A 71,752-nucleotide genomic window follows, 5' to 3' on the forward strand; every position below is an offset into this window, starting at 1 on the left:
CAAGAATTTCACTGCCTCGGGTGGGTTGCCTGTGCTGATTCCAACGACGAGAAAGAAATCCGCCGCAGAATATGGTATCGGCTGGGCCGCACTCGGCAAGCACTCCCATAATGAAAACTAAGCTACCTCTATCACTGTAACGAAGAATAAAGAACCAATCTCTCCTGCTGGTGGTGAAATATGAAGCGAGCGAATACCTCGCGCCAGACTAAACAACTTGAAAGCAATCTTAGATCGGCTCAACAGGCCATTAACAGAGGAATGATAGGAAATCATTAAGGTGAAGAAAACGAGCTTTCTGGATCAGAGAACAAACTCGAGTAGAAGATATCATAGTCTAAATGAAAAAAAAATGAAATGGGCTTGGACTGGCGACGTAGTCGAGTTAGTCGAGATGGCAACCGGTGGACCACCAGGTTGTCATACCGAGAGTCTGGTCTAGAAGAAGCGTAAGGTAAATAACGATGAAGAGATGAGATGAGCGGATTTGGAGGCAAAAAATAGACCCGAGCGGCGCAGGACAAAAGCGGCTGGATATATGGACAGGAGAGGCCTGCCTCCTGCAGTGGACCTGAGTAGGCTGTTATTGTTGTTGTTGTTGTTTTTGTTGTTGTTGTTGTTGTTGATGATGATGATTATGATGATGGCAGAAGTTTCCTTGAATAACAATGAATATGCTATTGTGGTGGTGCCCTTGTTGCCGTTTTGATTAGATCATGCTGCTATTACGCTAGCATTTGACTGACACCCCGATGACTTTGTTTTTGATATTCCGCCGTCGCTGCTGGTGTGGTGTTGTACAAAGTTGGGAAGCTTGGGCAAATTAATTATCTTTTTTTTTTGCAAACAATGCTCTCCGGGACTAAAATAGGGGTCAATTAAAAGGCAAGATCTTTCTTATAAAGAGTGGTGGTATGTTGTCTTTATGGCACCTTTACACCACCGAGAGCGTGTGGACCTGGCTTCAAATTGTGCATGCGGATCGTCCGAATAGTGTGCATTACAATCACTACGCAAAAGGTCGTGGCCACCTTCATCTTAAGCACTGTAGCCGCGTTTGTGCGCATGCTTTGTTTACACAAGGTTTCCTGTATTTTTATTTCGCCTGTCCAGGGACGCTGTCTGAGAATCGCCTCCAGCAGACGACACCGGAAGCGCCGTTCGGTCGCGGTGACTCCACATACGATGAACAGAGAGGGAAGCCTTTGAATACGAGAATCGTCTGCGACGGCACTACGCTGTCTTTTATTTTTTCTGCGAACGTGCGTCGTCTCCTCGTCGTGTCCTGCGCCGGGTAGCGTGTGAAGCTCTACACGGTTGCCTTTCACACGGCAACCGTCGTCTGCAGATTCTTTCCGGCTGCACGATCGGCAAACAACCGTCGCTGAGGGCGTTGCGACTGGTACTGTCACCTGCTCCGCCGCATCCAAATTGTCGCGTTCAATTTCACGCTTGTCTGCTACGGGCGTCCGTGGTTCAACAAACTACGACAGCTTTCGCAAACACTTTGTTTGCCGAGTTCGAAAGCGTAGTACGGATGTTTTAGCTCTGCGCAGCCGTAGTAGCTCGACTGTCACGACGGCCGCGTAGACATACTAGGGACCGGTCAGCACACTCGTAGAGAGAGAGAGAGGGGGGGGGAGAGAGAGAGGGAGAGGGAGAGAGAGAGAGGGGAGAGAGAGAGGGAGAGAGAGGGAGGGAGGGAGGGAGGGAGAGAGAGGGAGGGAGAGGGAGGGAGGGAGGGAGAGAGAGGGGGGGAGGGGGAGGGAGGGAGGGAGAGGGAGAGAGAGGGAGAGAGAGAGGGAGGGAGGGAGGAATAGATAGATAGATAGATAGATAGATAGATAGATAGATAGATAGATAGATAGATAGATAGATAGATAGATAGATAGATAGATAGATAGATAGATAGATAGATAGAGGGAGGGAGGGAGGGAGGGAGGGAGGGAGGGAGGGAGGGAGGGAGAGAAGACTATTGAAGAAGCAGAGACGTTCGCCGGCGTTTACAGTACCTGCTATTTTTTCTATGCAGCCCCTTATAATACTTCACACAATTCCGACCATTCCTTTACAGCAAGCACTTCCCGGCCGCGGCGGCCGCTTTTCTGATGGAGGCGAAAAGCAAAAACGCCCGTGTGTACGAGATTTCGGCGCACGTTAAAGATCCCCAGGTGGTCAAAATTAATCCGGAGCCCTCCACTACGGCGCGCCTCATCGCCTGCGTTGCGTCGGCGCGTTAAACCCTACAATCAATCAAATCAATCAATTTACAGCAAGCACACTCTGTTACGCAGCTTGCAAAGAATGCTTGCAGCGGCGAGTTTGAAATGAACCATCGGAAAATAGTCAAATTTAGTTCAATAATAGACACGTTCGAAGTAAGGGAGCTATAAATAGACCGTATTTTAACTATTTTCGGTAAAAAATGTGATTGACCCCAAATGTGCAAACATGCTCAAATTCATATCTTACGTGCGTAAAGCGCCACAGATTAGCGTTTACTTGCCTTATGAAATTATCGCGGTTTCTTCCACTCTCAAAGCCACGGGTGTCAGAAAAAAACTTAACGAGGCCCGTGTTTTTTTTTGAATGAATGAATAGCGGAAAATATCCCGCCTGTAGATGGAAAGAGGTGTATCAGAAATATGACTGGATCTGTCGTGTGCAATGACGAATGGACAGCTAAAATTGAGTTGATTTGCACTTACAGGGAAACTCAAAATGCTCGACTAATTTCTCGTTGCAAAATAGTGTGCTCTGGGTCATATTACGTAACGAGAGGACGTTCGCGACAAATGTTCTGAGTATATTTCCGGGACAAAGAAAATACGCAATAAAAAAATGGCGGCCATCCCGCACTGCAAAATTGTATGTCTAGCGAAGCTTTTCTATACCCCTACACATGCTGATGTGGGAAGGGATGAAATGTTCCTCGTCGTTTCGGCGGGCCTGTCACTTGCGCTCGGCTTCTCTGGCGGCAGAGCCTGACACATGCGCTCGCCCTCGAATGACGTCAATCCCACCTTTTCGCGAGCAGCTGCAAACCTAGTTTTTACCAGGAACACATAAGGGGGTGCCCTTGTTCACAGGCGTCTTGTCATCTATCCTGCGGTTTCGATGCTTGTTTTGTGGGTGTTTAAAGGAGCCATGAAGAGAAAATACAACTTTGTTTCATTTGAAACAACTAGGATTCAGTATCTCACTCAGCTCCATTACAGCCACAAAAGATGTTTTTTTTAACAAAAAAAGCAAGAAGTATTTAAAAACTTTGAAATTTTGCGCCACAGTGACGTGTTATGAGCAAGAATGACGTCATACAGGCCAAAAATAAAACATAATTTTCAGTGCGTTAACTGCACGTTAGCAATCAAGTGATGCGGTCAAATGGAACTAGGGGCCCCATTACAGACGTCCAGTCGTGTGTCGTCGCGACAGGTCAGTTAGGCGACCGCCAATCGCACAAACAAGGTCCCGTGACGTCATAGAAAAGTTGCGGGGAATCGGCTAGGGGGTCGCGACTGCTTCACATGTTTTCTTCAATGTCTCCGTTATTTGTTCGAAGAATGCGATGATAATGGTATCATTGTTATCGGGACTAAGCACTCTTTCTAATAAACCCAACTTGCATTTTGTCTTCGTGGCTCCTTTAAAGGAATACTGACATCTATGCTCTATCCCTGATTGCAAAGAAAGATTGCGTTGGCCTTCTCTGGCGGCAAACGCTGGGTACTCTCTAGTCTGGCGCATGCGCTCTGCGTCTTGGGCGAGAACTGTTGTGTCCTGCCCGGGTTTTTTTGTTTACGGCACAAAATTTTAAGACCAAAAAAGGCTAACAGCTTCGTTGCAAAGAGAAGTACGGTGAGGTTCGGGGACAACATCCGCAAAACATTTCCGCCATTGAAGCTGTACGTACAAAGTCACGAGGACAGCTTCGTGCGGTTTACGGCCGACGACAAAAGACACCGCCGAAAAACGTGATCATGAAATCGTGATGGTGCCTCTGGTTGCATTTCACCGGTGCACTGCTTCAGTGAGAATACGCGGTTAACGCATTGGTTACTCGGATTTAGCACCTCACCGATGACGTCACTGGTGACGTTACACAGCGGTAAATTTGTAAGTTTATTTTATAAGTGGCGTTCTCTTTTATTTCTGAAAGCAACGTCCTTCGATGCTGAAATGACGTTGAAGAATGAAGTTGTTTCACATGAAACCATGATGTATACAATCTTCATAACTCTTCCCCGCAAAGTACGGTGAAGTGACAACTAGCGGAATTGAGGCCTGAGTCTTTTTCTCTCTCGTGAAATGGGGCAGTCATGCGTCATCCACTCCACGATCCGGATTGTATGCGTGATTCTGCACAAGTCTGCGTAAATACAGATATACCTTCCTTAATGCGTCGTGTTATTCCTCACTCAAAAAACAAGTTGAGCTGAATATAATTTTTTACAATTGTTGGTACGAAACAACGTCGTCGTCATTATATCTCCCCAGAGTGGTTGTCAAGATATATTCTTCCTGCGCGCGTGGGCCGTGTAACGAACGTATTAGGGAAAGTTTACTCCCGAATTACAGCTAATAAAACATGATTGATTGATTGATTGTGGGGTTTAACGCGCCGACGCAACGCAGGCGATGAGGCGCGCCGTAGTGGAGGGCTCCGGATTAATTTTGACCACCTGGGGATCTTTAACGTGCGCCGAAATCTCGTACACACGGGCGTTTTTGCTTTTCGACTCCATCAGAAAAGCGGCCGCCGCGGCCGGGAATCGAACCCGCGACCTCGTGCTCAGCAGCGCAACGCCTTAGCCACTGAGCCACCGCGGCGGGTGCTAATAAAATATAACGTCGACAGCAATTCGCGAAGAAAGAAATGACGTAGAGTAGGGGACACTGTCCGCCAAGATAAAATGCCAGTAAGGAAAGAGGAAGCCGCATGCTCAAACTTCCTATGTGCCGCTCTACAGGGTAGCTTTTATTTATTTATTTATTTATTTATTTATTTATTTATTTATTTATTTATTTATTTATTTATTTATTTATTTATTTATTTATTTATTTATTTTGTTTATTTATTCATTTGCCTCATAGTACTTTAATGCTGTGTTCGCGCCTGCAGCTGTGAGAACAAGTTGGCGGCTTGGAGGGTCGACAATAATGCAGATTGGTAATTTTCACTCGTGCATGCTAAAATAACAATGCATGCGGGATAATAATGTATCCCACAGGCGGGAACTCTGCCACCGGTGATTTTTACGGTTACTCATCAATCTCTTGGCATTTCTCTCTTCTTTTGAATTTTTTCCGTTTCATTTAGGCTTGAATTATCCAGTCCACTGTGGACAAATAGAGCAGCCATTGATAAAAGCGTTAGTTTTAACAGAAAAACTAAGCATATCAAAGCCGTTCCACTCAATTTAAAAGCTGTCGGAAGTGCAGAGCAGTGATTCGCCATAATGGGCTCTTGCGCTGTTATCCGCTCACTCTTCGCCGCCCTGTCTCATTCCTCTCCTGATAAATTGAACGGAGGTTTGTCCAACGAATTTCAAATTACCCGCCTTCCCAGTGCTCGCGTGCCCCTCACTGAAACTGTGCCAGCGGGAGTTCTGTTCTTTTAAAGACGATTGTCTTTCTTGGGCTACTTAAACCCAGAAATTTTGGTCTGTCTGTATGTCTGTTTGTCTGTTTGTCTGTCTGTGACTCGATTCAGCCACCCGGCCAAAGTGAAACAATGCCGGCGCAATAGTCTTATGTAGTAAATCTTCCCGTCTAAGTCCGGTGTAATGTTCATACTTGTCAACATTGATGAAGAAGAACAAGACGTTACGCAAATATAGGACACGAAATTAGTACAGAAGTGATGTTTGCAGTGTTTCTTTATAAAAAGTCATAAATGCTTGATTTTTGCGAAATTAAATACTTCATAAACTGCAGAACAAAAATTCACTCCGCCGTCGCCCGCGCCACTATAGCTTCTTGCGGCATTTTAAGCAATCAACCGGCAACAGTTACGAAAGCTTCCACTTGATAGGTTCCACGTTCTGTTTGCAACGCACATGGAGTAGAGAAACGCGGTTCTATAAATGTTTAAGCAGGGCGCCTCGATTCACGCGCGTCTTGGCCGTACGGCAGCGTTGCCATCGAGACACCCGGCCTAGAGCAGTGGAAAGCGGTAAATTTAAAATTATTTACGCAAACCTTTGGCGTCTTTACCTTGGGAGGAGCGCGACGCAAGAGGAACAACATGAGAGGTGAGGAGGAAAGCGAAGGGAGGTATTTACTTGGCAAAAATTCCCCGCATTTCCCCGAGGGGAAAAATGTGAAAGTGCGAATGCACGAGTTGAATTTGCGCGGTTCGGTAATGTTCGCGAAAGAGAGATCACACACACACACACAACTACAAAGAAAGAAAGATGCATTTATTCACAGACACCTATTTGTGTTGTCGTTGTACTTGATTGCTAGAGCGGATCTCAGCTTTGAAATTTCGTGTCAGTACTCCTTTAAGCGGGTGCATTAGCCCTTCTCACGCCCGATTCCTGGCCAATCCCCCACGTGGGTATGTGCCATGTCAGCGGCCAGGCAGCGCGCGCCCATCTCCCCCCGTTGCCAAGGAAGACGAGGAGATTCCTGGCCAATCCCCCACGTGGGTATGTGATGCGGACATCACCGGTGGACGCAGGTTCAGGGTCGCTTAAGAAGTGCATTGCACTTAAAAGTCGATAAATACTATCGTCTTTTGTCGACATTTGCAACAAAAGGAGCAGATACGCGGCCAATTTTTTGTGCTTGCTTTTCATCCCGCACACACCGGCGTTGCACTGCCACTTTTCTTCGCTTGCTCTCGTTAAAACCAACCCAATGAGCGTTCCTAACTAAATGAACGCGGGCGCTGCCGGTTAATTACGTATATTTTGCTTTAAATGTACCTGCAGTTTTCTTTGCGCTAAACAACGGAGAGATGTAGGACAAGCGGCAGCGGTTCGCGAGTGTTGAATGCTTAGACTATATAAACTGCCTGGCTTTCGAAGTGTCTGTGGGACGCCGCGACGACAGCCGCTACGACGGAACGCCGTGCGGCTTTACTTGGGTCCAGCGAGTGAGCTACGGTAAGGCGAGCCCCCGAAGTGCTCTCCGCTCAATATTTAATCAATCAATCAATAATACTTCATTCCAGTTTTTTTGGTAAAGGGGTCATAAACAAAGGGATGCTGGCAAGGGAAAGCCGGCCAAACGACGGCTTGACAAGCCTTGACACCCATACAACTCACAAATGAGCGGCACAAAGTACAAACAAGAAGAGTAAATTACGAACAGGTGGCAGCTTAACAGCAGCAATTAGGCACCTATATGAAAATCGATACTTACACATACAATTGAAGACGACACGGCGCTAAACAAAAGGTCACACAACACATATGAGCCTAAATTAAAGATCTTTTTTGGAGGGCAGAAAAAGATATTGTGTGAAGTTCTTCGCCCAAGGAACTATTGAGGAATTTCGGCAAAATTTATTTCAACATGGCGAAACCGTAGCTGGTTCTACATCGTGGAATTTTCTTTGTTTCTGCTTGAGATAAAACTTCTATTCATAAACGAACATATAGAAACTGTCCAACGCTCTAGAGGGTCGCAATCTAGTATAAAATGTCAAGTTTTTACGAAAACTTCCCCCGCTCATAAACGGGCGGCCTTCTTGGGGTCATGTTGCGAGTAAGCAGTTGTTTCCTCAGCACAGCTTCATATGGCCAGAACTGCTGCTGAGCCCAAGGTCGCGGGTTCGATTCCCGGCCGCAGCAGCCGCATTTCTAGTGCGGCGAAAATCGAAAACGGCCGTGTGTTCGAGATTTAGGCGCGTTTTAAATATTCCCAGGTGGTCCAATTTATTCCGGAGCCCTCCACTACGGCGCGGCTCATTGCCTGCGTTGCATCGGCGTGTTAAACCTCATAATCAATCATCAATCTATCATACGGGAAGAACCAATTGAGGATTAATTGCTTTGGAAGATTTTAAGCGCCTCAAACAAACCAAGAGGACATTCCTGTTTTATTCCGAAGAACCAGCTGTTGATAACCAATAAACGCATTTCCTTGTTCAGAGGGAAGTGGTTGCTCCAAGATATCAAATGTCTTTGCGCTTTCAAACTTCCCGGTACGAAACGTCCGCACAGGCGACGCTGGTGTGGTACCAAGCCACACGATTTAGCGTGTTAACCCATGTATGGCGGCGTTGGAGCGGTGAAATTGGATGGTCCACGAGCAAGGCTACTCTTCCGCAACCGTTTAGTGCGAGAGCAGTGTTTAGCTGTGTTGGTCGGCAATCCCGCGTCTATGGACCAAAAAGTATGGCCGCTGAATGTAGTGTTATAAATATGTGAAAACGGAATTTATTAAGAACTGCATACCAGGTCGCGGAGACTAGTGGTTGTAATTATTAGCGGCACCCTCAATAACATATATCCGATATTGATAAAACAATTCCTACAAGCGACGCACTACAACACACACATTGTGGGATAGAAACAGGGACACGTCTACAAAAAATCCCACTTCAATAAAGTTCAAGGAGAGTTTTAAACTGAAGCAAAATGGATAGACGAGCTAGTTGGTGAACAATTTCCATGAGTGAAACTTAAGCGCAAAAATTTTACAGGGACGAGAAAGGGAACGGCAAAGGCGCCTGTGCCGTTCCCTTTCTCGTCCCTGTAAAATTTTTGCGCTTAAGTTTCACTCATGGAGAGAGTTTTAACTGGTATAAAAATAGAGTCACAGAAGGACTCAATACCGTACAATGAAGTACTTAAGATGTTGTAGTTTACTTGTATGAAGCGAGTGGATCCGCGAAACGCCACCAGCTCGCACATGTCATATCAGAGGAAACTCGCCCGCTGTGGCTTCGCATGACCGTTTAACGGCCCATGTAAGATTGCTGACTGCTCAAAGGCTTGGTGTTGCTTTCGTCTTGAAGGGCTCCTGGAGCGACGTTCTGGCCGGTGTATTTCCAATCCAGGTACGCGCACATCACCAGTCATTTACGATCAGGCTTTGCGCGCGAAGTAACATTCAAGGGTCTGTGCCGGCTGCTTGAGAGAGAAAGAAAGAGAGAGAGAGAGAGAGAGAGAGAGAGAGAGAGAGAGAGAGAGAGAGAGAGAGAGAGAGAGAGAGAGAGAGAGAGAGAGAGAGAGAGAGAGAGAGAGAGAGAGAGAGAGAGAGAGAGAGAGAGAGAGAGAACGCTTTAATGTGGGCTGGAGAGGTCAGCTCTGCTAGCGGCAGTGCTTGCTACGTCAGATGGGAATGATTACTATGCAGTGAGGCGAATGTGAGAGATTGGGAAGGCAACAATCAGAGGGAAAACAAAAGTTAAATAAAAAATAACACTCAGTGAAATGCAAGGAAAAACTGTAAATAAAGTTAAGTAAAAAAGTAGAGCGAATGGTGCCCAGGAAGCGCAGAGCGCCTAACAACAAAAAGAAAAAGCGTACATGACGACGCAAACGCGTACAGATGTAGCCATGCTCATAATGCAAGAATTACAAAGTATTGCCTAGTCCAGAATCCCGCAAAAGATGCAGCAGAATTTTTGTCCCTAAAGATGAGTCATTGTTGTTGGCCGAGGGTCCAAGAAAGTGACACAACTGAAGCCTTGCTCCACGTCGTACACGAGACAGCCAGCTAGCCGCTGTTACTCGCGCAGCGGCAAATCGCGGGCAGATACACACCAAGTGCTCAGTAGTCTCGCGCACAGCGCACGTGGGGCACAGTGGGGAATCCTTCCACCCTGTTTTAAACTTGAAGCTTCGGGTGTAAGCCACGTTGAGGCGCAAACGATGCAGTACACATTCAAACGCTTTGGTTAGGTCGGGTGGAACACCGAATATACAGAGAGGGTCAATGCCATGCAGAGGTGAATATCCGCTGCGAGGGTCCTGCCACTTCAACATTTGCTCACCTCATCCAGTTCGATAGATAAGGGCACAACCGTCCTCGCGAGAGAAAGGGAGCTGTGTCGTGTTACGTAGAGACTGGCCAGCGCTGGGATGGCCCGCTGTGATGGCCCGCGATGTGATGGCCCGCGCGCACTACCGCTGTGTGGACTTCGCTAAGAAGGCTGTCCAACCGGCTGCTTGCAGCCACGCACTCAACGATAAGGGATGCTAACAATAGTAACAGCACATGTGCGCGTTCTCCAATTCTACACACTCGTGCTTTTGCGATCACTACATAATAAGTAGGGCTTAGGTGGATTCGTAATTTCTTTTTATTGGCGGTGGATGTAGCCGGCGGCAGCCATCCGTAAGACGTAACAGGAGGTGTTCGAGAAATTGGCCTCTGTCTAGCCGCTATTTCTATTCTCGTTATGCCCTAGCCTAATTGTTTTAAGAATGAGTTAAAAATTCTCGTGATTGCCATTCTGACGTGCCCATCTTTGAAATCAGCCAAACTTGCATTTAGACTTCAAACTTACGTCTAAACCGACGTAAGTTTGCACGGCCTTAACAAACGTACTCCGTGTGTGATGAAAATGCGCACTCATCAGTAATCTCTAGAACTGAACAAAAAATCAGAGTTCAACGCGCGCGTCAGTCGCCTCACGTCTGCAGTGGACATTCACTCCATCTTGCAGTGGCCCGCAACGTCTTCCCAGTCGTCTGCTGCTCTGTTACGTAAGGCATTGGTGCACTGCTCAAAATTACTTCCTTCCTCGAACTTGGCGAGCAGGAGGTCGCTCCTCTGTACGTTACGTTCACCGCGCTTCTATTTTGAGTCGTACGTGTTTCTTTTTGTATCGTGCAGGCGAGGTGGGAGACGTCGTCTGCGACGACTCTTCACGAACCACTTGTCTGCTTCGGTAGTGGCCTGAAGCAACGTCGAACCCGTTATCGCTCACGAATCCCGCGACGGTGCAGCCAGAGGCTGTGCGCTATCGCGTCCGGTAGACGCACGCGGAAAAGGCGTAGCCCGCGCATCTTGCAACGCGGAAAGGCGCACACGTCGTGCAGAAGTCGAGGCAGAAAAACCGTTAGCAGACGGAAACGGCGCGCTTTCCGTGGTCCCCAGTCGTCGCTCCGGGAGGAGGGGCCTCCGCTCGCGATGGAGACGAGGGGGACGTGTCCGCCTTGCTTTTGGAAGCGAAAAAAGAAGCGCGGCGGTGGAAGCAAAGCAAGAACACGAAGCAACGCGCACGTGACCTTGGCGTTAGCATGGCGGTTGAACGACTCGCCAGGTATGCGGAAGGCAGCGGGGGAGAGGGGGGAGGTCTGGAGCGCGCGCGCTTTTGATTCGGTCAAGGTTGCTCGGCTCCCCCCCTCTGGAAGAGCAGCAGCGGACGAAAATTACGCCAGCGGAGAAGAAGCCGCGCCGACCATCTATTTCGAATTTGGGGGAGGGCGGCACCCGACACGATCCTGGCGGGCGTTCTTTCATCTTTCTTCTCACCCTCTCCCGCCCTTTCTCGTTTCCTCTCTAGTCCTCTCGTCGCCGTAACGTTGCGTCTCGCGGAGGCTGTAGCGCCGCAGCGTCTGCGCCGTTCTGCACGGGGCAAAGTAGGTGACGACCCCTGCGGGCGAGCCAATGGCGGCGTCCGGAAGGAGAAGACGCACCGAGTCACGTGGGGGCGACGCTCGTGGCGCCGCCTGGCGTGCTATTTAACGTAAAGCGAGGGCATCTAGGTAAACTGTCCGCACAATCACATTCGTGTCCGGTCGGCGAGCAAGTGAGGACCTCTGCCGAACCGACGCTTGCAAAGCATCAGAACAGCACCCACCACTGCTGCCGCTGACACGCTTCTTCTCAGCCGTACGAAGCCATTTTTTTTGTTTTTGTTGTTTTTCGGGGGACCCTGTGACGCGGCCTTGGATTTGTGACTGTCGGCTTCCTGCATCTGAAGCGCCACGGTTGATGTCTCTACAGAGGCAACGTTACATCGCAGCGAACGGTTCCAATAGCAGGTGAGTTCGTGCACGCCAATTTGCGGATGTTACGCAACAGGAGACCGATTGGCAAGTTGGCGCCATCTACGCCCATTCAAGTTTATTCCCAAGTATTCAATGTAATACGCGCTTCAGGACAGGCTATGCGCATATCGACAGCCATTGAGACTTCCGCAATGCCTGTACTGATGATAGGAGGATTGGAGTGCGAGCCATCGTGAGTACGCCAAACTTTTCTGGGCTGATTTAGATCGCACAACTTACGTGCGACTCTTAGCGCTCCGCTTTCGCCGGTTAGTAAGATTGCATGCGCGACTGCACCGATAGAATTAAGTTCGCAGCCTTGCGCGAAGTGTCCGACTCGCGTGAGCGAACACATCTTCGGCCTGGTTTTGAGAAAGTTCGAATAACCCGCCTCGCAGTGCCTGATGACGTAAGCAGAAGCGTAACCGACAGTCGTACTGAAAACCTTCTTCGGCAGGAAACTCCGTAGTACCTTTCAAATGCTATTTCGCCTTAGCTGGTGCGCGTTAAACGGAGAAGGAATCAAGCCACCGAATTTTCCATGGTTGAGGGGATACACGGAGAGAACATATACTAATAGGACCAATACAATTCAATTTAACTTGGTTTGCACAATCACCTTGTGTGTCCAGCTCTTACTTTGCCGAAAGTGGGTAAGTTTATTTCGTTACGGTTGTGATCAGACAATCGGCTGTCAAAAGTTAGTTGAAACCGAACTTTGTTTGCCAGAGACTTTCGGCTTCTTGAGGTGTCGCCCCGTGAGGTGCTTTGTCTTTAGTTAGGCAAAGGGATCACCACTCGACCTGTTGATTGATTGATTGTAAGGTTTAACGCGCCGACGCAACGCAGGCGATGAGGCGCGCCGTAGTGGAGGGCTCCGGAATAATTTTGACCGCCAGGGGATCTTTAACGTGCGCCGAAATCTCGTACACACGGGCGTTTTTGCTTTTCGCCTCCATCAGAAAAGTGGCCGTCGCGGCCGGGAATCAAACCCGCGTACTCGTGCTCAGCAGCACAACGCCTTAGCCATTGAGCCACCGCGACGAGCCACTTGACCTGTGCTGTTCGCGAACACCGAACTCAGTTCAGAGAAGAAAGAGCCGTCTCCGACCGTCAAGGACGGTTTCACTCACAACAAAAGATGAAAGTGGATTCAGATGATCTTATGGACAGTAATTATCACGACCGTAATATGAGTGCAATGCACTTGCTGAGGAATTTAACGTATTAGTTAGCTTTTGAGGTGTTTGTAGTTTCGCAGCCTATAGACATCATCGATGTGAACGGAATTCGTGCATGGTACGCCTTCCTGCTTCCCATTGGTGCGACAATTTCCTTCAAGGAGCACCCCACACATTTTCAGCAAGAGTAATATCTGCTATAGTGGACAAAGCTTCCCGGTACGTTTATTTTGATTCATCCTCCCAGCAAGGCAAGGTTCAAAATGCGGTTGCCGTTTGGGCTGGGCTCTTTTCATCGTGTTACTCTCCCGTATACGAAATGAACACTTGGATAAATTCAATCAATTCACACTAGTGAACCAGATAATGAATGACAGCCTACCATTGTCCCTGAAGAAGAAAGTGTATGACAGCTGCATCTTTCCACGGGTATTCACCATGGAGCAGAAACTTGGAGGCTGACAAAAATGGTTCAATTTAAATTAAGGACGACTCAGTGAGCAATGGAACGGAATATGATATGTGTAACGTTAAAGGACAAGAAGAGACCGGAGTGGGTCAGGAAAAAAACGCGTGTTAAGGACATGTTAGTAGAAACTAAGAAGAAGAAATGGACGTGGGCAGGGCATATAATGCGAAGGCAAGATAACCGTTGGTCATTAAGGGCAACAGAGTGGATCCCTAGAGGAGGCAAGTGCGGCAGGGGGCGGCAGAAAGTTAGATGGGCTGATGAGATCAAGACATTTGCAGGGATAAATTGGTCGCAGTTAGCGCAGGACCGGGATAAATGGAGATTAACGGGAGAGGCGTTTGCCCTGCAGTGGGCGTAGATAGGCTGGTGATGATGATGATGGCGATGATGACACTAGTGACTCATCGAAGCTGTCGCCAATGAGTTCGGTAGAGTGCAGCAGTTTACCGGAACCTTCGTTCTGCTCGAAGAAATATTAATTCCCGTTCGCTAGTACGCACCCATGAGCACACTCATTCTTTCTTTTTTTTGTCCTATAGACCTGAAAATCTTGGCTGACATAGCTCCTTTAGCGGGAGGCTGAAGTGAGTTTGTGAACATCGTTCAATTTGCTGATCATATCAAGTACTTCGATTTGTAGCCCATGATACCAACTTTTAGGCCAATATACGCAAATTTTCAGCGACAAAACTGCGTTCCAAAGGTTGCGTTTCCCTCGCCACATTCTTCCCGCCCATTTGCTGACGTCACACGAGCTGACGTTAGTATGAGGACACACCGCGCCTAGCCTATTTCACCTCCACTACCTGGGTGTGGACAAAGCAAAGGCGCGATATTAACGAGGAAAGTAGTGAACTTTAAATTTATGAAGCCCCAGATCAGAATTAAAACACATTGCACGCCGATGTGACGTCATCATGGTACTTGGTGCTGCTGCCACGAACGGCGCGTTGTGTTTTCTGTTCTGCCGGGCATTGTTGATAAACTACGGTTCCATAATTGCGCTGAATAATGAATTACAGCAGTTGCGTTGACCAATTCAACCCGACGAATCTACCCTGGAGTGCGTTTGAAAGTCCAATTGCCGTAAATTCACTGAAAACGGTGTCGCTACCGTTCTAGTACTACAAGAAATAACGCGGCGGACGAAAGATTTCGTGACGTCATAGAAATATGGCCGGAAAGTGAACTCCCCACTGCCCCATCTGTAATTTCGGGGTTATTTGTTTTGAAGTGTAAGCTAAAACCGCTGTCACTGTCTCAATGGACCAACCTTGTATTTTGTATTCCTGGCCCCGTTCACACTGTCCTCCCAATGGCTAGAGTCATAAAATCGACCAATACTAACCGTTTCAACCTTCTGTCGTAATCTGGAAGCCTATGCGGTTGTTGTATTCTTCCCCTTACGAAAATGTTATATATCACTATATACAGGGTGATCAAAGTTAAGTCGACAGGTTTTTTTAAAAAATAGGCGCTTAGATTTCCACGAAGAAGACCTCTACAGTGAGGTTATGCGCCCAGGGGGACATATAAATAGAATGTAATTATTGATGTAGGTGACTTAATTAACTAAAATTTATCAATTAACTTTTTAGTGGCTGCAGTACCCAGGCATGTTTGTATTGGAAAGTTAGACGCAATCATGTTTCTACGCAGTTTCAATTGGAAGAATTCTTCTAGCGCATCCGTAGTCCGAGATACCAAACAGCGAAGTTTAATTGCTGTTCGCATAATTACGCATGCAAGACAGTCTGCACCGGCGCAAAGCTGCTCCCTTCTGTGACGTGCCTGCTGTGTACGGTGTTTAGTTCGACAAAAGGGTGGTGGCACAGGAAAAAGTGATAACTGGCACCCATTGATTCTTGGCTGGCGTTATCGCAATCTGCAGTTCTCGGAAGCGCTATCGAAACACAGAACAAAAGGCAGGAGCTATGCGCTGGTCTTGACTTCTAGCATGCGTAATCATGCGAACGGCAATTAAACTTCGCCATTTGATATCTCGGACTACGGATGCGCTAGAAGAATTCTGTCAATTGAAACTGCGTAGAAACACCATTGCGGCTAACTTTCCAATACAAAGATGCCTGGTTACTGCAGCCACTAAAAAGTTAATCAATTTTAGTTATTTAAGCCACTTACATCAATAATTACCTCCTAATTAAGTGTCCCCCTGGGCGCCAAACCTTACGGTCATCGCGTAAATCTAAGCGCCTATTTAAAAAAAAACCTGTCGACTCAACTTTGATCCCCCTGTATATGCCACATCATTAATATATATATATATATATATATATATATATATATTATAGTGGGGTTTATTGGCAGGAAGGCAAAGTAAGGCCTGGCCTGACTATCGCGGAGTCCAAACGCGTCCAAGCGAGCTCTCGGGTCGGGGCACCAGTCTCGCGCACAGCGCTCTCGATGGGGCTGTCTAGCCCAGATTCAAGCACATACCCACTTGTGGTGGATTGTCCCATATCCAAGTACATACATCGTCGGACGCGAGACGTGCACGGCACACACCCATTTAAGGAAGTGGCCATGATATCTTCATTACAATATATATATATATATATATATATATATATATATATATATATATATATATATATATATATATATATATATATATATATATATATATATATATATATATATATATATATATATATATATATATATATATGAATGTATATATATCGAAGCAAGCGGCCTCTAAAGGGTGTGAAGCCCTGTACACAGGGTCTTCTTGCGGGGAAGCAACCTTTAGTACTAAAGAGTACGTTATACTTAGGGTTGTTCGTTTTAGGGTTTTATATTTTAACACGAAAGTGTTTTATGCCGGGATGCACCAAGATTTCACTGATGTCGTATCCGTCACGGAAATGACGCCAGTACACCTTTGCCGAAGCGACCTGCCAGCAGGACGCCGCTCGCCAAGCGCACCCACAAGACAGCCACCGACCCGCAAATCATGCTCAGCTGCAGATTCCGCTGCACATTTCACTTTCGTGTTTTGCTGATTCCTATGGCAGGAATCAACCGCAGTTTTTTAAAGGGACCCTGCGACACTTTTTCAACTTTTTTTCGAAATCTTAAATGCTTGCAAAACGTATTCAGCCAAAACACCCAATACTTAAATTAATGGGGTGTCAAGAACGTCAGCCAGAAATTGCCGCTCTATACCCATCAGATAACTTGAAAACCTTCTCAAAAGATCTTTCTCCCTTTCCCGCTCTTCGCGTGCTTCGACCGCTGGAATTACGTCATTGCAGCGACGTAGCGGCTATTGGCCGGCTTCCTTTCAGTCCCACCAATGAACGCATTCGATGACCACTTTAAAAGGAAAGCTACAAAAGCAAAGCAGAAACGGAAGGCGTATCTGCCGCGACGAGCAATTACGGAGTGCCGCTCCGTGCGAGCAAAAACCATAGCTTTCGCAGTGGTTGCACGCGCGAAAGAGAGAGTTAAAGCGTTTTTCGGAAGTGTTGCAGGGTCCCTTTAGGTCTCAGAAGGTTAGCAACTACCTTTCTCAAGCTAGCTCAGTTGGTAAGGGTACGAATGGCTTTCACTTTATGCCAAATGTGCTCTCCTTTCGAATCCTTGTGCATGAGTTAGTGGAGACTTTCTTCGCGCTAGTGGAAAGAAGTCACCATTTTTTTTGTCTGGGAGCGTTTCCACAAGTTTATTTTGGAAACTATCGGAGGCTACACCAAGGCGAGCTTTTAGAAATCTGTCCATTCCGCATGTAACACGGGCCACGTCGCACAACAGGATTACAATAAGCGTGATGTAAGGGGGGTCAAGCGGGGCTTACCGAAACTTTCCACTGTCGAGCCTCTTCGTCTACCCACTGAGCTACGTTACTACGTGGTTACTAATCAGAACAGCTCGCCAAACTCTACGGGACTGCACATGACGTTAAATTGTGATACTTGACAGCCCCCTCCTGTAAGCCATGGGAAAACATCTTTCGGGAAAATACGCCTATATGAAATATTCTTCTCACGAGAAAAAAAAATACATCACCCACCGAAGTGAAGCCTTACGGGGCTACAAAAAGCGAAAATAGAGAGCATTCTACACAACTTTTCGAGTTAAAGCTACATTTTCTTGAACCATGATTCTAACTCAGCATAGCCGCGTAACTAAGGCAGCAACTCTACCTTGTCAGCTGACCAGACGCTCAGCTGTCTATAATGCAAGAACGATAATCACTGACACAAAATGAGGTTATTGTGTTGTTCCATTGTTTCGCTGGAAGCACAAGCGAAAACACGGTGCAAAAAGAGAGCGAGAGAGAGAAAGAATAAACTAATTAAATCAAGCAAAAAAGACACAAGCGCTCGTGTCGCTTCTACTCTGCTTGTGCCATGTTTGCGGTTGCGCTGACTGTTATGAGCACTTTCCAGTTTGCCAAATTCGCTACCCTACTGCCGTTGGCTCGCCACATAGGTAAAGCAAGTTTCAATGCAACGCGAAAAAAAAAAGAAGTTCTCCGTCGGTGAGGCAGCGTGAATCATAGCGCGAAAGCTTGCGCGAAGTGTTCGGTGGCCGCGAAACCAAGAAACTAGATCAGGTCAAGTCTAGCTCCTGCATGCCCTTGACCCACGAAGCCGCCGACAGGTTTGCAAAGCGACTGCTGCCGAAATTCTGCCTTAGCGACAGATAAGCAAATAAGGGTATGATTTATGATGGTATTAATCATACCCTCTTATGATTATACCCTCTTAGCCCTTAAGGGTATCATTTATGATGATGTTGTTGATAATGAGGATGACTTGTTCTGTAGCACAAGATGACGGATGGGTAACAGGCTGTGATTTTATTGACGTTTCGTCTCGGCACGAAGGCATGCCCGAAGCCGAAAAGTCAACCAGGTGAAAGCAAGACGTCGCAAGGCGGATGCAGAAAATACGATGCAGTTACGCTATTTATAGTGTATACGGTGAGGATATCAAAAAAAACGTAAGGTCTACGGTAGCAGAAACGCTCGCCTCTCTATAAAAAGCAGTCCCGTGGTTCGTAGCCGTATAGCCGACATCTTGCTTGTCGTATTCGATTCCATGAACAGTCTTGCGACATATACGGTATTGGTGAAAGTTCGGGCGCACGTTCAGAGAACGAAGCATAGTTACGCATCGGTCAGGGAGTGGCCTTCGTCAGATTCACGAAGACCATTTTCCGGCCGATACTTAAGAGTGCTTTCTCTAATTTTCCAGCAGTGCTTTCTCTACATTTTCTTTCTCTAATTTCTCGCGTTTTTTGCGACCTTGCCCTGTTTTCAGAATATAGATGACTTGTTTTGTGCATTATGGCTGCCATTTTAGCGCAATTTTTCGCCGTTTCTGCTCACGTGACGCGCAGAATAGACATTTGCAGTGAACAAAATATTTCAGGATGTCGGACGCACCGAAGATGAGCTCGGAATCTAAGAGGCGCGCCTCACTTCCACCGACAAATCCGGTTGACCACGTATTGAATTTAGCACATGAACTACTTTAATGCTGCGCAGCTACAGAAAGCGAACTTGCGGCTTTGTATTCTGGCTCTATGGCAACACAGCCTCTACGGCGAGCTGTTCAACTCGCGACCTTCAAGAGCGCCGCTACTGCAGGGCTTGTATGTAGCGATTGATGCGGGGGGCTTCTTTTTATTGTTCAAGTTGAACGGCGTCAAGTTTTATAGGCTAATAAATTTTTCATCACCCTGTAAGCGCCACACTTAAATTCTAACCAATTGACAATTTCCTAAAGGTGGGTTTGGTTGCAGCGAGCCATTATTGTACTTGCAGCTGGTATCAACGCCCAACTCTAGGCAAGAAAATGGGGGGGGGGGGGGGGTTCCATTTAAAGTCGTGGTATACGCCATTGACGTAAACAATAGTTCGTTTACCTTTCCAGATTGATTAAGGCCCCAATAATTTTTTTCTCTCAGACAAGACCATTGGGATTGAATAATTTTGTGTCTTTCAATTGCGAACCCAGAGTAGTTCCTAGCAGTTCTTGGGCAGTACAGGACTACTTTCGAAATAGAAAATGCAAAAGCACAAAAATAAAAACAAATTGGAGCCGCTCTGGAGCATTGAGTTTCATACAGTGAAACGCTATGCTTTGGAGTACGTTTGAGTAGTCCAAAATGAATGGAGGAGGCCCTCCGTGTCACTCTTCGAAACAACAGACACTACACGCGGCGTGTACGCAAGCACGCTGACACTCGCGACGTCCTGGTTTCACGTGCGACTTTGCGAGGTGCCGCGTGCGAGGAGGTCAAGTTCACGGCGCAGATGCAGCTCGCTCGGGGGCGTCCTTGACACCGAAATTGGGTCGGAAAGGACGAGCAGGAGACGCAGGCACCGCCATTTTTTTTCCGGGCGGTACCTTCGTAGGCTAAGTGCGGCCGAGTCTTCGCGTTGTTCTCAAAAGAGAACCGCCGGATCGTCTGCTCTCACGGAGTGCATCATCTCCCGCCGCCATTTTCTGGCCGTCTGCTTCTCTTGCTTCTTGTCTCTTCTGCATGTTGCCGCTCGCGTCGTCTGCTACCGGGGTCGGTCGTCTGCGTCTTCTTTTTCTTTATCTCGTGCTGTCGTCGCCGAGCGCTGGCGAGGCCGGTCGTTCGGCCTGTTGACCCGGCAATTGCCGACGACGGCACGAAGAGGAAGCTGCTCGGTCTACGCCAGTAGGTCAGACGACGCAGCGGCGACTTCGAGGAAGGAAGGAAGGAGGGGAAGACGCGGCCAGGGGCGAGACCGGATCCGCCTCGAGCATTGGAGATGCGCCTCTAGTATCGAAGGGCCGTCTGTCTCGCGTCTTCTTCTGTATCCAGCCCCCGCACTTCTGTCTTGTTGCATTTGCAAAGGCCATTTCATTGCGATTCGAAAACAACAAACACTGCATAAACACTCGAAAGTATCAAAGCAGCATTGCAGAGTATGTATTCCAGTCCGCGTGTCTGTGCGAACGGCGGCAAGCGCTTACACCGACTAGATACGACGTGATGGATATTTTTGTACGAATTTTGCTGTCAAAAAATCCGCCTTCCCTGCCTCATCTCCTTCCGAGCAAATTTGCACCCGGGACACGTACTGCTGGGCCACCGCTGCTTTATCAGTCCAGTAAAGCTCCTCGTAGCACCCTGATTAGATGAACCGATATAATTGATCGTTAACGCTTGTTCTTTTTTTTTCTTTTTTTTTTTTTTGCAAGCGCCTTGGGGCCCTGGGAAAATACCGTTGCCCGTTTTATGACAGTTTCAAGGCGGCCAAAAGTACCTAGAGAAGTCGAGATATTTGCAGCCGGGGAGGGGAGTGGCAGCTACTCGACTAACCATGTGGGTTCCACTTCTGTGTACGAAGCATGTTTTATGCAGTTCAGTATATGCGTTGCCGTGGAATGCAAAATATTTCTTGCTTTTGTTAGGTTAGGAAGGCCATAGGCCCTCCATATAATGATGCAGGTCTACTTATCCTGCTCTTCAAAAAGCTCTAGCCAGTAACGCATCTTTCTTAAAAAATTGGGCCCATCTCCCCGCGAGGGGGACTCGAGTAAATGCGTCGCATAGGGGGTGGGTGTATTGCGTTAACGTTTAGTGTTTGGGGAGTTGGTGGTAGTGAATGCGTTGTATCAGCAGCTTCTTGACGTAGTTTGAATGAGTCAAGGATATAAGGCGCGTTCATAGCCTCCCATTCTGCGTCGGCTTTGTGGCGCAGTGGGTGGAGCACCATGCACATTGCTGTCCACCCGCAGGGTCGAGGGATCGAAACCAGGCGCCGGATAGTATTTTTTTATATATATAGTGTAGGGGGAGGGGTGTGGACAACGACGGTGCGGACTACGACGGACGTCAACGCGGGTGACATCGTGAGTTACTGAAATGCTCTGCATTTAAAAGTGGAGCAGACCTTGCTGGGATCGGTGCAACCTTAGGACTTCGTAAGCTGGCTTTCCCACGTCAGTGTTGTGCAGTGAAGCCTGCGCTTTACAAAATGAACGCCTGTGTGCAATTCAACAACAGTTTAGCAACGACATAGCCAGTGAAAGGCATTTAATTAGCAAGCTGGCACACAAAAAGGCTGATTTGGCCTGTAAAAATGTGGTTCCACACGATATATTGTGGCTTGCGCCTATCATTCTTTAGAGAAAGCCGAGAGAATCAAGCAAAATATAAATGTAAGTTCAGCAAAAGCTGTATATTTATCGTCGTAATTGCATATTTATCATAGTATTTATCGTTGTACTTATAATTATCGTGGTCGCTGTCTATTCAGCTCAATTTATTTAAGTTGGATAGCCGTACCGGATACTCAGGCAAGACCATAGTTTTTGGTGTGACGTAATAAGCGGTAGATTCAAAGGGTCTTCACCTGCTCTTTCCACTCACCATGAGCTTCAACGAATCCTTCCACATGTTTAAATCGATAACTAAAGAAAATAATGCCGTGCTTCGATGTGCGGGTCTACTAGGCAAGGTTCAGGGGCGGTATTCTCGTGTTTGTCCGTTTTGGAAACGTCCCTTTTGCGTCCGTTTTACTGTGACGTACTTCCTGTTGTAGGCGGGCTTCGGGTTGACTTTTGCACAACTGTTCTTGTGAACACATTTTAAACGACTAAACCTAATTTTAAACTATCTTTTATGTGTTTATTGTTCCGCCAGCGAACCGACTACAAGACGACGAAAATCGTCTGCTCCAAATCGTCTGCTCCGAGAAGCCGCGCCTCGTAGCTCCGCCGTGCTTGCATAGCGTCACATCCGGGGCCTTTTAGCCAATCAGGGCTTGCTCAAAATGGACACTTTCGAAACGGACACAAAACGGACAAAACATGAGAATATCCCCCCGGGCTGACGACAATTGTAGAATCCGATAAGAATCCTGTCCAGAGAAGGAGGTTCGAGTTCCCGGGAATATGATGGCGTACCGACAGACAGGTCACCTCCACCCAAAATCGTTTTGGTAGGATGTAGCGAGAGCTGAAATAACCCCCACCCGAACCCAGGCAGCTGACAGAAGTTCAATACGGTCATCGAAAATGCCGAACGGGTGGCGGATCGGTGGAGGTCGTACTGAAGGAACGGAAATTTTCGTGAAAATTTCCGCAGTGTCGATGCAGTCCTGACAAGCATCGCAAGAACGAGTAAAAGTTATGTAACTCATTAGGGATCAAAGGCCGGGCGTTTTGCTATCATCTGTGAACGAGCTCCACAACTTAGGCTGGGTGAGGTGACCCTCACCTCACTGTTCCAACATTCTGCGTTATTCCGTCCTCCCAAACACGTGATTCAGCCTTTGAAACGAATAGATTATTGGGGTAGAGGAAGGTAAGATAGATTGGATGCCAACAGAGAGAACTTTATTTGAGCCCTACTGGTAGGCGGAAGGGCGCGAGTGAGATGAAGTCACCATTGGGAGAGGCACTTGACCAACATTGGGCGTGAATAAGCTGACGATGATGACTATGATCAAAAAAGTTTATAAAAGTCTTCAAGATTTGTTTTAATGGGCTTTCAACCGACCTAACCACGTTGCCTAGCTGGTCGAGAATTCCTGATACGAATACTCACAACAGAAACGCGCGTGAGATACTGAGCGACGATTTCACACGCGTTTTGGTAGCACACGGGCGGCGATGAATCAACTCGTATACTACGAGCGCCTGAGTATTTCAAAGAATTTCACTAGAACAAATTAAATACAAATGGATATACGAATATCCCGCTTCAATTGGTAACCAAAGAGACAACCAACTTGCAAGTTACTGGCAGCGCGCTGTTAGTGACGCTGTTCAAACAACGTCACGCTAGCCATGCGCGGGTTATAGCTGAGCAAACACGGTACATTCGCACGCGGGCGAGCCAGGTGTAGTTTGCCCTGTGAATTTGGAATTCGGCGCGGCGTGATTCTCTGCTGGTTGCTTGATTGATTGATTGATTCTGGGGTTTAACGCGCCGACGCAACGCAGGCGATGAGGCGCGCCGTAGTGGAGGGCTCCGGATTAATTTTGACCACCTGGGGATCTTTATCGTGCGCCGAAATCTCGTACACACGGGCGTTTTTGCTTTTCGCCTCCATCAGAAAAGCGGCCGCCGCGGCCGGGAATCGAACCCGCGACCTCGTGCTCAGCAGCGCAACGCCTTAGCCACTGAGTCTGCTGGTTGCGTCATCAGTAAAGCCGGCTCTTCAACCACAATTACGGGTTGGCTGCGTTCACTCTTCCTGCGTACTGCGACTCGGAGCAACTGCTGTGGCCGGGGACACGTATAAAGGTCTCCCTTTGCTGACTGCCAGTGGCGACGTTCACTTTCGTCTTGCGGAGTTTTGCTGCTTTTGTCTCCTCTTCCGTCGACATCAGCCCTGCCAAAAGGTCGCGTAGTGCGTTGCTTCCACGAAGTACCCCTCGCCTAGTAACGCCGTAGTGTCGAAAGCAGTAAACGTATGCATACTCGAACCCGTTTGTGCGTTAAATTCCACTCCCTCGGTACGAAAAAAAAAAAAAAAAAACAATCCGTCGCCCAGGATATCCGGGGCGCATTGTACGACTGAATACTAAGTAGGACGGAGTTGTCACCTTTCACCGTTGAAGTAATCATAGAAATTTCAGTTACTAAAAGTTGCACCGTCTTGCGTCTCTGGAGGCGACGGTTTCATCACGAAACACTAATTTCAGACAACCTTCCTTGTGCTGAACATAACATTCAGAAGTATGGGGAACCGTGGAAGCTACAAAGAGACATCTTTTGCTCAAGCCGGAAATAGACCGAGCTCGAACGACGAATACTGAGCTTCAGTTCGTTGAGCTGTCGAGTACCAACCATAATTGGTTCTCTTTGCGTTCTCACTGTTGCACGAGGTAGCCCGCGTATATTTTAAATATGGGTTTATACTCTCAACTTCATCTAAGCACCTACGTGATGCTATTGAGTTTCGATTAAAGAAGGCGGAAGAAAGCCTTGCGTAGAGCGAAGGAGTAAACTGAGCTTGAAAGGATGAAGTGTCGAGGATGATAACGGTCGCAGAAAGGTTTAAACGCGAAGCGGGTGGTGCATACGCTCCTAAGCACAAGGTCGCGGGTTCGATTCCCGGACGCGGCGGCCGCTTTTCCGATGGAGGCGAAAAGCAAAAATGCCCGTGTGTTCGAAATTTCGGCGCACGTTAAAGATCCCAGGGTGGTCAAAATTAATCCGGAGCCCTCCACTACGGCGCGCATCATCGCCTGCGTTGCGTGGGCGCGTTAAACCCCACGATCAAGCAATCAATCGTACGCTTCTGAACCCAGACGTGGTGGAAGCTCAAAATAGCGAGTACGGTGACGATACGTGATGCACGTGCGCTTACGACGCACAAGTGAATCGAGTTGTCGTAGTTTGTCGCGCCGAAATACCTGTTCTGTCGCATTGCTCGCATGAACTCGAACGAATCCGGGAAGTGGTTCAAACGCCGCCCCGCTGGCAACGCGCCGAAGTTTTGTCATCTCGGTTATGGTGGATATCGGTACCACATCGGTGAGGCGAGAGAGGAGGTGATTAAATCCTTGGTTGACTTGGTATCGGGAAGGAGGTAAGCGAAGGACGCAGGGCCAACACGCCGGTCTTTGTAGCAGTTCTGTACCACGCCAGAGCAGTTCGCGCAGCTTACACTTTTTTGTTAGATCTAAGCCGAGAGGGTAGCGGGAACCAGGAACCGGCCTCTGGATGTCCGGCAATTCAAAAGTACTCCTGATCGCGTATATATACGGTGACACCACTCTAGATAGCTCTACTTCGGTTGATGGTTGAGACACTGAGCAGCCAGGAAAATGCCCCCTCGTTACAGGGAAAGCTTCCACCCTACAATGAAAATCCCTTCTACGACGATGAAGTCTCGAAAAGCTATCAGCCCGAATGTGTGGACGAAGGAGCAGGGTGCGGCTAAAAAATGCTTCCCAGGATGTGAGCGTGCTCTACTAATGATGAGAGACTTTCGGCTGTTTGTGTCAGTGAGACCGGATGTAGCCTGCCAATGCCGAGAGTCATAACGGTAGCGAAATCGGCGTTGGTAAAACGAGGGTCTCGTTGTGCGCATGCGCCTTTCACAGACCGCGTACTGGGGGAAGGGGGGGGGGTGCAATACCGGGATCAGATTTCCCGCTGTTCTTTAACTCTCTTATGCTTAGGCGAGTGAACTGGGTAGAGAACTCTTTGCGGAGGCTCTTCCGAGAGAGACATCAAAGTCCTTTAGTGGGCGGTCACTACAAGGGGACCATTTCGGCTGACGCGGGAGAGGAAAAGGGGGTGTCAGATGGTTACCGTAAGTATAGGCGGCTTATTAGAGCGATAGTCTTCGCTGGTTATATGTGGTCCATATAATTCGTCACCATAGCCGACATGGTCGACCTGAAGTAAGTTGTCATTTGATTGATTGATTGATTGATTGATTGATTGATTGATTGATTGATTGATTGATTGATTGATTGATTGATTGATTGATTGATTGATTGATTGATTGATTGATTGATTGATTGATTGATTGATTGATTGATTGATTGATTGATTGATTCGACCAAAAGCGTGTCAGACAAGACCGGAAAAGGAGGTAGCCTTTTTGCGGGCATGTTCGCATTCCTTCGAGTCATTTCAGCCAACCCCCTGTGAGGACTACTGGTAGTAGTAGTAGTAGTAGTAACTTTGTTTCACCGAAACAGTTGTGTTGATTTTACCACTGAGTTGTTCACTCAGTCATCTAGACAGTGGGGATCCCGATGTTTTGGGAGCTCGGTGTCTTCAGCCAACCGGGCGAGGGCTTCTTGCAGGAGGGAGCTACTGACACTCTCATGGGATGATGTGAGCTGGGGTCATTAAAGCAAATTACCGTCGCACCGACTGAGCCTTTCGCTCAAGAACACCAATTCGCTTCCTAAGTGCGTCTCGTTCCCCAAAGGCCGTGACATTTTATTTATTAAGTGTGGCTAAAAGCGGTAACGTCGGCGTATTGGTAATTTGAACGCACGTTGCAATCCCGAAACGGTCAAAAAAAGTACGTAGCATTCCAGTATACAACGCCTCGGAGACCAGAGATTTTTTTCAGTGCTTTAAAAGAGAAACTGACAATTTTTACGTCAGGTGAAGCTCGTTTTGCTCGAGTGGATTTTATTTTCATCCCAAAAAAAAGAAAAACTATAGCCAGACACTGCATTCTGTGTTGCTACCATTTCTTTCAATAAAGAAATTATCCTTGGTTGATTGATTGTGGGGTTTAACGCGCCGACGCAACGCAGGCGATGAGGCGCGCCGTAGTGGAGTGCTCTGGATTAAATTTGACCACCAGGGGATCTTTAACGGGCGCCGAAATCTCGTACACACGGGCGTTTTTGCTTTTCGCCTCCATCAGAAAAGCGACCGCGCCGCGGCCGGGAATTGAACCCAATTATCCTTGGTACCTTTTAGGGAAACATATTGTCCTTCAAATATTGTCAAAGAAGGATATTGTCTTTCAAGAGATTGTCAAAGGAAAGAAATATACTTTCTCAATTTGATCCACGATAACTTCAATACGAGTTTATTTCCTAATCTATGTTCGCATCGATCCCCATCTCAATAGCAGTTACCACAAAGAATGAATTGGCCATAATTTTGCGTACTAAATGTAGAAGGGCTTTTTTAACCTTACAAATTTAACTGAGAAGTGATATTGGCCGTATAGTCCCAGTCAACAGATAAATCCAACACGCTTTATTCTCACCTATAGTCGACAGTGTCTCACGATCCCTCGCGCTCGCTTTTCTTTCGTCATAAATCTGGCTTTTAGAAGATAAGTGTCCATCGTAGAATTAATATTACCGGCCAATCTAAAAACCGGCGAAATAGATATATAAACCGGATATATATATATATATATATATATATATATATATATATATATATATATATATATATATATATATATATATATATATATAAACCGGCAATATAAAACTGGCAATATATAAACCGGCGAAATATAAGCTCGTCAGGTTATATTTCGCCAGTTAATGAAACCGCCACGTTCAGACCTGCCTCAGGTAAGAGCTTCCCCTACTCCTAAACTGCGTGAATGAAAGGATCGTAGACTTATTCTAGGGGCGTTGCTCCCTTACGTAAGTAAAGGTACGAACAGAGGGAAAAAAGGCCGCTTTACCCAGCGCATATCCCGTGACCGCCACCTCGTCCATCACTCTTGAGCATCCGCACACGCTTATACACGCGGGCTATAGCAAAATAAAGAAGAAACCATGGAACCGTAACGTTTTCCCCGCTTTCGTGTAAGAATTCCTCGCCGCATTTCCTTTCTTCTTTTTTTTTTTCTCTGTCTGAGTCTCGCCTTCTACGGGCGAAGCATTCGCGCTGGAAGCTGCGTAGCGTGAAGGAGCACGTACCAACACCTAGGCGCGCGAATGCGTCTGCATAAGGATGCTAGAAGAGCGCGAAAAAATAAAATAAAAAGAGGCAAGTTTCTTCGAGCGAAAGTGTGACGAGCATCGCTTATATTCTGCTTTTATCACGACACGCCATTCCGAACACATCGCACCCCTGCCTCCCAAATCAGGAGCTTTTTTTCCCTTGATAACAGAGTAAATAAACACCGCTGTCACACTCTAAATCCTGCGGTGTTGCCACATCGTTCGCTCGTTCACTCGCGCCTCGGACCACCCCGGAGTTCTTTAACGCGCCGCTTCGCCGTTCGCGAGCGAGGCTTCTGTTGGTCGCCTCCACCCGAAGGGCGAACAAAGTTTTAAAACAGCTCAAGTAGGTTTTTTTACGCACCAACGCTACGCAATTTGCTGTGCTACGAGCCGTAACGGAGGGGTGGGAATTAATTAAACGGACCCTGCAACAATTCTTTCAACTTTTATTTGAAATCTCAAATGCTTGCAGAACGTATTCCGCCAAAAAACCCAGTAAGCGAAAACCAAAAACGTCCGTGTGTACGAGATGTCGGCGCACGTTAAAGATCCCCAGGTGGTCAAAATTAATCCGGAGCCCTCCACTAAGGCGTGCCTCATCGCCTGCGTTGGGTCGGTGCGTTAAACCCTACCATCAATCAATCAATCAATCAATCAATCAATCAATCAATCAATCAATCAATCAATCAATCAATCAATCAATCAATCAATCAATCAACACACCCAGTACTTGGATTATGGGGTCGCAATGTACCTTAGCAAAAAATTACTTCTCTATGCTCATCAGATAACTTGGAAAGTCGCTCAAAGAATTTTTCTCTCTTTCCCGGTCTTGACGTTCATCGACGGCCCGAATTACGTCACTGAGGCCATGTAGCAGCTGCTGGCCGGTTTTCTTTTAGTTGCATAAATGAACGCTTTTCGATAGCAACTTTTTCAAGAAAGCCACAAAAACAAAGCCGAAACGGAAATCGTATCTGATGCGACGAGCAAATCCCGCAGTGACGCTCCGTGCTGGCGATAACGGCAGCTTTCGCTGTGGTTCCAGACACGAAGGAAAGAGTGAAAGCGCTTATCTAAAGTGTTGCAGGGTCCCTTTAAAACAGCTCAAGTAGGGTTTTTTATGCACCAACGCCACGTAATGTGCTGTGCGACGAGCCGTAACCGAGGGGTGGGAATTAATTAACAGCAACATTTAGCGCGCGTCGAGACTACGCATTTAGAATCGGCTGCTTTTGCACGTCGCCGCTGTGACGAATAGGGTCGGCTTGGCGGACAATCGGACCAATCGCCGTGAGTGTAGTAGCGTGATTCCTTAGCCTGTTAGCCACGCCGTGGGCTCCTGGAAGCTCACTCTGCTGCACAGCTTTCAACGCTGCTCTGGCATGATCCCAACCCTAGCCTGGCTCTGCTGACGACAGTGACCTCTTATATGGCGTAAGGATTACAACAACAGCAACAGCAACAACAACAACTATAAACGAGGCGCTGTTATCTGCGTGGCACGGATGTTTTATGGTGGAGACAAAGCGAAAATAACTCACGGGGGTGCCTAATTTCCCTTTTGTGATGTCGGAATGCGCGTACATCATGTCTCGTTGAGTCGCTCGGGAATGTTTACGATCTAGTGAATCGGCCATGGGACTCTCGTCACTTTCCCATCCGCCTGATTGTCGGTAGAAGAGGGCGTGTTGGTTCGCTGACGAAGCAGCCCGTCTGGGAGTTGTGAACTGGCCGTGCGTTTCTCACGGCAGCCGACATCACAATTGGTCAATCTGCTTGAGGGGGTATGCTACCGCTGTAGTCAATGAAACGTGCTGTTTGGCTAGTTGGAACATACGGAATTGGGGCTTAGCGCCTGTCTGCTCTGCCACCGTCCTCGTCTTTTTTGCGCTGAACGGTGTAGTGAAATGGAAATCGAGGAATCACCCGGGGCTTCCGACGGCAGTGTATCGGTGCACGCGAGTTACCAAAATGTAATCTCCTTCGCTAATGCACACACAAGAAAAAAGGCACATTGCCTTAAATTGCCACTACAATATTTTTTGTTCAACTTGTTTTCAGCGTCAGATGCCCTTTTCGACCAATTGTACGCCAATTATAACAGCTATACGTTCATAGACTAACTTCTAAACTCGCCCCAAAAATGCCTCTCACTTTCCAGGAGTTCGTCAAGGTTCGGTAACTCATTGCGTGCGATTGTGACGTCACATAAGCAACATCGCTGCTATTCGTTCGCTTCATTTCTGACTGGAAACAATAGGAGTATGAAATAAAATCACAACAAGCAAGGACCTGAGGGTTAAAACCAAGAGTGTGTATGCCACGTCTAATAAATGACCGATTGCCCTTCTGTGCGGTGGGCATAACTCTGGAGTTTGCAGCATACTTCCAGGTTACAAAAGAAAACGAAGAAAGCGCTTGTCAGCTTCGTTACAGGGCCCCTTTATTGTGTGGTTCATGTTTAGCGGCTAATAAATTAGGGCCAGTTGACAATCAATTACGAAACCCATTAACGCCTTGGAAATGAAATCGCTCCATAATCAAAACTTACTACTCTCAAAGGTACACAACAGCAACCCGCTACCCTCGTGATCAGCCTACATTGTGCTCCGGACGCATAAAAGCGGACGGTAGGCAAGAACTTCACAGACGAAAAGGATGGCGTGACCCAATATCGATTTCTAGGTCGAAGTTCGCAGACAACAATTGAAAGCAACAAAAAAGCTTCGCGAAACTCAGAGCGGAGCAAAGTCGGGGCCCTGCAGTACACCTCGCCCATCCCCTTTGTAATTGCTACCCGCAAAACGCACCCCAAAATCGGCCCCACTACATGCATTGATATTACGCGACTGCACGCGATGTTCGACACCCGCCGGTCTCGCGAAAATAACAGGGTCGCTGTGCGTGTCGTTTCACAGCTCGCAAGGCGTCATTACGGGGCCTGGTATGGGAGCGGCGCATTGTTGGTACCTCTCTCTCTCCCCCCCTCTCTCGAAGCTGCGTCCTGTGTGGCGTTATAACAGCGGAGCTGTTGTACAAGCCGTGAGTTCGGTGTTGCAGAGAAAAATAACGCGAAAATACCGAGCGGTCGTGAGTGCGCGTGCTTGCGGTGACCGCCCCGTCCCCAGCTCGCGCACTGGCTTTACAAAATAACTGTGGTTGATTCCTCTGTCATAGGAATCGGTAAAACATGAAAGTTAAATGTGCAGCGACGAAATCTGCAGCTGAGCATCATTTGCGGGTCGCCGGCTGTCTTGTGGGTGTGCTTAGCGAGCGACGTCCTGCTGGCGGGTCGCATCGGCAAAGGTGTACTGGCGTCATTTCCCTGGGGGATATGACGCCAGTGAAATCTTGGGGTATCGCGGCATAAAACACTTTCGTGTTAAAATATAAATCCTGAAAACGAACAACCATAAGTATAACGTATTCTTTAGTACTAAAAGTTGCTTTCCCCTAAGCAGACCCTGTGTGGAGGATTGCACCCTTTACTGGCCGCTTGTTTCGTTGTACTGGCGTCATTTCCGTGATGGATATGACGTGAGTTACATCTTCGTGAATCCAGGAATAAAACATGTTAAAAAGGCCGAGCGCTCGCGAGCGCGTGCCTTGCGGCGACCGCCCTGTCCCCGGCTCGCGCACTGGCTTCACAAAAAAAAAAATACTCCAGCGCTAATGCTATAAACCTTTTCGTCCGTTAATCTTTCATAAGATCAGGATATCTCCCGGGCTGTGCTGCACATGCGCAGTTACATCTTCCTGTCGACTGCGCCAGCTACAGGGCCGGTAGAACAGCCCACTGATAAAATGGCAGCTTCCAGGACGAAGTTAAAAGGGTCTATAGATGAAAAGACAGCCTGCTGGGGAGAGGTCACCGCGGCCGCCGCATTCTCCAGAAGCCATTATAGATAATTGGAGACGTCACTGCGAGTGGGCCACTCCTTCCCGAGACGACTTGCAGGTCCCGCCACCGCTGCCTCGAGTCGATGACGAAAAGATGGTTGAAGTCTACAATGCTGAGGAGGACTTTGCATCCACCACTGGCCGGGAAGAAGACGGCGACTTCTTCGATGAATATGACGACGATTACTAGCACCGCAGCTATGCAAATAAACAGTGGTACTGAAAACTCAACTTTGTGTCCGTCAGTGATCACCTATAACGGCTTCGCCATTCAAGTCTTGCGCCTGAGCGCAAGCTTCCCTGAATTTTCTCAGCTGCCTCTTTCTGAGCTGTGGAGTCTGCTCTGTGGAAGTGTCGGAACACGCGACCCTACGCCCGCAGCAGTTCGGTTCTTGTGTAGAATAATGCACGCCTGGGCATGGTCGATGCACGTTTGGCCTGTGTTGTGCCTGCACTAATGGATGTTTTCCCTTCGCGCTGTTTCTGTTGCTTTGCCCTCAACAAATTCTTTCGCCGTGAATTCTGGTTTCAAACGCCTGTCTGGCTTCCGGTTGTCATACCAGAAGTGCGCTTGAATGCGCCGTAACAGCTGCCGTTAGTGTAAGAGATGCTAAAAACACAAAAACCGACACACGCACGCACTAGTCGGTATAGAGTCGTTATGCTGTCACTACTGGACTATTCACGGCTACGATCCAGATATTCTTATCTATATCTGCACAGCAATACTGTGCAATTTCCCCAAGTCAAGGAACGTTTCAATTTTGAAGACAATTTTATGGGGTAAACTGTATAATTTTTTTAAATATTGTTGGGGTTGTTCTTCGTGGTGTCGTAGACTTCATGAAGGCTTGCGAAACCTTTAAACTGCTTTTTTAGTCATATATGTCGTTTTCGTGGGATTTTAATGAACATTTACGTTGTAGAATGGGCACAAGACGTTCGGAATCGAAGTGTGTTTAGTCGAAACAGACCCCGTACCCCATGACCGACTACTACCACATGCTACGGCGGTAAATTCGAAAAACGGTTCGCATGCCTTTCGGCAAAAGTCTCGCACACAAAACTGGTTTATAGGACGTGACTTTCAGTGGAAACTCCCAGCAGTCGACGATAAATTAGCGCCGTGACAAGAAAAAATACACAAGAGACTTATCGGAACGTCATAAAATTGCCATATCTCCTTAGTACGACCCGAAAGAACGCAAAGAAAAAGTCGGTTGTGGTGATACCGGAGCGGCATCACCACAACCGACTTTTTCTTCAAGTGATCAAAATCGCAATCAAGTGATCCAAATAACAGTAACCACAGCAAACACTTCAAGAAACAGCTTCCAGGCAGGATAGCAGCAGCAGCCCAAAAGCAAGACACGTTCCCGGAACAGGCCTATCCCAGAATGCGCTCTTCCCACGGCCCGGACGGCAAAGTTCAAAAAAGGTTGTCTCCCCGCAGGAATGGCCGGGAGAGGGCACGACGAGATTGTTTGTCCAGTTTGGTTTTTGTCTTTGTTTTCTACCATCTCTATCGTTTGCGCGCAGCGCACTGCTGTGCCCTTCTTTCGTTGGCTCTTTTCCTTTTGTTTTTGTTTCTTTGTTGTTGTTTTTTGCCTCTTCTTCTTACGCAACGATCAAGGTCAGGAGCGCCGTCTCCCGCTTTCAGGCGTGACCGGCGATCGTGGGTCGTGAGACGACGCAGCCGTGACCCAGTTCCAGATTTCCGGCCACCAGTTATTTCCCCCCTCTCTCTCTCTCTGAGCCGCGCTTTTTCGTCCCGCCGGGAGACTTAATGGCGCCCGATCTTCGGTCCCCGTTTCCGAACGTTGTTTCGGCTGGGACCGGTCCGGCCATCTAATCGCGTTTCGGGTGAAACGAGCTTCTTCCCCGCGGAGCCGGTTACACATTTAGAGCAAGCTGGTCGGCTACGGGCACAATCGGCGACAATTTTTGTTAAAGACGATAGTCTTTCTTGCGCTACTTAAACGCAGAAACTTTGGTCTGCCTGTATGTCAGTCGGACTCTCAGTCTGTCACTCGATTCAGCCACCCGGCCAAATTGAAACGAAAGCTGCGCAATAGTTGTATACACTCACAGCCAAATCTAAACGCGTAAGTCCGGTATCACTGTTCATACTTGTCAACATTGTTGAACAAGAACAAGACATTACACAAATGTAAGGCAGCAAATCCATACATAAGTAATATTTGCAGTGTTCCTTAATTAAAAATTGATGGATGATTGGTTCTTGTGGTAGCAAATTAAATACTACACTAACTGCAGAAAACCGTCGCCTGCTGTTGCCGGCGCTACCTCCTGGCGGCATTTAAAAATCAAACGTCAGTAGTAACGAAACGTTCCACTAGATGGGATCCACGTTCCGCTTGGGACGCACGTGCAGTAGGGCAACTGGTTCTATAAATGTTGAGAGTAGGGCGCTTCAATGCACGCGCGTCTCCGCCGTACGGCAGCGCTGGCATCGAGACACCCGAGTTGGAGCAGTGGAACGCGGTAAATTCAAATTGACGCGAGCAAACCTTTAGCGTGCTACCTTGCAAGGGACGACATGGGAGAGGAACAGCATTAGAGTTGAGCGGGAAAGAGAAGGGAGGCCTTTGCTTGGCAGGGGCGCCAGTCGACTGTCGTCTTTCGGCGACATTTGCAACGAAAGGGGCAGATACGCGGTCATCTTTTTAGTTATTATCGTGTTCCTTCTTTAATGCGAAGGCATTAAACCGCCCATTGAGCTAGAAATCTGGCGTCTGTAGCTGAGAAGCGGATCCTAAACCTCCCATTCTACTGCGCGCTGTGTGCAAGCAGTACGCGGACGTACCACTACGAGGACTGAGGCATTTCGTTCGGCAGTAAGGATAGGTGGTTGTCAACGCCACCACACCGCAGATACCCCGCCACAAAAGTCAATAATATTGTTTTGTGGCGGTATAGCGGATGACACAAAGCACACTTGGTGCTGAAGCAGGAGGAGGAGTCTCTTATTGGAGAGATATATTTACTGAAAATCCAGCCACCTACATACTTGAGAGGCGAAGACATTGGCAACAGTGGAGCTGGTGGTCTTGACTCGCCTTAACCTGGCTTCTGTTGTGTCTGCCCCTTTCTTAAGGAAAAAATCGTTAAAAAGCTAAGCTTTCTTCATAAATAAAAGTCCACAATCCACCCTCTCTGAAAGTCCGAATTAGAAACTGCTAAAGTCCGAAGCCAAAGTCCACTTCAACTCAGCCAGTGTCCAAACTCACCCGCCGCGGTTCCTCAGTGGCTAAGGCATTGCGCTGATAAGCACGAGGACGCGAGTTTGATTCCCGGCCCCGACGGGAGCTTTTCTGGTGGATACGGAAAGCAAAAACGCCCGTGTGTACAAGATTTCGGTGCACGTTAATTTAATGGAGATCCCCAGGTGGTCAAAATTAATCCGGAGCCCTCCACTACGGCGCGCCTCATCGCCTGCGTTGCGTCGGCGCGTTAAACCTTACAGTTAATCAATAGATCAGTGTCCAAAGCCAACGCCCGCGCTACGAACCCATAGGAATGCTGTGCGCCCGGAATGCGATAATAGCGATGTCGCATAACGTGAGGGACGCGATCCGGGAAGCGTCTTGTCCTTGAGGCGCGCGGTCCCCACACCTGCTCGTCGGCTCCTTTCCTCCTCGCCACTTTCCCTGGCACTTCTTGGCCTAGCATTCTCCCTCTTCACTTTTCCGAGAGCAATTTTCCGTTAAAAATTCGCAAGGGCCGAAGAAAGCTTAAAAGGCTCCGGTGTTGAAAGAAGTACAGCCTATTTACAATTCGGCCATCGCAGCTCGCGCAATGCCCCCCGCGCCACTCGTCTTCCAAGCCCATGGCGCTGCGCCCCGGTGCCCGCTTTCCCCTCTTGTCGTTACAATATTACAGGTAAACCTCGTTATAACGAACACTGATATAACGAATTATCGGCCATAGCGAACTCAATACAAACTTTGGTTGGACACGCATTATTTCAATGACACTCATTCTTTCATAACGAAACTGAAACCGTGAGAGCCGCGCGTGATATCGGATATAACTAAGAAATATTTCACCAGGAGGCTAAGAAGCTAATTGAAGAAAAAAAAAACGTAGTCCGAAGGTGCAGAAGTGCACAGGCCCTTTTGTTCGTGAACACTGAGGAAAACTTCATCCTGCTTTGTGCTGTGAGTAGCCACCCAAACTAAGGCGTTGCGCTGATGAGCACGAGTTCGCGGGTTCGATTCCCGGCACCGGCGGGAGCTTTTCCGGTGGAGGCGAGAAGCGAAAACGCCCGTGTGTACGATATTTCGGCGCACATTAAAGATCCCCACGTAGTCAACATTAATCCGGAGCCCTCCACTACGGCACGCCCCATCGCCTGCGTTGCGTCGGCGCGTTAAATCCTACAATCAATCATCAATCAAATCGAGTATCCACGAGACGAAGATCACATTCCTCATCAAATAAATAAGGACGCAGTCCTGCTTTGTCAAGTGAACTCTGTTCCGTTGCAATTTCACGTACTCACGTTCCGGTTCATTGGGCTTGAAATGTAACGGGGAGAAAGGTAAGGGTTACCTTCTCAAAAAATGCATTTTTGTGGAATTATTTTTTCACGAGCCAGATTGTCGATTTGTTAGAGGCGATTTTTGCCTATACTGTTATAAAGACTATCGGTTATAACGAACTAACTTGCTGTCCCGATACTGCTTTGTTATAACGAGATTTATTTATTTTATTTATTTATTTGTTCATTTGTGTTACCCTCAGGGCCCTATGGCGTTACAGAGGGGAGTGGGAAATACACTGTATGCGACTGTACTCGTATCACGAAACTCGAAGGACCACATAGCGGCATTCAAGTAGGCGTTAATGGTTTTGTATTCACTCAAACCTCCCCCACACCAGTGCATGTGCCAGCAGCAGCTCTATATGCGACTTGAAAATCAACTCCTACAAGGGCCCGATAAATAGTACTTCATTCGTATACCTTTAGTTAGTCGGAGGTTCACCCGGTAAGGAGTCTAATTCCCGACTCCGAACTCACTAATCGCCGTTTCGTTAAAGCGGCAATGTCGTTTCGGAGCCCTTTATTTACGATATTTCTGTGTAACGGGTGCGCACGGCAAAATAGCAACATCTATTGATTTCCAACTTTCAAATGTGTTCACTCCGCCTATACGCGACGAGGGAGTAAGGGTTAACGGTCTCAGTCTATCTGCTATTTAATGGAGTTTCATAACCTGTAATTTCTCCATTCATAGTAAAAGAAAAACTTCAACGCAAAATAATGAAAAATCGAAAACCAAAAAAGAAGAAAAAGAAAAGAGGAAACAACAGCAAAGGCAAAAATAAAAAGAAAAAAAATCAGTTAGTTTCCAGGGGGTGTGTTTACAACAAGCAAGAGGCAATCACTAAGCTTGCTATTCTAACAAATTACATACTTTCAAGCCATTTTTAACGCCGCGTTTTGTCATTTGTTTCTACTCGGTCATAGACGCACCGTGTCTAGGTTGCTGAACCTGGCCCTACTGGGTTGACACGAACATAATTTTGCATAATTTTGCATAATTTGCAGCAAATAGTATTAACCCCAGCAAAAAATTAGTGAAAAGACGCCGAATTCTCTGCATCAACTTGTTGCATTTCCATGGCTCGGAAAAAGCGTTTTCTCAATTAGAAATACTGGTGGGCAGTCAGCTGACCAACAGGAACTTCTTTGTAAAGGCACCCTGCTACACTTTTTTTTCATATTTTTTTTTGAAATCGTAAATGCTCGCAGAACGTAGTCACCCAACACACCCAGTATTTAGATTAGGGGGTTGAAAAGTACCTCAGCCAAACATTACTTCTTACGCCCATCAGATAACTTGGAAACTCGCTCAAAAGATTTTTCTCTCTTTCCCAGTCTTTACGTTTTTCGACAGATCGAATTACGACACTAAGGCTATGTAGCGGCTGTTGGCTGGTTTTCCTTCAGTTGCAGCAATGAACGCTTTTGGATAGCAACTTTATAAAGAAGAGCAGAAATCGAAGGCGTATCTGGTGCGATGAGCAAATCACGCAGTGTCGCTCCGTGCTGGCGATAACTATAGCTTTCGCAATGGTTCCAGACGCGAAGGAAAGAGTGAAAGCGCTTATCGAAAATGTTGCAGGGTCCCTTTAAAGTGTGCGAGGAACGCAGCAGCTACCGGCACTTTATCGCAAGCTCAAAGACTTAAAAAGTAATTTTCCAGTCAATGCATTTAATTCTATCGTAGATCGTAGCATGTAAACATGTAAAAAGTATGAAGTACAGCGACCCAAGAACGGAACTGAGCTAGATGGCTAAGCATTTTGAAGTTTTACCCGGAGAAGTTAGTTCGACCGCCTTCTTTCGAAGGAAAGTTTGACATCCGCCGCTAAGCAGCCGTACGGGCACAAACTTTCCGTCGCAGAAACTAAATTCCCCTAAATGTGGTCCTCGGGAAACCATATCTTTCTGACAGAAGGGGAGTTGTGAATGCGCATATATATGAGCCATGTTTGCCGCCGAACGTTGTAACCCTCACCAAACAGCGAACTACTAAAATTTAACAAACAAGTACTGCACGACTAAGCATGGACAGAAGCGCTGTCGATCGTCTTGCAGGTGTTGGATTATCGCAACACTGAAGTTGGAAGTTGTGCGCTTGCCTTGTTACCCCTCTGTTTTTGTCCTCGTTCACTCGCGCAGTAATTGTATATTCAAAAATCACGAACCAACCAGCCAGCAACCGAGTCCTGTTACTGAAACTGCATTGTCCTGTATTCATCTGGAAGGACTGCTCGATGCCATTGCTAGTGATGTCGAATTCATCCAAGTTCTTCGCGCTGTCGCGCGTGACGTGCCCGGCCTCCCTTGAAGCACTACCGCGTTGCCTCCGTGACGTCGCTTCCGGGCGGTATTTCGAATTGCGCAATTCCGCAAGCAAAAAGAAAATTGCTCTTGGCCATCAAATCGTAGAAAATAATTGTGGGTTCACGTTAGCATGATCTTCTACAGGAAAAAAGCAAAGCCAAGGCCTAAAAGCGCACCAAAGTGTGTTGTGATCACCGCTCAGGCAGCTGACATACAGTCTTTGTCAAAATTTTCTAGGCCACGCCTTAAGTTTCCCGGTTAAAAAATGGCAAAGTAAAAACTGCACTTCAAGTGCGACCGAATTACTGTGTCACATCAAGAAACAAACGTGCCTTCGCGAGCTGTTTAGATTGAAACATTTCAATCCCGCTCAAGAAGCAAGCTTGCATTTGGAGTTCTTTGTGGCATGCTAACTTAAGCACGGCGGAGAAGCGTTTGACACGGACTGTACATTATTGACGTCATTAGTGCCGGAACCCCGTCAAGCCCGCTTCCCACGTGTTTGATTTCTGTGGCTATAGTGTACAGAGTTACTCAATATATACAGTTGCGAAACTCCGCTTCAGAATCCGAGCATAGCTAGTTCCCCCTGCTCCGTGGAAGCTAAGGGGCACGTCGACGCGCGCGGCACCTACGAGACAAAAACTGGACTTAGCTAAACTATTATTATTTAAAATTTCTGTAAAATAAAGATTGCTTTTTAAATCAGAATACATTAGGCGAAATTTACGTGTGTTTTTGCGGCGTTTCTTTTTATGACTTACGGCAGCAGCCGCAAGCACTTGAGTACTACTTTCATGTTCTGCAGACAGACGACAGGCTATTCAACTTTCCCCGTGGTTGGCCCGGCGCAGATGGGCAACCGGACAGGCTTTCGATACATGGGGCCTATGGGGAGTTTCGCAACTGGCACATATCCAGTAACCCTGATAGTGTGGAACCATTTTTCATGTACGGACGCAAAGCGCGCAAAGTGTTCTACAGCAAGTCGTCTGCTGTCGTCTGCCGCAGTAGCGCCGCCATGACGACAAGATCCGCGTTGCTGCTGCTGTGCCTGCTGGGCGGGTCGCTGGCGGCGTCGCCTTCTTCGTCCTCGTCGCAGTCGTCGTCGCAGTCGCAGCCGCCTTCCTCGTCGTCGCAGTCCACCTCGATCGTCTCGTCGTCCAGCTCGACGTCGACCAAGAGGGACGACTTCAACGCGGCCGCCTCCTCCAGCCATCCGGTGTACTCGCCCTCTGCCGGGGGCCCCTCTTCCTCCGCGTACGGCGCCTCGTCGCCCTACGGGGCCTCCGTTTCCGGATATTCCGGAGCGGGATCGGCCGGGTGAGTGTTCCCCTTATCTGTATCTCGCGATCACTATCTTCGCTTGTCTTTTTAAGGGGGCACCTGGGTCTTCGAGACGAAAAATTACCAAAAAAAAAGCATTTTTTTAAGTACCACTTCTCTCTTGATTTGCACAGTTTTTCCTCCGAACATTCTATACATGAAACAGTACCAGGTACTTATAAAAGCCATAGAGGCCCGATTTAAACAAAGAAATAGTTATTTTCCCATAATTCCCCACTTTATCGCCGTGAGTGGTATGGAAGTGATACAAAATTCTCTAGAAGTACTTCCCAGCATGTAGTGCAGCCAGGAAGATCATTTCTTTTGCACTGTGAAGCTGAATGTTTAAACGATAGGATATGGGAAGCAGATTTCGCATTTTGTGTTTCAGTAGTTGTTTACTTAGCATTATTTTTTAACTGGTTAGCAGGAGTAGTTCAAACTTAGAAGTTAGAATTGATGTAAATGTATATGTGATTGCAAAACAAAAAAAAACTGCTTCCCATATTTCCTTTTACACAACTTCTGGTATCTATTCATGTCTCGCTGGTAATTTTTTTCTTGAATAGTTCTTTCCCTATTGTTCTCAAGAACAATCAACAAAATGTTTTGATTGACTCGAAAACTAGTTATCTCACATCAAAACTAATTAGATATTTGAAATGTGCTAAAAAACCGGAACAAGCCCATGAAGTTTCGTCAAAATGGGTTGGAAAGCAAAAAAAAAAAAGTTTCTAAGACCAGTGTGCCCCCTCAACAGCGAAGCTGTTCAGCAATTCGTTGATTCCGGCGTTTAACGAAGCTAAGTGTAACAGATTAAAAAGAAACCACCGGCACCGCCAGGATTCGAACCTGTGCCTGGTAGATCAACGGAGTTAGAGGCAGTCGTCTCACCCACTCGGCCGTGACACTGGGGAGAGGAGGAAGCACGGCACCTGCTCGGCACAGAACACGTGAAGGGTGCACGTTGCGCCTACTGGCACCTAGTTTAAGTGTGCGCGTTCTGTTCGTTCCTTCTGCTTCTTCGATTTGCTTCTTCGTGGCCGTTATAGCAAAACAGATGGAGTAAAGGTCATTGCGGCAGCGACGAAGCAGCAAATCGGGTGCAATCGTGGACTTAAACCGTCGTGATTGTCGTGAAGGCTGCCTACAGCTTCACTACCTTCAATTCTTACGCCTTAGTGTGAGCTTCTTTGGTTTTTTTGTTGTTGCTGTTTTAGTGGCGCAACAAAGCCCCCAAGGCAATCCTGCGGTTCAGCTTCAGCCCGACAAACTGAGTTCACCCATTCATGCGGCCAACAATTGAAATTTTGCGAATGACAGTGTCAAGCGCGCAATTTGACTCAAACGTTCGGTCTACGCTCTACATTTCCCAGTGCTAAATTGCAGACCTTCTTTTGCCGTCAAATGGTATACGAATTGCTGTCATCCGCCGCATTTGCTCTCTTAACGGCTGGCTTTGTCACTCGAGCGCATCGCCCTGAAGCTGAATCGCAACACGGCCTCCGAGAGTAGAAACTAGGCGAAATAAATTTAACGTAGGCTAACTACTGCTTGCTCGACGAATGACGCCAGTACCGTGTGACACCGATACTACGACGAGCACGACTGCCGCCATTGAGCCAGTTGCCCAGAAGCAGGGTTGAGCGCAAGTTGAGTGTTTAACAGGGGTTTGACAAGCTAGAAGCTCCGTCTTGGTGACGTCACTCATGTTGAAATATGCCGAGCTGAGACAAGCAGGGACATCCAGACTCCGGCAAGTGAAGAAAGCAAGTTTGAAGAAAGCCTTACCTCCTTCGGGAAAAACTTCTGGCTCACGTGTGCTGCTTTTTGCATGTGCATTGTATGGAAATCGCCAAAACCTTCGCTACAAGTACATCCACCTTTCCCTGAAAGTGCGTCTAATTGATCGTAAATGACCCAAGTTCCAAATGAAAAACGAACCCACGCGAAGATTTTTTGTGCAGTAAGCAAATGCATTTACGAACGATATAAGTGTATACTGATGCGTGGTTTATGAGATGGAGATACATTCTACCCCTCCTTCATGATCGATGTGTGGGTTGTCTTACCTTGAACAATTCCTTTTTCGAGGTTTTCGAGTAACCATTTTGACACAATGCAGGCCCAGTTTCAAGGACGCGCACTGTGTCCAGAGACCTTATCAGAGTTTTTTGGTCGACCAACCGGTCTATGGGGAAATTCATTAGTTTTCTGACAGGACGCAATTGGCCCCATTGGAAAAGCTTTCGCCATAACACTGCAACAAACCTCACAAAGTTAGTTTTGATTTCGTCACGTAGTTCTGAACCGTGCCTAAAAAATGGCGAACTCACGCTTGCGTGCAGCGCAAAGAGAAATCACGTACTAACAGCGATAAAAAAATAGCGCAAGGTTAATTATAATAATAATACCGCGTATCTTAAGTTTTGTGAAGTACCATACGTGCGCAGGCAAGAGTTAAAGCAGCAAACGTAAGGAATGAATTACCATACGTAAACAACGGCAAGAGTACTTCCCCGCACATAAACTCATTTAGAGGCGAAGGCATCCTTTGAAACAGGTTCTGCAAGCACACTTTGCTGCGTGTCTCACGCGTACGGGGCAAAAGCCTACCCACCCTTAGTTTCCAGCACATAATCCGATTTCACTCATTATGGAGTTCGGAATTACTTCTGCCGATTCAAACTGCATGCTTATCGATAGATGAACGTTGCAGAACATTACGGAAGCCGTTAACTTAAACGATTCCTGAAGAGAAAATACAATTTTGGTTCATTCGAAAGACTGCTTTGTCCTGATAGCAATCTTAACGCCAGCCTCCAACAAAGCTAACGGTAAACGCACGAGGCACTGGCGACTGATCGGCCACTTTCTAGCTGCACCTTTATGACGTCACATTGACGTCACTTATGACTCATAAAGGTCACTTTATGATGTCGCTTTGGTAACTGCCTACCAAAGCCACCGGCAAGAAACGTGAGTGCAATTGTAAAAGGTTTGAAAGTTGGGCGAGTTGGTAATGATGCATCTCAAAAAACAAACTGCGCGCAAATTAACGGAGACAGGAACACATAAAGACAGCACAAGCATAGTGCTGTCTTCATGCGTTCCTGTCTCCGTTAATTTGCACGCAGTTCGTTTTTTTTTTTTCTTGAGATACAGTTTGGTTGTGTCCCTCGAACGCTAACACGCAGCAAAAACACCGATAACTCCGCCTTTGGTATTCCCCTGTTACGTCTCTCCTCACGTCCGAAAGCGCGAAATTTTAAATTTTTTCAAGAATTCTTATCTGTTTTCAGTTATCAAAACGTCTTCTGCGGCTGTAGCAAGATTGGGCGTGTTAACAAAGGTTGTTTCAAGTTACATGAGCTTGTATGTTGTCTTCACGGCCCATTTATACAGACAGTCCTTGTTATGCATCCAAAATAGAGCGCTGCAAAGTTTCAACAAGACAGAACACACGCAGCGAGACCGACGAATTTTAACGCGTTGCAAAGACCGGGGATAATCATTTCGGGACCAGATTGGAGCCCCTAGTTTAGGCAGTCCTGTGCCTTCAGCGAGTGCTTCCCATGCTCACTCACCGCTGTCGTGTGGTCGCAGCTACGGGGGCGGTGCCGGCTCGTCGGCAGCGTACGAGGCGGCCGCGTCGAGCAACACGTACCACACCCAGGCGAGCCCCAACAGCAACCTCTACTACTACTACTACCCCGTCTCCAAGAACAGCGGACAGCAGACGTCCAGCGCGTCGGACGCCGAGTATCAGGTAATTCCCTCGCGCGCACACGGCCGCTACTACACCGTGGGCATGGTCCCAGGACGTAAGAATGGAGTGCTGTATGGCTGAGAGTGCAAAAGTGTTACGCTGTTTCGCGAAGTTTTTTTACACCAAAGTGTTTTATTCCGGGATTCACGAACATTTCACTCACGTAATATCCGTCACGAAAATGACGCCAGTACAACGAAACATGATGATGATGATGATTGCTATTGTTTTCCCCTTTGTAGCTGGGTGATGACATGTCATCGTACCAAAAAAGGACTAATATACCTATGTTTTATACTCTTGGTTTCATACTAGGGCTGCTTAGCGCCGGCACAAAAAGCTTATTAGGCACAAAATACTTTTTTTCCTGTTACAGGTGGTAACTGTCCTAGGCGATATTCCCCTCTCTGCTTTTCGTCCACCAGCATTCTAATCTCCTTTCGTCCCCTCGACAGCCTTGAAGTTAACTTCTCCTGTGAAGTCCTAGGGCTTCTGGAAGCCGAATATTTCCCTCATGTAGATTTGGATGGATACCCTCACATTCTAACACATTGTGCCGCATAGTTTCTGTTTCTTTTCCGCAGACGACGCATAACCCATCATTTTGTGAATACTTCCCCACAAAGCTCTTAGTTCGCAAGCAACCTGCTCTAGCCTCAAAAAGCAAAGCACTGCCCTTAGAATTATCATAGAAATTTTCCTATCTGATGCTCAATTTCTCAGCCCTGTACATCTCTAACGATGTTTTAGCTTCCATTTTTCCCTCCATTTATACGTTTCAATCTGCCTTGCCTCTTTTTTTGGTTACCTTGGCTGTTTTGGATTCTCCACTGTTCTTTCCGTATTTCATCGTTAGCCTTGTAGCTTAACCCATGCGTGTCCGCGCTTTTCAAGTATAGGTACCTAAAAACCTTACCTGCCCACCTTCGTTGATCCATAGCTCTCAACCTCATGTCAAAACATATTTTACTCTGTGCTTCTGTAACTTCAAACGACGCCCAGCCCAAATCTGCCTGTACTGCTTTGTTAGTTGTTTTTCCATGCGCGCCTAACAGCAACCTGTAAGCGGCAAGCGGCCTGTAACAGCAAGCGGCCTGTAAAGGGTGCACCCCTGCACACAGGGTCTTCTTGCGAGGAAGCATGCTTTAGTACTAAAGAGTACGTTAAATTTAGGGTTGTTCATTTTCAGCTTTAAATTTTAATACGAAAATGTTTTATTCCGGGATACACCAAGATTTCACTGACGTCATATCCGTCATGGAAATGACACTAGTACAGCTTTGCCGAAGCGACCCGCCAGCAGGACGTCGCTCGCCAAGTACACACACAAGACAGCAACCGACCCACAAATCATGCTCAGCTGCACATTTCGGTGCACATTTCACTGCCGTGTTTTACCGATTCCTATGACCGAGGAATCAACAAGTTTTTTTTTTTACTGCCACGGTGGCGTGCGTCAAATAAAATGTCTTCTGCCAGGTACGTGGTGTCATGTCTTTGATATCTGCACGGTGGAATCGGCGTCACATTAACGTTTCGAATTTGCATGAGTAAACTTACCTGTGCGTTATAATCGGCTTCGCGTTCAAATTGTGCGAATACACCATGGGCATAATCCCAGGACGTCAAAATGGAATCCCGCATGAGCGCATGTAGTAAAAGCTTGCGGGTGTCATTTGCGAAAAAGTGTGCACGTCGTCATGACGAAACTGTCAAGAAGGCGTCCAGTGTAAAAAGGACGTCAAAAACCCGGAATTCGGCGCGAAATGCGGTTACGTTCTGACGCCGCCTTGTTAGGGTTAGGTTACGTTAGGTTGGTTGAGTGGCGGCGTGCGGGTATTTTTGAATGCCGCTACTCAATCCATTGAGGGCGAAAAAGGTGCGGAAGGCGGAGAATACACAGGCAACTTACCTGCCGGTTAGACCTCGTTTGCAACTTCCGCTGCGCAGAAAATATCCCCGCCTTCGACCGTCATAGATATATGTTGAAACGTACGTGTATGAACATCATGGACGATTGATAGACGGTTTCAATATCGGCAACAAAGATCCTAACGAGTTACGGATCCCATGCGGAGCAGCAATTTCGCTGTTTGAAAGATGGAGGCTTTTATTTTTATTGTTTCTTGTTTCTCTGTCTCTTCCAAGCTACAGCATCGGTCGCTGTTTCCTTTCTATCGGAACAAGCATGAACGGAATTACGTGCAACGAAAACCTGACAACCACAGAGCCACACAACCTGGGAAGTCCTGTATAAACAATAAAATTCTGACAAAAGGAGAACACGTGTTCCGTATAATAGTATGCAACACACTTAAAGTAATCTTCGGTGGAGATTAACGAAACAGCATTTTCACAGGTAATGTAAATGAAACCTAAATGGAGCTTTATTAGGGGCGTGCTTGTCGAAATTGGCGCAGGCCGGACCAGCGTAGAAGGACATAGAAATGAAGCTGAGTGGATCCTGTCGTACGTCGGTGTAGCGGGAAACGAACATGCTGACAGCTTATCCAAGGACGCCTTATCTTCTAAAAGGACGGTGCAAACGCGGTGCGTTTTCCAAAGCATACAGAAACAGACCGTTCGCGAGCACTTTAGGCAGCTGTGGCGACCAGTACATCAACCAGTCGTGACGAAAGGCCTGAAAAGAGCCGAAGTCTGTCTGCTCCACCGAGTAAGAACAGACTCAGCCCGTACACCAGCTTGGCTACATAAAAGTAACATTGTTTCATCCCCTTTGTGCCCCTCGTGCAGTGTGACTGGTGACATTGATCACTTCATTTTGAACTGCTCCAAAACCAACCCTGAGCGGACGAACTTTTTTCGTGATCTCCAGAAGTTAGGAGTGCCCCATGCTACATCGGAGGACATTTTTTTTCCTAGGGACCACTGGATTGTGCGAAGAGAGGTGTCTCATCTCCTACTCGGATTCTTGCAGTCCACAGGACTAAGTGAGGTGTTGTGACATTGTGTGTCGGTTATTTTAGGACTAAGTGAGGTGTGATGACTTTGCGAGTTTTGATCTGGTTTTGGGGACGATTAGGCAGAGCAATTGCCGGCAGCTATGCAAGGCTAAGTCCGCCTTATTCAACAATACTTACTTACTTACTACCGCTGTTCCCGTAGGTCTGGATGTTTCGTATGACAAGCAGTTCTAACGTAAAGAGAACATATGTTTACACTATTTCACTTAGTAAAAATTTGCCTGTCAACTTTTTAAATTTCTTCCGAACTTGCAGCATCGAACCCTCACTCATTGGCACAGAAATGGAACTGAGTGAAACTATGTGGAACAAAAGGCTGACAACCGCTGTTCCACATAAACTGGAAAGTTCCCTTAAAACAAACCAATTATACAGAAAACAAAATACACGTTCCACATAATGGCGTAAGGATCTACTTGACATATTCATCTGAGTATTCGAAATAAACGAAACAGCCGCACAATTATATCGCAAATAAAATACGCGTTCCACATAATAGCATGAGGATCTACTCGAAATATTCATTTTAGGGTTGGAAGTAAACGAAACAGCAGCTCCGTGTGGCACTTAGGTGGAACGTAAACGGAGCCTGACTGTACTCGTGGGAATGGGCGCAGGCGAGCGCGGCGCAGAACTACGCGGGCGTGTCGGCGCCGGGCAGCGGCTCATCGGGCTCGCCCTCTTCTTCGGGCGGCTACGGGGACCAGGCGGCGAGCGCGTCCTCGGCCTCGGGCTACGGCGCCTCGGCCAGCGGCGATGGGGGGCCCTCGTCGGGCTACGACCACGAGTCGAGCGCGGCCGCGGCCTACAACGCGGCCGCCGCGGCCTCGTACCAGCAGCAGCTCCAGGCCTACGCCGCCCAGGGAGGCGGCGGAGGAGGCGGTTACGGACCGAGTGAGTATACGGCCAGGAAATGGCGTATTCCTTCCGCTCGATTGACAACTGCGGAGTTTTCTGCCAGTCCTCCCCAATGTCACTGTAGTTCGCGCTGTATCATCTAGCAGTTAAACAACGTAGTGAAACATCGTCTCCTTCCCGTTGCAAGGTTTAGGCAACAGAATATGTAAGTGTAAGTGAGTGTAAGCGATTAAGTGTGAGTATAAAAGAGTGAGTTGAAATAAGTCCGTGAGTGTTAATGTGAATACGTGTAGGTGAGTGTAAGTGAGTGAGTGGAAATAGGTCCCTGAGTGTGAGTGTGTATAAGTGTAGGTGAGTGTAAGTGAGTGAGTTTAAATGAGTGTTAATAAGTAGGTGCGAGTAATAGCTTGGTGAGTGAGTGTGAGTCAGTGTAAGTGTAACTGAGTGGGTGGGAGTGTAAGCCAGGGCAAATGAGGAAGTGTGAATGAGTGAGAGTAAGTGAGTGAGTAAGTGTGAGTGAGTGTAACAAGTAGATGTAAGTGGGTGAGGGAGCCAGTGAGTGTGAGTGAACCAGTGTGAGCGACTGAGTGCAGCGAGGGTGAATCAGGGAGTCTCGGAGACGGCGGGTGTAGGTCAGGAGTAACACGGAGCTGCCCAATCGAGACATTCTTTTTCCCCCCTTTTTGTTACTGCGCAGGCGCGGCCCAGTACGCGCAGCTGAGTCACCTGGCGCAACAGTACGGCCCGCAGCTGGCGGCCGCGCACCAGTACGCGCAGTACGCGCAGCCCGGAGCCTACGGCAGCGGCGGAGGCGGCGGTGGCTCCTACCCATCCCCATCCTTCCAGGGCAACTACGACACGACCAAGAGGTATACCAACGCGCCCGACACCACAACCCAACCCGCTATACTCGGTTACATCTCAAGAACGGCACCACCTCATGTAGTGCATCACTCCGCCAAAGCGCCGGACCCGTGACGTCAGTGCGCGCGCGCGTTTTGAAAGGGGTTTGCTATGAATGCCGTGATATCGTCGGCCTTGTCTCACGCAGTTTTTTTGTCGTCACTGGAGTCGTTTATAAGCATATTCGGTCCAAAAAATCACGGGAACGGCTCACGCCATGTGGAAAATATTCCCAGTAACGCCCTACTTGCGCCGCGAGGACAAACATCCGGCTACGGTGATAAGGCACAGGGGTAATTTCCGGTGCCGTTCTTGAGTTGTCACCGAGTATAGAAGCTGAACAAGGAATGGGGCGTTTTTTCCTCGCCATTAAAAAGGCAAATAACTGGAGAATTTTGATTCATTTGTTGTTTGATTTATTTATTTATTTATTTATTTATTTATTTATTTATTTATTTATTTATTTATTGGTTGATTTATTTATTTATTTATTTATTTATTTATTTATTTATTGATTTATTGATTTATTGATTTATTGATTGATTTATTGATTGATTGATTGATTGATTGTAGGGTTTAATGCGCGACGCAACGCAGGCGACGAGGCGTGCCGTAGTGAAGGGCTGCGGATTAACTGTGACCACCTGGGGATCTTTAACGTGCTCCGAAATCTCGTACACACGGGCGTTTTTGCTTTTCGCCTCCATCAGAAAAGCAGCCGCCGCGGCCGGGAATCGAACCCGCGTTCTCGTGCTCAGCAGCACAGCGCCTTAGCCACTGAGCCACCGCGGCGGGTGAATAACTAGAGAATGGTTTCATAAAGAACACGGAACGCACGAGTTGCACGTGGACGTAGTATAGCACTACGTTTTCACAGGGCTGGCATGTCGCTAGCGAGTGACGCAAAAACCGGTTTCAGTTGGAATTACCAACCGAAAGTTTTCTGTAAAAGTGTAGCTTGCCGAGCAACTTTGTTCAAGATGATTCTTGGGGATTCCAGCGAAAAATTAAACGTAGACACGAAGCAAAGAAAAGTGTGCGTCCAATTTTTTGGCTAGTTTTTCCAAGATTCGAAAGTATTCCGCTTACCAGATTTTTGGGATGTCGACCACAACTCCTTCCATCTTTCCTGAAATTGCGGTCAGTGACCAAGTCGCGCACAGAATTTTTTGACATTTCGGATCCCATGCCGGATTCTTGGGTTTTACTGTTAAAAAGGATACCGTGTGGGATCCTAAACGTCCAACATTGTGAACTCCACTCAATCAGCGACCGCCATATTTATATGCACTTACAACGTGACCAGACGAAATTCCGGCGAACCATGGACTCCCGCCAGCTTCTGTTCGCGCCGTCGCGAGGATAGCGTGAATCAACCAGTGATGACTATCGACGTGTCATTATTCTAAAAAAGGAAATAGGATTCTATGCCGTTCGGTGAACTCTATTCCTATGCAATGTCTCAATATCTGAGGCTCGTTCACACATGTTCACAATATACAAAAAGTGGCTTCGTGGCTAAAAGTGCCGGTGATTTGCTCTTTACGCGCTGCATTGGGGACCCCCAGAAGCTTGGAGCGAACCGCGAATTTGGTCATAGCTAATTCGTTACAGGGAGGCTTTAGTGCACATGCGAACTTCCCGCCATCCATCCCAGCCTGATTCCATTTTTGAAGTTAAGCGGCATACACATTTACGTGCGAGCAGTCCGGTTTTCTAGGCGGCACGGTACACTATCTTGTACTTTGGGTGCGCGCGGGAGCGACCGATTCGGGCGTCTTCCGGCAGCCAAACCTGTTTTAGGAGCGCGAAACGCGTGCGCGGGCGCGTCCTTCCCCGCTCGTGTGTTTCGCCCCGTCGTGCATTGACGCGCTGTTCTTGCGAGCGACTGTACGCCCTCCCTCTCCCGCGTGGCGCAGGTACTACGGCCTGGGCTCGGTGATCATGCCGCTGCTGGCGCTCGCCGGCCTGGGCCTGCTCATCCCGACGGTGACGAGCCTCAGCGGGAAGAAGAAGCGCTCCGTGGACGAGGCCAGCCGCGCCCACCTGGGCGACTACGCCGAGAGGCTCGAGCGCTACTTCAAGATCTACCGGGCGGCCGTCGAGAGCGAGGAGTGCATGAACCGCATCGTCTGCGAACTCGGAGACGCCGTCAGCAACGTCCGCGGCAAATCAGCCGTGCTCACGTGAGTGTCTCCCTCTCCCTCTCTTCTCCTCTCCTCGCCTCTCTCCCTCTATTTCCTCTCTCTGTAGGTCTGTGTGTTGGCCTGTATGTTGGCCTGTCTGCCTCTCTGTCTGTCTGTCTGTCCCCCTGTCTGTCGGTCTGTCTATCTGTCTGTCTGGCTGTCTGTCTCTCTGTCTGTCTGCTGGCCTGTCTGCCGCCGTCTGTCTGTCTGTCTGTCTGTCTGTTTGTCTGTCTGTCTGCCTGCCGGCCTGTCTGTCACCGTCTATCTGTCTGTCTGTCTGTCTGTCTGTATGTCTGTCTGTCTGTCTGTCTGTCTGTCTGTCTGTCTGTCTGTCTGTCTGTCTGTCTGTCTGTCTGTCTGTCTGTCTGTCTGCCATTATATTAAACTGACTGAACAAGGCACGGGTGAAATGGTGCTTGAACGCAAAGTATGTATAGGCAAGACCGTTCGAAACGGCTGACAGCTGGCATGGATCATGCACGAACACATTACTCAGGGCAGAGAAATCCTGGACGCATATGAGGTGGGTTGTAAGCATATAACAGGAAGTACCATCGTTCTGATAATTAAGAATAAACGTAGGATTGCTTCTTTACGGCGGCAAATAGAAAACTCGGCAAAGCCTGCACTAAGTCACGCAAGGCTGAACCATAGCGAATCTGGAGGATTCCTTGCTATGTAAGCACTGCCGGACACACCACTACACAATACATTAGCTTTGAAATTATCATAGCCGAGCTAAGCCATTCCTAATTTTTTTCTCGATCGCCAGCGCAATCTTCCACGACGCCGGGCGCTCCTCGTAAGGCGCATGCTCAAGCGCGAAGTAAACGGTGGGAGTAACTATTACCCCGGATTTTTTTTTTAATGACGCCGCACACATTACAGCCAGCAACAGCAGTCCCGCCGTTAAAAATTGTAGCCCGTTAGAAATGACGTCGAACAGAGGCGCGATAAAAGCGAACACAAAAAGAAAACACTTCTGCTGGAGGTGCTCCAAGAACAAAAGGATGAAAACGCGGGCTGTCCCAGCAGGTGGCGAGCGAGCAGGGCAAACTTGGCGAAGTGGAGCGGCATTGAATACACGTTGTTACAAAAAGGGTATCAGTAAAAGCTCGTTAATTGGAGCTCGGAGGAAACCACAAAAGTGTTCGAATTAAACGGAGTTCGAATTAGCGGGTTGCGGCTAGAATGAATGGGCACCACGCCACCTTGCATGTTCAGAACACAAAGAAACCACCCTTAGACTCGTAATCGCGATTTGGGCACTACTACACGTTTGCGGAACGTGATTTTGTAAAATGTTCACGGAGCTCGAACAGCGAAGGAAATTAATTGGTCAGTCAGTTGTACGCCATAAACAGGCACCGCTATGCATTCATGTGAGCAGCGAGCCGTAATGTCGAAATCATGACGCTGTTTATGATCAAAAAGACGTTTATTTACATGGCATGGTCCATTTGCAACACATTGTAGCAACTCTGCGCCGACATATTCTGGGAGGAGCGATGGAAACCAGGGGATCCCAGTTCTAATTAACCGTTCTGGATACCGAAGCGTTCGAAGTTTGAATTAACTGTAATTTCGAATTAACCGAGTTCGAATTAACGAGCTTTTATTGCACTATGGCCCAAGTCGAGAAAATGCAGAGTGAAATGCGAGAGTGTCTACATGTTGCGGAAGGCAAAGTATGTTGATGGGAATGAGGGGAGGCGTTCAGAAATTGGCCGCTTCGGCTTTCGCATTCCCTGCACTATAAGTAGTGCTTAGGCGACTCCGTGATTTTTCGAAACTGAAGTTTGCGTCCAACTAAAAGCTCGATAATTGAAGCAGAAAACTGCTCAAGTTCGTTGCTTACAAAGTAGTTCGTGGTGCTGGTGAACATCACTCAGGGCGAAACTAAAGAAAGGACAAAACGCAAAGTTTGGTTTGAACTTTATATTTGGTTTGAACTCTTTGGTTTGAACAAAGTTTGGTTTGATTAGAGCGGGACTTTCGAAGGAAGGAAGGCAAGGTAGACAAAAGCTTCCATATTGTGGTTTGGATAGGAATAATCAAACCGGGCTTGTTTTTGAGGGAAGTATTTGTATGTGAAGATTGAGTTAGGCGTGGAACTGTCTGTTATCAGGGAATCTGTTGCTGAAATGTAAACAAGCCTGAAATAACACGAAGTCATCGTAAGAGGTGCGGGGGGGGGGGGGGGGGGTTGTATTTAGCGCCGATCAAGAAAGAGAGGTGTGTTTACGTAAAGTTCCTCTTTGCATCACAGCTTCTAGAATAGGTCCAATTACACTGTCTCATTCAGTGCTTTTTCGTATACAGTAGTCGTACATGACGCTTACGGTCGTAATGTGGTTACAAATAGGTTCCGGATAAAACGCGTTCTTCATTCTATCTCAGACGGAACGCAACTTTTGCAGACCGGGAATTTCCTAGAAGGACATGGTAATTCAATTTGTTTGCGAAACTCTGCTTAATACGAGATGGTTAAGCGGATCATCTCACTCGTTCCACTTAAGAGTTGACTTCACTTTCATGTAGTTAGATAATACTACATATGTATGTAGTTTATGTAGTTACATAATCCTAGCAAATGGCGTCCTTTCCCGCTTGAAAAATTTTTTTGCTCTATTTATTATAGCTTTTATTTGTTCAATCGTAGCTTCCTTCATTTAGACGGAACATCGTGTTCCACATATGGAGTTTTCGCAGTCCACTCGTTTCACTTAAAGAAGACAGTTTATTTTTAAGAAAAAGTTTATTTTTAAGAAAAAGTTATCCTTACTAACGGGAACCTACGTGTAACCACATTATGAGCGTACCTGATGCGCCTACCCTCCACTGACGCGCGCTGCCTCACCCTTCACTCGCAGGGTGATGGAGAAGTTCGCCCCTGGCTGGATGAACAACAAGATGGGCGTGTTCAAGTCGGCCGCGCTCACAAGCGACACGTCCAAGTGCGCGCGCTACAAGTGCTGAGGAGCCCCTCTGCGCAAGCCGCCCAGCGCGAGCCCAACGACCACTGACTACGAAGCCCACCCACCCCAAGATGATGACCCTCGCGATGAGAAGAACGAGAGACAAAAAAAAAAACGACCGTTGTTTAGGCTACACCGCACCGAGGGAGTCTAGAGACGACGACCCACCTGCCCTCTCCTTTCCCCCTTTCTTCAACTCTTACTCTGCCTTCACTGTCGTTCTTTGATGTCGTACGCCGCGTACTGAGTACGATCGTCAGGTGTAGTCTGCGAGCAGACGATAATCAAAGCAAATCTTCGTTGAGGGTAGTTTGGGTACTCGCTTCCACTGCGATACGCGTATCATTTACTTGCAAATGTCGACGAGCCGGGTAGAGAGCGTTTTCCAAGTTCGTTTTCCTCCGCTTCGAAACAGCGTAGCATTGGTGGAACACTGGTCCCTAAAGTGTACCGGAAAAACATTTTTAGGGAGCAAAAGTGCGTTTCCCGGCCGATTCACCATGAGTGACTGTGGATGACGCATGCTGCAGTGCGGACGAACAAAGACGATGGCGAAGCAAGAAGGAATTAAGTGAAGCAAATGCGGGGGATATGATGGTGCCCCACTCCGTCCTAGCTGTTCCAAGTGCCGTGCATCCGCCGCGTAAATGCACCGTGGAAAAAGGAACGGTTATTAACGGCTTTCACGGAGCACCAGGTCGCCGACGTTGTCGTTGCTGGCCCTTGAAGGGGTCTGTAGGAAAGTTGCGTTAGCCAACGCTGACTTGGTAACAATTGAAGTGAAATTGTTCGCATAGTCCCTTCAATTAGTGGCCACACACGTTTCTCGTCAAGCAAAAACCTGGCTGCGACGTTGGCTTCAACGGCACAGTTTATCAATAAGATTGAGTAACGACGCAAAAAGTACGATGCTGTGAAGTTTCTTATCAGTATTCGAAGGCTTCGGCCAGGCGACGTGTGTGCGAAGATGCAGTCGCTGTCTCTCTGCGCTAGCCTGGTTGCTCCAGACATAGGCAGGCGACCGACACTGCTTACGTATGGACGATTTTGCCGAGCTAGGAGTTCTCCTGTGTGCCGGTCCACTGCTCTTCTAAGTTCCCACTAGTTCTTTCCCGCTCAGCATCAGTACCGTTTGCAACATAAACGCAACGCATTTACGCTTCCTTTACATTCATTTTGATATCGCCTATTTATGTGCTCAGAATCGTGCAGAGGCTCACGCGCAATACGTCACAAAAGTCGTCTGCAGCCTCTGTAAGCCGCCAATGTCGTCTGCTGTGACCAGACTTGATTTCTGACTTTACGATGTTCTCACTGACCTCCACGGACACTTTAAAGACACGGTGCAAGAGCCCATCCGGTTTTGCAGTTGGAACAACGCTGATGTTTTTTTTTGTTTGTTTTTTTTTTGTTTTTTTCCCGGAACGGGAATATGTCCCCATCACGGAGACGACCCGTACTCTCGATCGTCTGCTACGGCCTCACAGCGTCGTCTGCTTGATTGAGCAGAAAATGTACGGCTGCACAGAGTTTCAAGCACCGTTTTTGTGTGTGTTTCCGTGGACACGTAGCGCTGTCTGTGGCACAAGCTGTAGGCTAGTTGACTGAAATTCAGATGCAGGCGCACATGTTCAAGCGTCTTCAACACTGTAGCGCCGTGACGGCTCTAAAATGCAAACATACGACGGCCATCACCACTCATCCTCGGGAAAAAAAAAATGAATCCACCGTTCTTTTTCACCATCATCAGCTCTTAGCGTTTTATAAGTCGTATCTCCTTCTTGCGGCTATTATTATAACTATCACTATCCAGTAATTTTGTGGCATTCACTACACATCTCCATTAACTCCTGTAGTGTGTCGCGTGGTTTTTGTGAGAGGATTATTGCGTGTGAAGTTGAGATTTCTTGAGAAATGTTTGCACCTTTCAGTTGTGTTTCGTCTTTTTTCCCCGTTCTTTTGTTGGGGGGTAACTGCGAGTGTGCCCGATTGTGCCCTGAGGAAATTCTTGAGGGATTTTTGGCAACTCCGTTTTTGAATTCCACCCGGTGATAAAGCTGCCTAAGGGCTAGAGATCCCTGGAGCGTTCCGTGATCTGGTTTACTTCTTCAGATAAACGCCTTTAACAATTGCACACTCTAGAGAATTGGCAGTGTATATGTTAGGCACGAAGAGACGGCTCTGGTTTCCAAGTTTTCTGCAGAAAACTTCCATGCACAAGATTTTCGTTTGCACGCCACGTTCTGTTTACACCGCCAATAACTCAGGGAATAAATAATGTAGAGAAACATAACCACTACTCTTAAAAGTTATATTGATAGACTTTCGCTTGAATAAACCGTCATAATCTAATCCCGCAAAATAATACAAAAGGCGGTCGCCTTTACATGAAGCCTACAGTTTCACAGAAACAAGTGCTACCGGAGTTAATGGGATTTGGTTGCTTGCTAGTTGGTTCATGACAGATGAAGGAAGCCCTTCAGAGTAGTATTATGTTAAGCTCTAATTGCTTTCGCCAGCAAGCCGAACTCGCTTTTAAATAAGTTATGCGACGTTGATAATTTTCAAACTCAGTGTGTTCGTGAACAAAAGAGTTAGCCTGATTTCGTCAAACTCCGCACAACCCTTACTCAAATTTACAAAAGGCGCCTTCAGCAATGTTCGGATGAACATTAGACACGTAGTTTAATTTGAAGTGTTTTTGTGAACGCTGAAGTGATCTCGGACGGGCAACTTCTTCAGCAGGAAATCGCCAATTGTCCAGCGTCCCTTCGTGCCTACACTAATAAACCCTAATCGCCTCCAAATTTCACTTCGCACACGTTAAAAAAAAACCATTACCTTTGTTCACTTACAAAGACGCACTGGCAATCTTTGGTTTAGGTTAAGTACCTGTTATCCCCAGTTAACATAACAAAACGAGCAAAAAAAATGTGACTGCGACCACAGTGCCAAGTTCGTACTCCCCACAGACAGGCCGAGGTTGCACGTAACACACGCAAAAAAAAATCTGTTCCTCACGGGCATTTCGCAAAAGGTTGTAGCTCCATTATTAGTGTAGGGTGTGTATTATTTATTTCTTCACGCAGCGCCGTACTTCCGTCTGCATCTGTGACGTGGGCCGAAAGGAGCCGCCTGTCTTATCTTGTACTCCCTGTACACACTGATAAAAATGTTTGAATGCCAGTACTCTGAGTCGACTCTTCTCTTCCGTGACCCCTGCCTATGGTGTGAAACGCAATGTGTAGTGTCTTAAGTGTTGCGTAGACGCTCCTTCTTTGAATGGGTTTTTACACAACAGTGATATGCGCAAAGGGCGGGTGCAGTAAGTGTGATGGGGAAATCAGGGGAAGCTGATAAAGAATCCGACCCAAACGCCAGGGCTGCGTGAAGCTTAAAGGGACCCTGCAACACTTTCGATAAGCGCTTTCACTCTTTCCTTCACGTCTGGAACCACTGCGAAAGCTATTGTTATCGCCAGCACGGAGCGGTACTGCGTGATTTGCTCGTCGCATCAAACACGCCTTCTATTTCTGCTTTGTTTTTGTGTCTTTTTTTTTAAGTTGCTCTCGAACCGCGTTCATTGCTGCAACTGAAGGAAAACCGGCCAACGGCCGCTAAACGGCCTTAGTGACATAATTGGAGCCGTCGATGAACGTCAAGACCGGGAAAGAGAGAAAAATCTTTTGAGAGAGTTTACAGGTTATCTGATGGGTATAGAACAGTAATTTTTGGCTGAGGCACTTTGCGACCCCCTATTGTAAGTACTGGATGTGTTGGGTGGCTACGTTTTGTAAGTATTCAAGATTTCAAGAGAAGTTGAAAAAAGGGGTGAAGGTTCCCTTTAAGCATAAAGGATAGCTCCCCCGAGCTCCAGAAATTATCAGAATGTTTACACAGACAATCAGAGATAAAACAGTTGTCTCCTGAGGACACAACTGCACGGCCAGGCTAATGTTAACTTCAAACGAGCGGACCGTAGATGGTCCCAAGAAAACGAACAAAGCTTGACTTCTCGGCTAAGGGCGCCATGCGGACTGAGTGCAGATATGTCTGCACGGTGTGAACCGTATACGCTGAGCGATAACTGCCGGCCGCTTGAGTTGGTGCCTAGGAAGTTAAAGGCATACATCGTCAACGTACAAAGATATGTGTGCTGCTCGTTGGTCTTTTATAGTCCAACCATGTAACCCAACGATGTTTCATGTAGTCCGACCATGGCAAAGGTGAATAGTGTAAGAAACAGCCCGCTACCCTGAGGTACACCCCGTAAGAGAGAAATCATTTTTAACAGCGAAGCGTTTTAGCAAATCATAATTTTTTGTGTCCGCAATTAAAAATACAATGAAATTTCCGAGCGCGTGCACGTGAGCACGGGCTTCACGGCGACCGACCGGCCGTAAAACAAGAGCAAGAAAATCCCGAGCGCTCGTGTGTGCCTGCCTTGCGACAACCGCCCAGCATCCCCGGCGCATGTTTGCCAAACCAAGCATACCCACTGAGAAAGATTGCTCAAGATTGGCAAAAAAAAAGAACTCCAACGTTCGTCGTAATCATGGCAACACTTGCTCGGAACGAGAAAGACAACAGCGTTCGCCGTAATCGTGGCAACGCTTGGTCGGAAGGAGAAAGCCACGTCGTAACGTACGCCCCTCCAAGGCCATGTCCAATGATTATCACTTCCAGAAAATGAGACAAGCTCACACTTATAGCAACAAAGATGAAGTAAAGGTCGTTGCGGCCGCGAAGAATGAGCAAATCGGCTGCAATCGTCGTGATGGTCGTGAAGGTTGCGAACAGCTTTGCTTTTTCAAGTCTTCCATGTTAGTGTGAGCTTCACTTTTTATTGAGCATTAGAAGCACTACCTTATTCCTTCAGCACACTCCTTAATCCTACTTGCATGTACTGCTCTGTGAGGAAGCCTAGCACGAAGCGGGGTAGGGTTTCTGACACCACAGTTAAATGTAGTCTCTCCACTATCGCTCTTCACAGGACGCAATTGTAAGCCCTAGAAAGCTAGAAAAACAGCGTCAGTAAACAGTCCATGTGCATGGTAATGTTCGACGTTGTTTCGTTGTGGGTTCGTGCATTGAACCCTCGACTTTGGTTATAATGGGTGGTGAACTCAGTTAATTAAATTTTAGAGAGGGGCAGTGAGTTCAAGCGACTACATGGCTGCAGGACAGAAAAGAACCGTGGGTGATTCCTCTGTGATAGGAATCAGTAAAACACGAAAGTGAAATGTGCAGCGAAATCTGCAGCTGAGCATGGTTTGAGGGTCGGCGGCTGTGTTGTGGGTGTGCTTGGCGAGCGACGTCCTGCCGGCTGGTTGCGTCGGCAAAGGTGTACTGGCATCATTTCCGAGACGGATATGACGTCAGTGAAATCTTTGAGTATCGCGGCATAAAACACTTTCGTGTTAAAATATAAAACCCGACGAAAACGAACAACCCTAAATATAACGCACTCTTTAGTTCTAAAGGTTGCTTCCCCGCAAGAACACCCGGTGTGCAGGAGTGCACCCTTAACAGGCCGCTTGCTTCGTTGTACTGGCGTCACTTCCGTGACGAATATGACGCCAGCAAAATCTTCGTGTATCCGGGAATAAAACACTTTCGCGTTAAGAAAGTAAAGGGGTTGCCAGGGCGCGGACGAAACTCGATGTTCGAAGTCTGTCCAAAGTTCCCCTCGCGACGTCGAAGGGAGGTGAAGAGGAAAATCGTGCGGCCATGTGTTGGGGTCTGTTGGCGCCGGTGACTTGTTTGGGGTTCACGCACCACGCCATTGGTGTATGAGCCCCAACCAGCCGTCTACGGACTCGGATTGGCTACATGGCGCCATCTGTTAGTTCCTCATGTAACAGACGTGGATGATAAGGTCCGGAGGATAAGATCCTTGCCGGAAGCCAGTCATGCCTTAGTTGACTGAAATTCTCGAGCCATTTAGTTAGCATGGCAAGGACTAGCTTCTCCATCCGCTTCACTGTACACTACATAAGAGAAACAGGCAGGTGTGAAGACACTGCCGTCTGGTCTGCCACCACCCAGGCGAGTTTCGGCGAGGAGGGTGTGGCCTAACAGAGATTAGTCGTTTATGTAATGCGTCTCTAAGTTACCGCTGCTGGAAGAGTCATAATAAGAAGGCTTCCCACAAAGACAGCTCCTCCCGCGCACACTGCAGTCAGCACCCGGAGAATTTTGTGCCCCCGTGGCCATGTTAATTCGGCAGGCTTCGAAGGAGCGAAGACCAAATACGAGTTTATTTTATTCGAAAGATTTCGTGTTCTATAGTGCCCCCAGCGCTTGTCCGGAAGCAAACGGTGCTTTATTCGCTGTAAAATTAGTCAATTTAAGCTAACATTTTGATTCTCTCGCGCCAAAACGCCAAAACGTCATAGGCAGAGTTACTTGATATAGGAGTCACGAAACTCCCCATAGGCCCCATGCATCAAAAAGTGGCCCCACGATTGGTTCACTGCTTTGGATTTTCGCGCGACAAAATAAACTGTACAACGTGGTTCGCCGCTCGACGAGCTTGGCGGGAAATGGAATTTGGGTGCTTACGTAATTTTTTTGGGCCAAAGAATCCTGAGGTGTTCAACCACGAAAGTGCTTTATATGCATTCGAACCAAGAGTAGTAAAAAAATTAGTCCGTGTGTTCAACAATATGCGTTACCGCCTGCGCGGTGTCGTCTTCTGCACGTCATCTGCGGTCTTTCGGAGAAATTCGCTTCGAAGGCTTGACGCAAGATTAAAAGGATTAGTTAGTGCCACCTGATCAGATGCTGGATTAGTTTTGGCATGCAGTGTGATGTAGGCCGAGCGACAACAGCAAATTTAGTACTTCACAGGTCGGGCCTGTGTTGTGCCGGAGTGCCCGCACAAGTGCCAATCGGTCGAGGAAGTTGCGCAGACGTAGAAACAATCGCCCCGAAAAACCGCAGTTTTTTTGCGAGAGTTTGCCTTACGGCACATTTGTTTCACGCAGAAAAGTCAGCAGAGACCGGCACTGAGGGCCCCATATCCACCGCTGTAGATCAGGGGGTCTCCAAGGATGGAGCCCTGTGCCCCGGAGGTGTTGCAGGCGAGAGGTTGGAAGGGCAGGACCGGTCCATAGAAGGTGGCTCGTGTCGGCTTCGGACGCAGGGACCGTACAAAAGGGACAGGTGTCCGCAAAAGGCGCGTGATAGCGGGCAGGCCCAGCGTGGGTCACTGCTGGGGATAAGGCCACCCCAACTCGAAGCCTCCGCAGCAGGACCTCCTCCCAGCGAGTGAGCCCACTGGGAAGGTCAGTTCCACGCGGTGGAAGTAAAGCACGCGTGGCGTGGCGGAGGCTCTCCTTTTCCACCAGCAGTTCTAGAGGGTGGACACCGGATGAGGTGGTAGCGGCCGTGAGAGGTCTGTCCCGCGAAAAATAAACCGCAGTTGAGGAAGCAATGAATAACTGAGGAAAGTAAAAAAATAAAGAATTATGCACCTTTCAAAGAAAATTTAACGTTAAATTTTCTGTTTCAATAATTAGTACGTTTTTTTTATAGTGTGTGCGGTGGCCGCAGTGGCGCCACCATACGCACAATCCAAAGCAGGGGGTGGGGATTAGAGGTCCAGGTGCGGGTCGTTTTTTGACAAGCATATCGGGCCAGAAGGAGCGGCACCCTGATTGGTCAATTTAAGCTGAGCTGATTGGTCGGTCTACCAACGGACGTGACGTAGCTATGTTGGCTTTTTTTTTCGTTCAGTGTCATTTTTTTTTTATATGGCGCGGACTTCGAATGCAAGTGCTTCCAGCGATGAAAACAGTTCTTGCTGCTCTGTATGCGTTGTCTCGCGTCGATGATGATGATGAAACAACATTTATTGAGCCCAAAAGATTTGGTGGTGCCCACAGGCACCAGACGGAGGTGGTTCCCTATTCACGGGACCCATATGTCGCCAACAACTCCTGGCCCCTGGCCACCAGGGCTAGCTGGGTCGGCAGGGCGGGGCTGGACAGCAAGGTCTCCCATCACTCAAGGAGTGGGGGTGGGAAGTGGAGGTAGGATAGGGGGGTGTAGGAGTGGTGGGAAGTGGACTCTTTAAGAACGTGCATTCTGCCATGACGTGCGACAGGGTGCCTTCGGTCTGCTTGCAGAAAGTACAGGTGGCGTCGTGTAACTCGGGATACATGCGATGGAGCAGGGCGGGGTGCGCGAGCGACCCCGCCTGCGCTCTGCGCAGAATCGTTTGCGGTTTCCTTGTTAGAGTGCGCCGTTCTTCGCTGTGCGCTCGGGTAATCTCGCTGCAGCTAGTCATTGAGCTCGGGGTGTCCGCATCATCGCGCGACTCGATGGCTGCCCGGAGCGTCATTTCGCGGGCGTGGTAGTCGGCGATGGTGTTGCCTGCTACCCCCGAGTGAGCTGGGACCCACACGAGCTCAACGGCTCGTCCCGGTGTCACCTTCTTGTTCAAAATCGCAAATGCCGCGGAGGGAACGCGTCCCCTTCGGTAGTTGCCGTACGCAGTCTTGGAGTCCGTGACCAAGGCCTCGACGCCCGGTTGAACGAGTGCCAGAGCCACAGCCACCTTTTCTGCCGTCACAGGGTCTCTCGTCCTCGTCGACGCTGTGACGATCAGTCGGTCGTGTGTCGTAACGACTGCCGCCGCCCGGTCGCTGCCTTTCCTAAGCGAGGCGTCCGCGTATAGAACCCGGGGATTCTCCTCCAGCTGTCGGGCCAGGGCCTTGGCCCGCGCATCGCGCCTCCCGTCATCCTTACCCGGGGTCATGTTCCGGGGTAGGGGCTTGGTTTCGATTGCCTCCTTCCACCTCTCGGGTAGGGGCGCCGTCGTGGGTATCAATTCGATACGCCATCCCAGCTTGCGCAGGACGGCGCGTCCGTGCTCTGTGCTACTCAGTATGACGCGTTGATTAGAGAGGTGAACTCCCACCAGCTCGTCCACCGTGTTGTGGACGCCCATGTCCTGCAGTCGTCGGGTCAACGAGTATATGGGAACGCCCAGAGCTTGCTTCGTTGCCTTGCGAATGAGCGTGTCGAGGGCGTTTCTCTGCGTCCTCGACAGCTGGAGATACGGGACCGAGTAGGTGACCCTCGACACGACAAACGCCCGCACCAAGCGGATGGCGTCGTCCTCTTTGAGGCCTCTGTTTCTGTTCGACAGCCGGCGTAACATGCCAAGCATCTGTTCCGTGCTGGTTTTGATTTTAACGACGGTGGCGTGCGCTTTCCCGTTGTTCTGCAGCAGCAGGCCCAATATCCTACACTGCTGCATCGGCTCGATCTCTATGCCATCGATTCTGACCGTGACGGCCGCTTGGGGCGCGTTCTTGAGTCTGCCCGGCTGTATGAGTAAAAGTTCCGACTTCTGCGGTGCGCAGTTCAACCCGCATGACTTTGCGTACTCATGAACGGTCGTGGCCGCACGCTGCAAGGAATCCTCCATCCACCCGTCGGAGCCGGCCTCCGCCGTCCACACCGTGACGTCGTCGGCGTAAAGAGCGTGGTCAATGCCGTCTATTTTTCCGAGTAAATGAGGTAAGGGGAGGAGAGCCAGGTTGAAGAGCAGGGGAGACAGAACAGACCCCGGAGGGGTGCCCCGCTCGCCGAGCTTGATGGGATCCAACTTCTCCCCTCCTACTGTGACGGTGGCTGTTCTGTTGGTCAAAAAGTCCTTCACGTAACCGAAAGTTCTCCGGCCGCACTTTGTCTTTTTCAAATTCGACAGCACGCTCGCGTTTGTCACGTTGTCGAAGGCACCTTTCAGGTCGAGAGCGAGGATCGCCCGCGGACCATGCCTCGTGGCTTTTTTCACCACTAGCTCGTGAAGCTGCACCATGACGTCTTGGGTGCTCAGATATTTGCGCAAACCGAACATCGTCACGGGCATTTTCCCCGTGTCTTCGAGATGCCCCTGCAACCGACGTAGCCCCATACGCTCCATGACTTTTCCGACGCAGGACGCGAGGGATATTGGACGGATGTTGTCGATCGAGGGGGCCTTTCTGGGCTTCGGGGATGAATTGCACATCTTCTTCCTTCCACTCGCGCGGCAACTGCGAGGCCTCCCAGGCTTCGTTGACGTGCCCAAGGAGCTCGCCCGCCGCCGTACCAGCCGTACCGCTCATGTTGGCGAGCAACTTGTAAGTTATGGCGTCCTTGCCGGGTGCGCTTCTCTCAATTCCGCCATGGTAAACGGTATGTCGAGGTCTTCGTTCTCGGTCCTTCGTACTCCTCCGGGATCGGGTGTGCGCCCTTCTCGGTCTGCAGGTATTTGTCCGCAAACTTGAGTAGCCTGCGGCCGTCGCAATTGTACGAGTTGAGCACCTTGGTGAGGGTGCGGTTGGTCGCCGTTTTGCTGCTCGTCGGGTCGATGAGGTAGCGCAGGAGCTTCCACGTCTTCCCCACGGACAGCTGACCTTGCAGACCGTCGCACATCTTGAGCCAATTTTCCTTGCATAACTTAGCCGCGTATTCGGCGATTTGCTTGTTAAGCAAGGCGATGCGTCTGGAGAGCTTTCTGTTGCGTCGCTGACGCTTCCACCTTCCAGTTAGCGAGTGACGGGCCGCCCACATATTGGACAGCCTGGCGTCGACGAACGGCGTCTGCGTCGTCGTCGCTATTTCCTGCGTGAACTTCTGAAGGGCCTGCTTCTGGTTACGTGCCCATTCCTCGTAAGACTGTGTCTTGTACTCTTGCCCGGCGTCTTCGCCTGTGGCGTCTTCCTCTTCCTGGGAGAACTTTCTCATCTTGTCCCAGTCGGTGATCCGCGCCTTGCCCAGCTCGGCTCGGAAACGGGGACCGCGGACGGTGATGCTGATGATGCTGTGGTCCGACCCCAGGTCGACCTCTTCGCATCTCCACGACGCGTCGAGCGACCCGGCGAGCCACGACAGGTCCGGCGTGGTGTCCCTGGTCACGATGTTGCCTCTTCTCGTGGTGACTCCCGGTTTTTTATTTGATTTTGATTTGATTTTGATTTTTGCGCGAAAAAACAACAAACAAATCACTTTCGCGCAAACGGAGCCGGGAAAAAAGCCGTAAGAAACGGCTTGACGAGCCCCAGCCCCCCGGTGCAACAGGCGGCTGTGGCATTGGGAATATATTAACAAAAATCAACACAAAAATTCCCCGCATTTCCCCGAGGGGAAGAATGTGAAAGTGCGAATGCACGAGTTGAATTTGCGCGGTTCGGTAATGTTCGCGAAAGAGAGATCACACACACACACACACAACTACAAAGAAAGAAAGATGCATTTATTCACAGACACCTATTTGTGTTGTCGTTGTACTTGATTGCTAGAGCGGATCTCAGCTTTGAAATTTCGTGTCAGTACTCCTTTAAGCGGGTGCATTAGCCCTTCTCACGCCCGATTCCTGGCCAATCCCCCACGTGGGTATGTGCCATGTCAGCGGCCAGGCAGCGCGCGCCCATCTCCCCCCGTTGCCAAGGAAGACGAGTAGATTCCTGGCCAATCCCCCACGTGGGTATGCTATGCGGACATCGCCGGTGGACGCAGGTTCAGGGTCGCTTAAGAAGTGCATCGCACTTAAAAAATAAGACTGAACAAGCAAGCAGCCAGATGCAAACAAGTAAAATGCACACAAAACAGTAATAAAACGCTCTTTGATGAGTAAAATAACCGCTTATACATTGCTACAAGACGACTCCATGGCATTTACCAGGGTGGGTAATTGATAGTGAATTCTTTCGTGCCCATAGTTCGTTCTAACTCTTGGAATTTCCCAACGTTCATTTACACGCAACTCTCGCACTTGTTGTTTTGCCTTCAGCCCGGAAAGTTGTATCATGAACGCGTCATTATTCTTAAGAGCTAGTTGGTGTCGTTTTAAAAGTGTGGAGTGGTAAAGTTCTGTTACAGGTAATAGGTTCAAGGACTTGAAAATAGGTTCCGTATGGGCGTCATACGCGGCATTAACAATTGTACGGACGGCTTTCTTTTGAATTCTTAACAATTTTTCTATGTTGCTTTTCGTTGTTGTACCCCAAACCAAATATGAGTACGTTAGGCATGGTAAAAAGAGGGAGTTATAAAGTAACAGTTTTATTTTCTGAGGGAAAAAAAATCTGAACTTACACATGATACCTACTGCTTAAGACAGTTTGTTCAGAAAAGCTTCTAATTGGTCGTTCCAAGACATGTGCTCTTCTAAAAGTACTCCAAGACTTTTTACTACGCGGACAAACTCAATCTTTTTTGACCCAAGTCTCAGCTCGACATCTATCTCAGCAGGTTTTCGCATGGCACGGAACAGAACAGCCTTCGTTTTCTTTTCATTTATGGTCAAGGAATTGGCTTTACTCCAAGCATCCAATTTATTTAGCAGCGTATTGCCGATTTCTATAAGATTGCCGAGGTGTTTTCCTGTAAGAAAGAGGCTCATGTCGTCGGCATAAATGACAAATTTCGTTTATAAGTCAATATTAACAACATCGTTGATATAAAAATTAAAAAGCAATGGACCCAATATACTGCCCTGCGGCACTCCTGTGTTTACAGGCCTTAATTCAGAAGCAACCCCGTTAATTGTCACCTGTTGATAGCGATGTGCAAAGTAAGATTCAATTAGTTTTTGAAATATTCCTCTAAAACCATAGCACCCCAACTTTTCTAGTAAAATCTTGTGGTTAACGCAATCGAAAGCCTTAGAATAGTCGCCAAATATACCTACCTAATGTGTAATGTTCTTTTTCAAATGATTCCAAAATATAGTCTTTCGGAGTCAACAGAGCTGTCTGTGTTGAACGTCCCTTTCTAAAACCAAATTGGCACTCTGTTATAAGGCTGTGTTTATCTGAAAAATTAGTGATGCGGATGAGTATAAGTTTCTCAACACACTTGGAAAAAACCGGTAGAATGGAAATAGGATGGTAGTTTGTGAAACTGTTAGTGTCGCCATCCTTAAATATTACAGCAACTTTGGCTAATTGCAGTTTCTTTGGAAAAACGCCTTCTGCAAAAATGCAGTTCACTATATGTTCAAGAATTGTAGAGATTATATTTATGACATATTTAACTGGCTGAATTTGCAGGCCGTCAATGTCAGAACATTTGCTATTTTTACTAGACATAATAATGGTTGATATTTTATGCGCTGAGGTGGGTGTTAGAAATGCGCTCTCTGTGACTTGTGGCTTTAAATATTCAGCACACCTAGGGTTATAACTACTGTTTGCTACTGAAACAAAAAAGCTATTGAAGGCATCAGCTAATTCTTTCCCTGCTAGGTCGACGCCATTAGAAGTAATTACGGATACTGATTCATTATGCGTCGTTCGGCCAAGTATAGCATTTAACCTTTTCCATACGAGATCAGACCTTTTCAGTACTTCAGGATTGAAGAGATCATACAGATATCGTTGTTTGGCATCACGAAGGAGGGTATTTAACTTGTTTCGATGTTGCTTAAATCTCTGAAAAACGGATGGATCTTTTGTTTTAAGAAATCTTTGAAAAAGTTTATTTTTTTCCCGAATTCCTTTTAAGCACTCTTTTGTTATCCATGGTTTTCGTGCTTTTCGAGGTTGTTTTCGTACTTTTGGGGGGGAGCATCTAAAATATATCGTTTTGAAGGTTTCTAGAAAACTGTTGTAAGCTTCTTCTGGATTCAGGGTTTGGAAAACCTATGTCCATTCAACTCGCATAAGTTCTGTGCTGAAACACTCTAGTGTAGTGGGATTAATATCACGTGAAGTTACAGCTGGTACAGGCTCCTTCAAGGGATTAGTGGGCTTAAGGTTATCTAGCATGAGGAAGATAGGGAGGTGATCACTCACGTGGTAATCAGGAACACCGGCGCTATGTTTTTCTATTTCAGAATTCGTAATAAAGACATCGATTGAGGTCTCCGTTCTACATGTAACACGTGTCGCTAGGCGAATTGCATTAATACAACTATTTGCCTCAATAATTCTCATAACTTCTCCTTGAACCGACGAGTGCTGCAAGAAGTCAATGTTAAGGTCGCCCCCTAGGGTAACAGAGTAACTGTTTTCGTTTATCCAGTTTAAATATGTTTCTAAAAACACAAGGAAGTCCGAAAGCGCCCCTTTAGGAGGGCGATACATCACACTGAAAATATTAGTATAGCTTTTCAGTGTTAAGATTTCGTAGTCGGGGGCTAATGTAGAAAAGCTAGTGACTATGGAGCAAGAAAAAATATTCTTCGACAGGATTGCAACGCCTCCTCCTTGTTTAGAGTTACGGTTTAAAAAGTAAGACGTATACCCATCTAGTTTTAACACTTCTTGTTCGCTTCGATACCATGTCTCCGTTAGCATGATAGAATCAAACGGAGGTGTTATGCCTAGTAACAGCGTCAATTCTTCTTTATTTCTGGCCGACTGAGCATTTATGTGAACAAATGAAACAGATGGTTTTTTCTTATCTGCAAAACAACGAAATTCTTCTATTGAAAAGCGGTGGTTGTTCATAGTATATTAGGGTCGAACTTTTGGTAAAAGTTTACTCTATCTTATCAAGGTCGTCGGGGGAACGGATCAGAAGAGCACGCGTCGATTCAGCCTTCCTTACAAAAAGTTTTCCGTTTTTCGTCCAGCAGAAACGCCAATTATGTTCCTTTTTTTTGCGACGGTCATTCCGAGCAGTTTTTTCAGCGACGGGCAAAGATGCTCGTTTACATAGATGGGCAGTGCAGTCTCTTGTCCGAGATTAGTAGTAGAAAGTCGCTTTTAAATGCCGAGCATTTCTTAGCCTCTCCTCTTCCTGCGTCGGACGGCGTCCACAGCTCCGCGTCCGCAGCAGGTGCGCCTCTCCTCCTTCCCTCCTCTCTCTCAACAGCAGCTGGCGCGCGCATGCGTCGTAGTCAGCCCGTTCGCTCCGTCGCGGTCTCGGCGTAACAGGTGCGTGAAAGCAGCGCGGTGGGGCGTGGAAGGGCGCGCGCTGCTTGCGCATGCGCGCTCTCCCCCCCTTACTGCTCTCCCTCTACTGCGCGCGCTGCAAATATAAAGCGGCTAGCGGTCGCTCGTGCTTCAGTCACTGCGTTGCTCCTTCCTTCCTTGGTTGACGCTCGCTCCACCCTAACGCGACTTTACTCTATTCTCTCTACCCCAAACCAACACCAACGCAACTACGACCCAACTACCCACCCTAACGCGACTTTACGCGGCGTTAACGACCCCCAATGCTCTGCATTTACTCGTGTTCCCCTCGCGGGAAGGCGGGAGAATTTTTTTTCCTTCGCCTTTTCCAGGAACGCATCACGTTTAGAACGGGAAAGAAACTGCACGACAGTGTTCTCACTTAAGCTGTCCTTCGTAGGTACGCGGTGATATATCTCAAGATCATCGTCTGTCACGTGCTCACTGATAACATTTCCAATCGTAGCAATAAGTTCTGAGAGATTCTCTCCAGGAACAACAGGGACACCTTTGATTTCAATGTTCTTATTTCTACTGTATTGTTCCAGCTGTATTATTCGGTGCTCATATGCAACAACCTGCTTTTTGTAGCATTCCGCACTCAGTTTCGAGGGTGCTGTTTGCTGCATTTAGCTCTGCATTCTGCTCTTCAGTTTCCTTTAACCGCTCTGTCATTTCTTGGAATGACTTGTTTAAGCTATCCAGAGTTGTCTTTATTTCACGATTTTGCTTCCGCAGCTCCCTCTCAAGTGATTTGCGCATGTCAGTCATCTCTTGCCGAAATTCTTTTAACAGCGTGTCTAGTTCACCGCGAAGCACACTCATGGTAGAAATGTGGCAGCAGCAACAGCAGAACGGGAGTTCAAAAAATACATGCACAGGTCACAAGTTCCGACAAAAATGCCAACCTGCGCAGAAGTAGCGGAGCTCGTCAGTCAACCAGCACGCCTGCTGCCACTGCTGCCAAGTGAGGATTGATGCTCCGATGCCTGGCTTATGTAGGCTGATCATGCATGGGGGCGTCGCTCCTCCGCCGGTGTGACCTCGGTGCTGCGTCAGTAGCTGGCCATCGGCTGGATCGGCGTTAAGTAGGACCAGGTCTTGGTCTTTCATGGTTCGGACCAGGGTTTTTCCTCTCTTAGACAAACATTTGTAACCACATAGCGTGTGTGGGACGTTCAAATCACCGAGGATCAGGAGCGGCCTCGTCTCCGCCAACCTCTTCGCCTCCTGCACGGTGCGGTCAAAGTCGTACTGCCTCTGCGACGGCCTGCAGTAGGAATTCATCACGAATATATTTCTTGTGCTGCCAATTTCCCGTGCGTGGACTTCTACCAGCGTGTGCTCGCACCCGCTCTGTGCCGTGACGTGCTGGGTTGCCGCCACGTTGTTGCGGAAGAGAACGGCTGTAGCCGTTCCCGAGGGGTCCGTGTACGTGATGAACCCCGGGAGTCGCGCTTCCCGTTCGTTTCTTGCAGTGCAATGATTGCAGGCGGATCTTCCTCTCCGCTGATGTGCAAATTGAGCTCCATCTCCTTGTGACGGATTCCCCTACAGTTCCATTGATAGATTCCGGTGGACTCGCTGCCATCCACTCGCTTGCGACGATGCTTACTTGGGTTCTGTACCATCCTTGTTGCTAATGTCCAGTCGACCGCGCCTCTTCGCGATCGCGTCTTTGATCCTCTCGGCGCGTTCCTTCTTCAGGGACGCAAAGCGGGTGCGAACCTTAATGGCAGCACCTTTCGTTGCTAGGCGTTCGTGCTTCACTTCCAGCGTGTTGAGGCGATCTATCCTTCCTAACGCTGCCAGAATGTCCGTCAGTGCATCCCCTTGAGGTAATTGCGTTTGCTCATCCGCTTTCGGTGTTTCAACGACCGCCTTGCTAACCGGGGCCTCTTCGGCGTCCATCGCCTCTTGGGTGCTTTTCTGTTTCGCGCTGCTTGCAACCGGCATCGCTCTCCGGGCTAACGGCGGGGGGGAGATCCCCTCCGTGGCACCGTGCGCGGACCTTCAGCAACGTTAGCCATCACCGTCGGGCCTTCCTGTGGTCTCGCTTCGGTCGAGCCTTCGCTGCCCGCCAGTTTCTCTATCATAGACATAAATGCCCTGATTAGGGCATTCTGCTTCTGAATGTGCGCGTTCTGGCGCTCGATAATTTTCTTGAGTTCTGTTATCTCGCCACCGTCCTTTTGCGGGCTCAGGGTCGATTAGGGTGGGAGAAGGGGGGGGGGGAGATTCGGATCCAGCAAGGCGAATTACCTAGACTGAAGGAATATAAATATTTGGGAGTGTGGATAAACGAAGGGATAACTACTTAAGAACTCACTAGGAGCAACTTAAGGTTAAGGGAAAGCAAAGCAAAGCACAGCTATAATGAAGCATAGAGCTCTGTGGGGGTATAACAAATATGAAGTAGTAAGAGGAATGTGGAAAGGAGTAATCGTTCCGGGTCTCACGTTTGCGAATGCTGTACTCTGCTTAAAATCAGATTCTATCAGGTCTTGAAGCAAACCAGAGAACGGTAGGACGTTTGGCCTTAGGCGCGCATGGAAAAACAACTACAGAAGCAGTTCAGGAAGATATGGACTGGGCGTCGTTTGAAGTTAGAGAAGCACAGAGTAAAATATGCTTTGAGATGAGGTTGAGAGCAATGGATCAACGAAGGTGGGCAGCTAAGGTATTTAGGTACCTATACTTGAAAAGCGTGGACACGCAGTGGTTAAGAAAGAAGGCTAAAGATGAAATAGGGAAAGAACAGTAGAGAATCCAAAACAGCCAAGCTAACCAAAAAAGAGGCAAAGCATATTGAAACGAATAAATGGAGGGAAAAAATGGAAGCTAAAACGTCGTTAGTGATGTACAGGGCTGGGAAATTGAACATCAGAAAGGAAAATTTCTACGATAATTTCCAGGGCAGTGCTTTGCTTTTTGAGGCTAGAGCAGGTTGCCTGCGAACTAAGAGTTTTGTGGGGAAGTATTCACAAAATGATGGGGTATGCGTGGTCTGCGAAAAAGAAACAGAAACTATGCGGCACATAGTGTTA

At 47.9% G+C, this 71,752-nt stretch overlaps 1 protein-coding gene across 2 annotated transcripts; it reads left to right on the forward strand.

The window, feature by feature from the left end:
- Nucleotides 1-11,513: 11,513 nt before the first annotated feature.
- Nucleotides 11,514-57,012, forward strand: LOC144162508 (uncharacterized). Of its 2 annotated transcripts, none has more exons than XM_077693072.1 (7): nucleotides 11,514-11,951; nucleotides 39,816-40,127; nucleotides 43,737-43,899; nucleotides 47,501-47,777; nucleotides 48,439-48,610; nucleotides 50,564-50,830; nucleotides 53,704-57,012. In XM_077693072.1, exons 1-7 carry the CDS (start codon nucleotides 11,902-11,904, stop codon nucleotides 53,807-53,809), a joined length of 1,347 nt encoding a protein of 448 aa, XP_077549198.1. In that variant the 5' UTR covers nucleotides 11,514-11,901; the 3' UTR covers nucleotides 53,810-57,012. The 2 variants fall into 2 exon arrangements, with proteins under 2 accessions (XP_077549198.1, XP_077549199.1); XM_077693073.1 differs by having other exon boundaries at nucleotides 39,819-40,127.
- Nucleotides 57,013-71,752: the final 14,740 nt, after the last annotated feature.

The sequence above is a fragment of the Haemaphysalis longicornis genome, unplaced genomic scaffold, assembly GCF_048455015.1.
Source record: "Haemaphysalis longicornis isolate Haplotype H1 unplaced genomic scaffold, Haemaphysalis longicornis Haplotype H1 scaffold_12, whole genome shotgun sequence".
Lineage (NCBI taxonomy): Eukaryota > Metazoa > Arthropoda > Arachnida > Ixodida > Ixodidae > Haemaphysalis > Haemaphysalis longicornis.

What these genes read in the sequence shown, in the direction of transcription:
- LOC144162508 (XM_077693072.1), top strand. Translation starts at nt 11,902, where the DNA reads ATGTCTCTACAGAGGCAACGTTACATCGCAGCGAACGGTTCCAATAGC. An exon ending in GCGAACGGTTCCAATAGCAG is followed by an intron (nt 11,952 to 39,815) that starts GTGAGTTCGTGC and finishes CGTCTGCCGCAG; the next exon opens with TAGCGCCGCCATGACGACAA. An exon ending in CGTCGGACGCCGAGTATCAG is followed by an intron (nt 43,900 to 47,500) that starts GTAATTCCCTCG and finishes GAATGGGCGCAG; the next exon opens with GCGAGCGCGGCGCAGAACTA.